This window comes from Solea solea, chromosome 15, assembly GCF_958295425.1.
Source record: "Solea solea chromosome 15, fSolSol10.1, whole genome shotgun sequence".
Lineage (NCBI taxonomy): Eukaryota > Metazoa > Chordata > Actinopteri > Pleuronectiformes > Soleidae > Solea > Solea solea.
This window is the reverse complement of record NC_081148.1, coordinates 654,341-726,429: the sequence shown is the minus strand read 5'-3', so window position 1 is coordinate 726,429 and position 72,089 is coordinate 654,341. Positions and strand designations below refer to the sequence as shown.

Genomic DNA, 72,089 nt, shown 5'->3' with positions numbered 1-72,089 from the left:
GACTTCCATCCTGTCGCCCTGACCCCAGTCATAATGAAGTGCTTCAAGCGGATCCTCCTTAAGTACATCAAAGACGCCATCCCTGCGGGCCTGGACAGCCTGCAGTTCGCCTACAGGGAGAAGCGCTCTACGGAGGATGCTGTCTCATTAGCACTTCACACGACCCTGACTCACCTGCAGCGTTTAACACTGTTCTCCCGGACGTGTTGGCGCTGAAACATCACAATCTGGGTTTGGCACCATCGCTCTGCTCCTGGATCAGCGACTTCCTCACCAACAGGCCCCAGGTGGTGAGGATACGGGGGTCCACTTCTGCACCGCTGATCCTCAACACCGGAACGCCACAGGGTTGTGTGCTCAGCCCAGCCCTCTTCACTCTCTTCACACAGGAATCCTCTGCCAACCATCCCACAAACATGGTTGTAAATTTCGCAGACGACACTCATATCCAACAATGATGAGACCCACTACAGAGAAGAGGTCCAGCACATCACACAATGGTGCTTCAGGAACAACCTCATCCTGAACACCACCAAAACAATAGAGGTCATAGGCAGTAGAGCGTGTAGACAACATCAAGTCCCTGGGCATCCACATTTCCTCTGACCTCTCATGGACTGTGAACACTTCGCACCTGGTGAAGAAGGCCCAACAAAGGCTCTTTTTCCTCAGGAAGCTGAAGCGGACTGGACTCTCTCCTCAGCTGCTCACAAACTTTTATAGAGCTATGATAGAGACCATCCTGTGTCTCAGTGTGACGGTGTGGTAGGCAGCTGCACGTCACAAAACAGGAAGGACTTAGCCCGGGTGGTGAGAACTGCACAGGGGATTGTGGGCCGCCGTCTACCTGATCTGGACTCTGTTTACACCGCACAACTCCAGAGGAGGGCCAGACGGATAGCAACAGACCCCACCCACCCGGGCAACGCTCATTTTGCACCACTTCCATCAGGAAAGCGGTACAGTATCATCAGATCCTCCACCAATAGACTCAGGGACAGCTTCTTCCCCAGAGCTGGGAAATCAATAAATCCCCCCCCCCCCTGTAGTGGATGACACAGGTCTTGCACTAAGCTGCACTTTATATTTATAGCACTTTATATTTATATTTATATTTATCATACCACCACCCCTCTTTCCCCCTGTACATACATTTCCCTGCACTGTTCACTTGCAACATTTGCATATAGGAGATATGAATTGGTTCGTGACGCACCAATTATACAAGTCTTCCAGGCAAGGTGGCCAGCACTGTTTGATGTAAGCGAGGTATGTGATTTATGAAATTTAATGATTTTTTACATAGTTTCATAAAATACTTTTATACAAAATATTATAAAGTATTGCTTTGGTACTGGCTACATTTCTTACTGAAGAGTTAACCTGTCAGCCTTGTTAGGCTAAGCAACGTTTTATAAAATCACTGAATACTGCTCTTATAGCCTAAATACGTGTGTAGCCAAGTTCAAAAAGTCAGGATTTAGCCTACTTGATAATTTTTTTAATCACAGCCAGTGGCGTTGAGAAATTTTAGGCCTATATATTTTGTAAAAACCATACTCTCTGCTGCTGTTATGGATGTGATACTATTTAAAAGTCGGGAGGGACTGCTTTGTATGGGTGGTGTTGGGGGGGCGGGGGTTGTCCTTATGGTAAAGGTTTTGGCATGTTATAAATTAATTTCTTGTGAATGGTTGTGACAGGGACATGGGTTTTATATGTAAAGGCCTTTCAACGGCTTGGATTCGCGGGGTCGCTCTGCGCTCCTCATAACTCAACAGACAGGCAGACGAGCGCTCCGCGGGTCAACGTCAGGTGCTCTATGGGTGGTAACCAAGGGCAACGGCTTCTGTCTTCTACTACTGGGCACGATCCAGTGAAACTGTCGCTCTCACACGCATGCACGCCCGCTTTCAGAGTTGAAGTGTCCTGAACGTATTTCTACAGTTTATCGATAGACAACGAATGATCTTCGGGGTGGAGTGGTTCAGTGGTTAAGACTGCCTGTGGTTAAGACCCTGTGTGCAAAAGACTTCATGGTCACAAGTTCAACTCCACCCCTGGCAGGTTGTACTCAATTCCCTTGTAAGTCTCTTTGGATAAAAGCGTCTGCTAAATGACTGTAATGTAATGATCTGGCTGTTTGATCTGAGTTTCCTGAATAATAAAGGCTACCAGGTCTTAAACAGGAAATGACCTTTGCTGTCTCCAACAGTTTACCCTTTTTTCAAATTTGGAGGTGATTTTTGGTTTTTGCACTTTCTGAAATGTAGTAGTGGTGGGAAAGCAAGCCATTACTTTTAATTTGATTACAGTTTATTTTCAAAACCCTTGCAGTTAAAGGAGAAAATGTATTTTTCAAGCACTGGATCTACATTTGCCAGGACAATAATTGTTTTCTTACATTTGTTCTTGTATTTTGTTTTGTTTTAATTGTAAATGTAGTAAATGTTTTTTGCACATATTTTGCAAGACATTCCTGCATTAATCTCGCCATTGGATTATTCTCTTGATGCGGGTTTGAAGTAATTCAGAAGGTGTTTTAAAGGACCAGCAGTGTTGCCTCAGGTTGTAGCAGTCATGAATGTTTACACTCTTGATAACTAGGGTACCAAGTGTTTCTTGTGAAAGAAAAGGGTGCTTTGTTCTAGAGATTTGTTTGTGTATTTATGCATATGTGTTAGTGTATACATTGCACTGAACCTATTGTTCTATGAAATAAAATAAACGTTTTTGTTTTGCCTTATTTGTTTTGAAATGTTACAGGAGTAAATGCTGTAGGTAAGAGATTCAGTAGAAATCAGTGTACAGAAATAATTTTAGCATGTAGAATTCATACACCAAGTATGTAGGATCTTAGGAGACTAAGTAGGAGTTAGGAGACTAACTTGAGCAGGAAAAGTTGATTTAACAGAACAACACTGCATATACTTTACATAAAAATCTCATGTTGCTTTCATAGGTAATTGAATGCAGTAAACATAAGAGGGAAACTTTAAATTAACCCCAAAAAATTATGTTGGGTCATCACAGAATAATTAAATATAATTAACATTAATGAAAAACTTTGAATTAACATAATAAAATCATGTTAGTTTTACAAATAATAATTCGGTATATTCAATATAAATTAATAATTTTGACTAAACATAATATAATATAATAATACCGGTCTTAACCACTGAGCCACTCCACCCCCAAATGTTACAGTGAGTGTTAAAATAATTTCTGTGAAGTGTTGAATGTAACTTATGCACTGTTTCCTAATGTATTTTGTATGTGTTAAGTAATATTTAAGAGGGTCTAGTGTGAGCCTGTTATTTTTTTCTTTCCGATCTGACTGCTGAAGGAGAAGCACGTCATGTATGTTAGCTCCATATATGAGTGGAAATATTAACAGTGGACTTTCCATGGTGGTGTCTGACAATCATTTTATTTCACATTAGCGTGGCTGGTGTGTGTGTGTGTGTGACGAGAGAGAGAGCCGTACCTGAGCGAGGAGGGATGGAGTCACCCTGCGAGGAGGGGAAGAAGAGATCTGTACAACTTACAAGTTCACGTGAACTGTGAACTGTGCACTCTTCACCCGCGAGTGTTTCGGTGGTGTGTCCCTAAAAAACTCAGGGAAGGAAATGGCCTGGCCCACATACAGAGCCACTGTTGTTGGGGCCAGGCCAACATTCCGGAGTGCAGGGTAGCTGTAGAAAGACCAGTTTGGATTTAGTCTCAGTCTCAGTCATATGTTTTGAGTACTTCATCATTGTACTCCTCCATGTAGGCATCTGTAAAGCTGCAACACATGATGATGAATGTAGCGTGAAAACACTCCACACACCTGCACAAATACACTATGTGTTAATTCTTACTCATGGAGGTCCCAAAATCGATGGCCCTAATGTGGGAGCCCCTGCTCCTGCCACTGAAATAGCGCGACATGTCACAAAAGAGCTTCTTCTGCGTCCGGGACCACTTGCTCCGCTCATTGTCCTAGAAAACCAAACCAAAACATCAATAACACCTCTACTACATGACCACATGTGCTTATTGGTTCTACTCTGGGTAAAAATGTGTACAATTATTGGTGAACTAATCCATCTCACTCTCCTCTGAAGAGAGGTGTGTCTTCATCGTCTTCTGCCGGTAGAGAGAAAAACAATAAGTAGACATGATTAACTCTGTATGTAAAGTGTCTTGAGATAACTTTTGTTGAGTTGAATTGAATTAAGTTACATACTTGTAACTTTGTGGGTTCTCTCCGGGTTCTCCAGCTTCCTCCCACAGTCCAAAAACATGCAATGTGGGGATTAGGTAAATTCGACACTCTAAATTGACCATAGAAGTGAGAGTGAATGGTTGTTTGTCTCTATCTGTGTGTGGCCCTGTGATGGACTGGCGAACTGTCCAGGGTGTACCCCGCCTATCGCCCGATGAAGCTGAAATTGGCACAGCACCCCCCGCGACCCTCTGGCGAAGGATAAAGCGGTAGATGATGACTGACTGACTTGTAACTTTAAATGATTATGACAATGAATTACTCTAATCTATTATCTTCTCACCTCAGGGAGAGAGCAAACATGCTTTTTTTGGCCACCCTCTTCAGACACTGCTGCTCCTCCTCATTCTCTTCCTTGTGCTCCTCCTCGTGCTCCTCTTCCTGCTCCTCCTCCTCCTCCTCGTGCTCACTCCCCAAAACGTTCTCATTCCCAACGCGTCAAAATTGGCAGCTCGGTTACTGGCCGTACGCTTCAAGAAGTGACGCTGTCAGTACCCCTCTCGCTTCACATTTGGACGCTCAGGGATGTTTTATTGATATGGGCCTGTGGCACTGCCAAGTTAGCGACAACACATTTACCCACGTCCGAGTGGACAGAATTAGGAAAATAAATATGCAACGTACGGTTACATTACATGTCATTTAGCAGACGCTTTTATCCAAAGCGACTTACAATAAGTGCATTTAAACATTTGGGTACAAATAAGAGCTAGACTTACTGTAAGAGCTTCAAGTAAACCAAACTATGAAGTGCTTGTCATAAGTGCGATGTATACGTTTTTTGTTTTTTTTTCCGTTTTTTTTGTCGTCGTCATCGTCTTAGTCGAGGTAGAGTCGGAAGAAATGTGTTTTTAGTCGGCGGCGGAAGATGTGGAGGCTTTCCGCTGTCCGGATGTCGATGGGGAGCTCGTTCCACCATTTGGGAGCGAGGACAGTGAACAGTCTCAAGTTCTGCAAATGCCTCTGCGATCCTCTCAGTGAGGGGGAAGCAAGCCGGTTTGCCGATGCAGAGCGAAGTGGGCGGGCTGGGGTGTAGGTTTTGATCATGTCCTGGATGTAGGCTGGACCGGATCCGTTTGTAGCATGGAACGCAAGCACTAGAGTCTTGAAGCGGATGCGAGCAGCTACAGGAAGCCAGTGAAGGGAGCGGAGGAGAAGTGTAGTGTGGGAGAATTTTGGTAAGTTGAAGACCAGTCGAGCTGCTGCATTCTGGATGAGTTGCAGAGGTCGTATGGCACACGCAGGGAAACCAGCCAGGAGGGAGTTGCAGTAATCCAAGCGTGAGATGACAAGAGCCTGGACCAGAACCTGTGCCGCCTTCTGGGTTAGAAGAGGCCGTATCCTTCTGATGTTGTGCAACATGTATCTGCAAGATCTGTTGAGCAATGTTGGCAGTGAGGGGAGATGGTCATCAAGTGTCACACCCAGGTTCCTTGCGGTATGAGAAGGAGTTACCACAGAGTTGTTGAGGGTGATGGTTAGGTCTGTGGTGGGAGAGCCCTTTCCTGGGAGAAAAAGAAACTCAGTCTTGTCGAGTTTCAGGTGATTGTCAGACATCGACTGAGAGATGTCGGTCAGACAAGCGGAGATCCGTTCTGCTACATGTGTGTCGGAGCTGGGAAAAGAGAGCATGAGTTGGGTGTCATCGGCGTAGCTGTGATAGGAAAAACCATGAGAGAGAATAACAGAACCAAGAGAGTTGGTGTATAGAGAGAAGAGGAGAGGGCCCAAGACAGAACCCTGAGGGACCCCAGTAGCTAGAGGACAGGGTTCCGACACAGATCCTCTACAGGTTACTCTGTATGTTCGGTTTTGAAAATAGGACGAGAGTAGGATAAGTGCAGAGCCGGTTACACTTTCAAAATAAACCCGAGAGAAACGTTTCTTATTGTGCGAGCAAGAGTAATGCTGCTACTAAAGACACTTTGTTTCCCCTATTTCATAAATACTAATCATGTAGCAGCATTATTAGGCCAAACATATGAAGTTAGTTAGATGCTTAAATATCACGTTTTATTTTGCAAAGTTAGCGATGAACACATTTACCGACATCCGGGTGAACGGAATTAGGAGAATAAATTTACAATGTACGATTACACTTTCAAAATAAACTGGAAAAGAAACGTTTCATGTTTATTATCTATAATATACTTATAACAGAAGCTCTGTTTGTATTTTACTTGTTCATAGACAACAGACAAATTCAACTAGCTAGAAACTCTAAACTGAGAGTTTTATATAACCGAAACGGCCAATAATCTAATATTCTGTATGGATGATGCATATTTTATTCATGAAATCACAAGATTTTATAATCACAACCATGAATGCGTATAATTTATATTCCTCTGCATTTGTTGTAGATTTCTTCTTAAAATCATTATTGAAAAAACCTTAAAATATACAAATCATTGGACGACAGAGCGGTTTTAGAGTAATTTCCTGTATGTGTGTCACGTTGGTTTACTGTAGCCCCTGCAGTTAAATATAATTGAATATGAGAATGAATATGTTCAATATGAAAATTTAACTTCACTGCCTCTTCCCTTTATTAGCCCTGTAGCATCCTTATTATGTTATGTTACCTCTATTGGGAGAAATGAACGTCAGTGCAGATTATGAAGACTTCTGAACATTTTGACATTTAAATTGTTTTTCGGAGACATTAGAAGAAAATTAACTGTTCGAGATGTGTCTCTTTCTTAGCAGAAATACACTATCGCGAGATTTTACAGTGCTAAACTGTCTATGGTGCTGAATTTTTGGTTTCACCAAATATGATCTCAAACAACTGAATTAAAACTTAATTTACCTTTTGAATTCATATCTGGTACAACACAATCTGCTTTCATCCATCTACATTCACAATACTTGTCTACAGTATAAGTCAGCAATTTGAGAAATATGTGTCTTATGTTGTACATCAATCCATCCATCATCTACCACTTTATCCTCCACTGGAGGGTCACGCCGGGTGCTGTGCCAATCTCAGCTGACATAGGGCGATAGGCAGGGACAGTTAGCCAGTCCATTGCAGGGCCACACATAGAGACCAACAACCATTCACTCTCACACTCCCAGCTACGGTCAATTTGGAGTGACCAATTCACTTTATCTCCATATTCCATGTGTTTGGACTGTGGGAGGAAGCCAGAGAACCCAGAGAAAACTTGACTTGCCTATTAAAAACACTAAAGGAGAAGTGGAGGAGTGTGTGCAAGAATGTAACAAAATAGGCAAACTGAAGTGTGTCAAAAGAATTGTTGAGATATCCATAGGAAGGAGATCGGAGTCAGCTCAGTGTCCATGCACCACTGAATGTAGCCGGTCACAGATGCAGCATACTCCTCCACATCTGTATGTTGACTGTCTGTTGCAGCCTCTCTGAACATGTCCCAGTCAGTGCATTCAAAACAGTCCTGCAGTGCAGACATAGATCCCTCAGGCCACACTCTCACCTTCTTCACAGCAGGCTTTTCTCTGGTGAGCAGGGGCTGATATGCTGGAATTAGCATAACAGAGAGATGGTCTGAGGAGCCGATGTGGGGGCGGGGGGCTGATCTGAAGGCCTTCTTGATGTTGGTGTAGACTAAGTCCAGTGTGTTTTTCCCTCTGGTAGCAAAATCCACATGTTGATGGAATTTTGGAAGAACCGTCTTCATGTTGGCCTGGTTAAAGTCCCCAGCAACAATGAAAACGCCCTCCGGGTGTGTGGTTTGCATGTCACTGATGGCACTGTAGAGGGTACTTAGCGCTTGCTTGGTGTTAGCGCTGGGTGGAATGTACACAGCAACAATGGTGACGGTGGTGAATTCCCTGGGCAGGTAGAAGGGTCTGCATCTCACAATCATAAACTCAATGTCCACAGAGCAATGACTAGAGACCAACGTAGCGTTGTTACACCAGCTGTTATTAGTGTAGATGCAGATTCCACCCCCTCGGGTTTTACCAGTGAAAATGAGGATGCAGCAGTTTCTTGTCTCCCTTTTGGTGGTTAAGTCCAGCTTCAGATAGTCCAGTTGGCTTTCCAGGGAGCGTACGTTGGCGAGCAGGATGGAGGGAAGCGGCGATCGGAACGGGTTAGCTTTTAGCTTAGCTGTAAGTCCGCCGCGACAACCGCGCTTCTGTTTCCTCCCGCACCGCCTCCGGTGTCTCCGTGGGCGGTCTGTGCTGGTGGGAGACTCCGCTGCTTTGTAGGCCGCTGGGTCCGACTGGTGTAGCAGCCCGAGGCTTTGTATTGTGATCCGCGTCTCTAAATGTACGTAGTCGGAAGGACTGAATTAAGCGAATTAAGCGATGTATTGGCTATTTTACCGGGAGCCGAAGCTGCCGTACAGGGCGCCGCCATCTTGTTTTTTTTGTTTTTTTTTAAAAAGCAGCCCTTCTGGCTTCACAGCCTACAATGACCGCATGTCAAAACAGCTTTTCCCCACAAACACTCAGCAGTCTGAGCCTATGTCACCATGCACATAAAACAACACAAAGCCATGGCGCACACATTAAAACATCACAAAACACAAAACAACACAAGACAACACTTAGTCCAAATTTTAAATTTTACTCCATCCCAATTGTAATATATATACTATATATAAAATATATATGTCGACTTTAAAAGAAATCTTAATTTCAAATTTTGTTTTTATCTTAAGTTTTACAATTCTATGCTCAATTTTCACTTAGTAGAAGAATACCATGACTTACAGTTTCTTTCGAAATCTGGAACGCATATTCAACTTACTGTTGTTACTTATTGGCTGAAATTTTTATTTATCTGTTTATTTTACCGGTCTTTCATTTCTCTTACTTTTTATTTTAGGTCCCTGCCCTAAATCTAAGAGAGTCCTGCTCTCCCAAGTCCCTGACTTGCTTTACTTCCTATGGGTCCCGGACCCTGACGTCTTTTTGTTTTCTCAGCCCTGAGGGATTAGTTTAAACCTTGTCCTTCCAAAGACAGTTTATTTTAGGTCCCTGCCCTAAATCTAAGAGAGTCCTGCTCTCCCAAGTCCCTGACTTGCTTTACTTATTTACAATGAGCTAGGATCGATCCATTTCTGAACCGGTTTTTTCACTTCAGTAGAAGAATACCATGACTTACAGTTTCTTTCGAAATCTGGCACCGCATATTCAAACTTACTGTTGTTACTTTTGAGCTGAATTTGTTTTTAAATTTAGAAATGGTTGTTTCTTACTCTTTTGATGATTTGAGTCCCTGACTCAATGTTTGTCTGGTTGATCCGTCTCCCCTCCGTCACTGTCCCACTCTTCACAGGACCTGGCCTCCCTGACCAAAACTGAGCTTTAAGAGCCCTGTGGTGGAGGACTTTTAGGAGGATTTGTTTTTTTTTTACCACCCACGAACGCCAGGTCACTGAACAACAAGTTCGACGAGCTATCGGCCACCATCGAGGCGCAGAAAACTGTACGTGACAGCTGCATCATCGCCGTAACGGAGACCTGGCTTCACTCGGGGGTAGCTAACGAGGCTATCATGCTAGCGGGACGCACGGCACATCGAGCCGACCAGACGAGCGACTCAGGGAAAAGCAGAGGAGGAGGACTGATCATCTACTCCAACAACAGGTGGTGTACCAACAGTGACAGAAACACACTGTTCACTCAGATGTCGTCCCTTCTATCTGGCCCGAGAGCACACGGTTGTTATGGTTACGGCCGTATACACACCTCCGAGTGCTAATGCTAACGCTGCGCTCAACAGACAACAGTCTGCCCACCCGGATGGTATCTTCATTGTAGCTGGAGACTTTAACCATGTGGATTTAAGAACTGTGCTCCCTAAGTTTTACAAGCATGTTACATGTGCAACGAGAGGTCGTAACGTGCTGGATAAGGTTTATAGCATCAAGGCCGCATTCAAAGTCTCCCCCCACCCACATCTTGGAAAATTGGATCATCTGTCCCTGTTTCTCACCCCATCATACAGACTTCTAATCCAAAGAACAATGCCTGAGGGGAGATCCATACGGGTTTGGTCCGGAAATACCATCCCACAGCTCCAGGACTGCTTCAACACCACCAACTGGGACATTTTTGCCCAGGATAACCTCACAGACTTCTCATCCACGGTTACATTAAAACGTGCACGGATAATGTCACAGAGGAAAAGCTCATCAGACATTATCCAAATAAAAAACAGTGGATGAACTGTGAGGTGAAACAGCTGCTGAGGGACAGGGACTCTGCATTCAGGTCTGGTAACAAGGAGCTGTACAGTTCATGTAGATCCAACCTGAGAAGGGGCATTAAGCGGGCGAAAGCAGCGTACACCAGTAAAATCGAGGGGCACTTCGCAGAGGGGAACCCCCGACGTGTTTGGCAGGGCATCCGGGACCTTGTAAACATGAACAGCTCCAGTGCTCCCACCACTAGCACCAGCACTGACCTTGCAGAGGAGCTGAATCAGTTTATCGCAAGGTTCGAGGTCAGAGAGGAGGAGGATGCCCCCACGCTGCTGCCCACTGACAGCCTGGCCCTCACAGTAACAACGGAGGAGGTAAGGAAGGTGCTCCAGAGTGTGAACCCATATAAGGCTGCTGGTCCTGATAGCGTCCAGGGGAGGGTACTGAGGGGATGTGCAGACCAGCTAGCGGGGGATTTTACCACCATTTTTAACCTCTCGCTGGCTGCCTGCACGGTCCCCAGCTGCCTGAAAACCGCCCATCCCCAAGGGGCCGTCAGTCAGTGGCCTGAATGACTACAGACCTGTGGCTCTCACTTCAACTGTGATGAAGTGCTTTGAGAGACTGGTTCTGAGGCACATAAAATCCCTGTTGCCTCCTGGTCTCGATCAGCACCAATTCGCGTACAGAGCCAACAGGTCCACAGGGGATGCCATCAACACAGCCCTCCACACAGTGTGTAAACACCTTGAACACTCTGGCAGTTACGCGAGGCTGTTGTTTGTGGACTTCAGTTCTGCTTTCAACACACTTGTTCCGAGCAGACTGCTGTCCAAGCTGCGTGGTCTGGGAATCGGCAAGCACACCTGCAGATGGATCAGAGACTTTCTCACTGATCACCTGCAGTCAGTCAGGCTGGGGGACCACCAGTCTTCAATCCTGTCTGTGAGCACCGGGGCTCCCCAGGTCTGTGTGCTCAGTCCAATGCTGTACACCCTGTACACCCATGACTGCGCACCAATCCACAGCAGCAACGTCCTCGTGAAATTTGCGGATGACACCACTGTGGTGGGGCTGATTGTAAACGGTGACGAGACAGCCTACAGGGAGGAGGTCCGGAACCTCGCTGCCTGGTGCTCCCTCAATAACCTGGCACTCAACTCCTCAAAAACAAAGGAGTTGGTGCTGGACTTCAGGAGAGGGAAGGAGGTTCTTGCTCCTCTTCTCATTGGGGGAGACCTGGTGGAGCGGGTCAGTGACTTCAGGTTTCTGGGAACATACATTTCTCAGGACCTCACATGGGGGACTAACACCAATGCCCTTGTGAAAAAGGCACAGCAGCGCCTGTACTTTTTGAGGTCACCGAGTCAACGTGTCCCGGGACCTGCTGCTGTCCTTCTACAGGTGCTCTGTGGAGAGCATCCTCACCCACAACATCTTGGTGTGGTTCAGGAGCAGCTCTCAGGCTGACAAGAAGGCTCTGGAAAGAGTCAGAAAGTCAGCACAGGCAACCTGTCCTCGCTGTCAGACATCTACGACACCAGGTGTCTGCGCAGAGCACCAGCATCACCTGTGACAGCTCACACCCTGGGCACAGCCTGTTCTCACTGTTGCCCTCAGGAAAGAGGTACAGGTCCATCCAAGCCCGTACCTCTAGGTTTGCGAACACCTTTTATCCAAGTGCAATAAGAGTGCTTAACACTAAGTAACTCTTCCAAACTGTGCAATATTCTTACACTTCGTACCCGTAAGGTGTTGGTGCACTGGTGCACTCTACTCTTATCTTTTCACTTGCACTACTAGAACTGTCCTTTAATCTCGTTGTACACTGTATAATGACAATAAAGGTGATTCTGATTCTGATTCTGGTATTTATCTGTCTCAATGGGTCTGCTATCACCCTGCCATAAGGTGCAGACCCCCGCCTCTGTGGGTCTGTTATCACCTTGCCCTAAGTCGCTGACCCATTGTCTCTATTCACAAGTCACATCAAACAGTTCCTAAAACAATACAAATGGTCACTGGTCACAGGTCTCATCAAACAGTTACATAAACAATACAAAGGGTCAATGGTCACAGGTCACATCAAACGGTTGCATTGAACATTTGTCTTCATGTATTACATGAGGTACATAATTCCCATAACAAAGTGAGTTAAAAAAAATTAACAAATCTTAATTTTTATTCTCTGCACAGACAGAGAGAGATAGAGAATAACATTCAACATACAGGTGTCTTAAAGACACAAACAAAAACATTAAATGGAGTCCTTGAAGTTGCTGGCAGGCTCCCAGGTGTCTTCCCAAGTTCTGCCACTGAAGAAAAAGAATGAGTCTAAGATCATTGCATGTACCACAATATTAGTTTACATCAATGGGGTTTTATAAAACAACAAATGACTCATGATTGGTTTTTCAGAAGCCTGGTACTAACCTAGTATGGAAGTAAGTACATACCACTGTTCACAGAAAGTTAGGGATATTTGACTTTTGGGTGAAATTTATGGAAAATGTAAAAAATTGATGCTACAGCGTTTTTAAGTAGAAGAATGCAATATTAATTTCTTCATCTCATCTTTTCAACAACAGTGGTCGTAAGGGATTTTTTTAGGCTGATTCCGTTTACCGTTTTTTAAAACCACTTTGCAGCACACAGGTTTATTTTCTAAATTTTCTTTAATATAAAATTATAACATAGAAATACAACCAACTTTCAGTCATGTAATGTCTGCCTGTTAAAATAAGTGGTCCAGGTTAACAGATAAATTCTCCAAGACTAACTTAAGGTGCACACATCTTAAAAGTGCAGTGTTTTAACAGTCAAAGTCTAGATGTGTTGTTACTGCAATACTGAATAGCGCCACACGGTGGTGGTGCCTATACAGAGCCACCTTGTGATTCACCATGCTTCCTGCTCCGTGGACATCCCAGTAACGAGTTGGTGCTGGTTGTACTGTCTACATCTTATTACTCATGTTTGATTAGTGAACGTAGTGCCGTGGAGACCTGGCTTTGTGTGGTCAATGTGAATACTGTAAAATAGAGCTGAAACGATTAATCGATTACAAATTAATTATCAACTCTTTTGCCAAACACTGATCAACTTTTTTAACATTTTTGGACATTTTATAGACCAAGCGATTAATCGAGAAGTAATCGACACATTAATCGATTACGAAAATAAAGTTTGTTGCAGCTCTGCTGTCGAATAAAGTTGCTGTGTGGAAAGCCCCACTTCTCTGTCGGTCAACTCTCTGAGCTAACTTGCTATCTGGAGCCTCTGCTAACTGCTAATCCTCTTAGCCTCTCCACCTGCACCAGCTCACATTGCGTGTGCTGCTGTTGCTGTGTGCTGTTGATCATGCGGAGCGCAGTAAAACCATCATATCTCTATCTGACCAATCAGTCGGTTGTCAGTCACGGCCGATCCCGTGAAAATTGGCCAATTCAGTTCACCAGCTGATCAATCGGTGCATAGTGGGTATACCACAGCAAGAAATTTCACCATCTGTAAAATGTAATTTGTCCTTGAGCATCAATTACAGCTCAACAAGACATCTCATGCTGTTCACAAGTCAACTTATTGCCACCTGCTGATGACACTCTGTGACACTCCAAGCTCAGAGGAAACCTCCCTCTGAGTACATCCTGTTTCAAGCCTCGCAGTGACCAGGGACTGTTGATCGATTGTTAGGTGTCGTCTTGGTATCATGATGTCAAAATGTGAACAGAATGATCAAGAGGACTGTTTAAATAGAAACTGTCATTGAACCAGAAGAACAATCAATAAGTACTGAGACATATGCATTCAAAAGTTTAGCCTTGTTCAAATTAAGATCACCTGGAAAGGTTATAGTGCATTTTTTGAAAGCGGAAATATCCCTATATATTTGTGAGTAGTGTATATTTATAAAGCATACTATAAAAAAAATTAACAGCTTTAAAATCAGCTAATGTGGATCAAAGTTCTGAGCTCTTACCATGAGGAACAAGGCAGCCAGCTCACTTTTACCTCTTCCCTTCCCTGCACACACACAGAAACACAGCCAAAAAGAAGTGTGAGCCATTCCAGCAACCACTGGTAAATTAGTTATTTCACTCAGTCAATTGCAGCCTACAACCTGTCCTCCAACTGAAACGTACATATAGGTAGTTTTTTCAACCCCTGAAAATGTACATATAGGTCGTTTTTTCAACCCCTGAAAACGTACATATAGGTCGTTTTCTGAAAACGTGACTGTGGGTCTTTTTTTTTAAACCCCTAAATGCGACGTAAAGGTAGTATTTTCCAACTCGAATATGCACAGATGTTACTGAGGGTAGGGTTAGGGCAAAAAGACAGGGTTAGGTAGTAAAAATATAAAAAATATTAAAAAGGTGGTATAGTTAGGGACCGAACTGCCGGTTTGAGGGTATGTGTGACTCGTAAAGCAAACTGTTACTGACACCCTATTTAACTTACTGCTTTTTACAATTTATTTCGTCTGTGTTCCAAAATAATCTGTTAATCTGAGACCCAACTCTGGATCATCATACACTGGTCTACTTTAGTAGCTTTTGGCAGCTCACACTGCAGCTACTAGTGTACCACCTCTAATTTCAGATTAGAGGTGGTCATTTGATCAGAAAAAAGTGCTATGTGGACCTCAAGCACATATGTAAATAATTAGCCAAATAATTTAGAATCTTTAGCTAAATTTAAGGTTAGGGGTGACTCATATGAAGTGGCAGCATTATGTTCAACAACCTTTAATGAATACAATGGACTGCAGGTTTGATGCGCACACACAACACATCAAAGTCAGTGATATTTAATTTGTTTCAATGAATCTCCACTGTACCTGAAAACCTACAGTCACTCATAAGGAAAATAATATCATGAATTAGAAGAAAAATTGATGGACTCCTTACCGCTACATGGGCTGAGGCCACAACTCTGGCACCGTTTCTGTGTTTTAGGGTCTTCTGACCCCAGTTGCCTGTCCTCACTGCCTTTTCTTTGTCTTTGAATGCCTTTCTTTGCAGGAGGCAAGCATAGCAGCTGGCACAGGTCTTCCTTGTGGCAGCGTTGCTTGCTCCACAATTGGGGCAGCTTCTGGGTTTGGGCTTTGTCATGACTTTGAGAGCAAGATGAATGGAAAAGCAAATAAGAGTGTGACACATAAAAATAACTAAGTTGCAATTCAGTGCAAGGGCTGTCTAAATTCAGCTAACAAGCTCGATAGCACAAACCAATTTCCCATTGACCAGCATAATGTGCATAACATTGCATGCATGAGACATTTAGAATGTTTTATACCTGTATGTAGCACAAAAGTAATATTGCTGCATATCTAATTATACAAAGTATATTCTTTTACAGTTTACATTTTAGGTACATATTCCAAAAATTCACTGTGTTTCTTACCTGCCTTCTACTGAAGTACCTGTGCTTCTCCGTTCCCGGCGCAAGTACAGTATAATTACCCACGTTACCATTTACCGCAAACGAGAAGCAGTGAATGACGTCACTTCCTGTCGCTTGCACGTTCAATCATAAAACATAAGAAACTGTTTTTGAGGGATAATTTAAAAACATGTATATATATTTAAATTAAAAAAGAAATCAGAAAATAAAACAGAAAGTGAAGTGTAATTACTAATTCGACTGCACTAAATGTTTAATATATTTATTAGACATATCTTTTTGCAACCCTATTCTCAACAATACTTTGCAAACCTGAAGAAATACAAATATGGTGCTAATTTTTATCAAGCTGCATGGTGCGTCACACGGAAATTGTAGTATTTCTTAAATGGTACATTACATACGTAATTAAAGTTGTATATATTTAATTAACGGTATACTGATAGATTTAAAGGGGTTAGAAACACATTTATGTGATCAGATTTTAAATATCCAATTGTTAAATTGGTGAAAATTCATTTTGATCATACTTGACAGTTTATATGAATATAGTCACATAGCTGAATTCAATAGCTTTCTAAAACAGTTGGTCCCATGCATGTAGCCTCTTCTGTTGCTGAATGACAAGCATTCCAATATGCACTGAGGTCAAGGTTCAGAGGTCAATATTTCACAGCAGGATCCACTTATAATCTTCACACTGACATATGTCACTCACCAGAACAAGGCCTTTTCAAAAATGTCTTTAATGTTGTTAAAGACAAGGATAAAGTTTAATTCTCACCTCTGTTTGGGGCCAGCCTCTTTCAGGTGAAATTTATGAGACCATTTGAGACTCCAGCCTGAATGAACACAAGTCTTTGGATTTTTTGCTTATATGTTTGGTAAAAAAAATACTTTGAAGGTATGTTTTTTCTAATCACATTCATAATTTGGGATCTGGGCTATCTGGGACCTTATTTTACCCATAGGCAGATTATGAGACAATGGTCCCCTCGCCAGATACATGCCAACATCCCATACCCCCAAAAGGCACTAATTTGGCCCATGTTGCCTAACACTAAAACATATTTAATGGTGAATACAGTCAGGTTATGCAACATAAAAAAGAATAATACATCCTCCAAATAATCTATGCACCAATACACCCATATATATATATATATATATATACACACACACACACACATATTTATTTTTTGGTCATAATCCTAATTATAGTCATTTGAATCTACCGGGTGCTTGCATATGTCTCTGTGTCAATGTGTCCCTAGTGATGGAATGTAATTCAGTGCTTTTACTCAAGTACTTTAATTAAGTACACTGTAAAAAAAAAATCCTAAAAAAACGGTAATTTTCCGGCAGCTGAAAATACCGTGAAATAACAGAAAATTACTTTCTCATAAAAATACAGTTATTTTCCATAATTAAAATACAATTTGAAGTTGTAATTTTAACAAGATTTTACCTTATTTTTAGGTTGTTTTTAACATTTAATTAGAAACTTTTTCACATTTTAAAACAATTAAATTACCTCGAAAAATGTTAAATAAACGTTGTATTACGAATAATAATGCTTACATTTACAGAAATGTGCTGTTATAAGTTGGTTTTAATGACATTATTTTATGGAAAGAGGCTGTATAATAATTTATATTTGATGTAATATAACAGTATATGACACACAAAATAATGTGATTCATCTTTCAAAACATGTCAAAAAACTGTTGAAAAACTAGATATTTGGTTTACAACTGCAATAATTTACTGTTAATTTTAGATAACATCACATGTATATTTAATTATTTTACGTTGTTTTAGAGTTTATTTTACGTTTTAAAACAATGAAATTACCTATGAAGATGGTAAATTAACATTGTAATATGAATAATAATGCTTAAATTAACAGAAATGTGCTGTTATTAGTTGGTTTTAATAGCATTATTTTATGTAAAAAGGCAGTGTTTTATTTTATATTAGATGTAACATAACAGTATACAACATAATTTGATTAATCTTACATAACATGTCAAAAAAAGTAACTACATATTGGGTGTACAATTGCAACAATTTAGTGTTTATTGTAAAAAAAATTTTTTACATTTTTTTACATTTGACTTCCTGAATATTTAAAGGACTTTCAACTTAAAAAACAATTTTCACCTAATAAAAGTTGAGTTACCAATTTACAGAATTATTTCTATCCAAGTCACCATACATCCACAAAATGGCTTACAAACCTACATTAAACCTCAGTGGAATTAACTCTAAGGCACCCATAACCTGATCAAGTAACCATACATCCACAACATCGACTACAAACTTTGTCAAACTTCACTGGAAATAAATCCATGCTCTATCCAAGGCACCCATAACCTTGTCAAGTACCCACATCTACAACATCGATTACAAACGTATGTCAAACTTCACTGGAAAGAATCTATACTCTATCCAAGGCATCCATAAGTTGGTCAAGTAATTATACATCCACAACATTGATAACAGAGCTACATAACAAATAGCTTACATAAAACCTCACTGGATATTAATCCATAACAGTCTATAACTTGGACAAAGTATCCATAACTTGTGAGCACTTCTTATTCCCTCCACTCGTGGTCTGCAATTTTGGTGATTAGTGTAAGAACCTTTGGACTGACTGCAAGGGTTTTTTTGGTGGCGGTCCGCTCCACTTTTGATCCCTTATCTGGATTTATTTTGAAGAGGCACCTGTCAAATGAAAAAAAAAAAAAAAAAAAAAAAAGCAGCTTTATTAACTGTACTGTAATTTAATTTATTAATAATAATAATAATAATAATAATGTGCAATAAGGTTACACAACAGTGTAGATAGAGCTTGCTTGTGAAAAGAGTGTTTGGACAGGGAACTGTGGAACAGTGATGTAATGAAAAGATTAACATGCGAGTACTGTGTATGTGTATTGTGTATGAATGTTTGAAGGTGGTCGGAGGGGCGGTTGGCACGAAATGGCAGCCATGCTTCCCTCATTCTGCCCCAGGGCAGCTATGGCAACAAACGTAGCTTACCACCACTGATGAGAACGTGTATGAATAATTAATGGTTTCTGTAAAGCGCTTTCGGTGCCTTGAAATCGCAATATAAATCCAAGCCATTACCGTTATTATTATTATTATCAGTAGTAGTAGTAGTAGTAGTAGTATTGCAAATACTATTTCAGGGAGAAGAACGTAACTTCGGTCAAGTGCTTGTCTGTCCCAAATGCTGGCTCAAGTGGGCCTTGAGTTGCCAAAGTTTTGGAACCCTAATCATTTCAGCACTTGAGCAGTGGTCAGTTTTACGGTATGTGCATTATACATCTTATTTTGATGTATTAAATTGACTTGTGCTGTCTTACCTCTGTAAGAACTCCAAAGTTCATGCTTGGGCTTCTGGGTAAGATATGTTCATACAGTAGTACGAACCAAACATCAGCGTAAGAGCATCACTGAAGATTCTGATATGGCCATTCACAATAGTCTGGTCCACAGACAGCATAAAATTCTCCGCTGCCAAAGTCGAGTTTCCTGTTGGGTACAAGGACAAGAGAAAAGGGGAACATTTTTGTGACAAACTGAGCCAAAAGACCGTAACTCCAACAACAACTAAATTAAATTATGTTACAGTACAACAATAACAATCAAAGTTATAGTAGAATTAGTTTTCTGTTTTTTGGTTTTAATATATTGTGGTTTAGAAAGACAAATATTCATACCACACATAACAATACATGGTGTACTTGGAAGTCCAGCACAGTCCACTTCAGAGGGCAGGGTTGTTTGATCCACTTTGTAGAACATCTGTTCTTCTTCTTCATTGAAGTACTTGAGGAGCAGTGGAAGAAACGCTGCAACATTCACATCCGCATAATTTTTGCTTGATGTTTCCATTTCCTTGAAGATGGTCCCCATCTTCCCGGTCTTGTCACCAGATTTAAGAAATGAAATAACTCTGGCACATTTATTAGCTATGTTTTTGTCTTCCATGTCCACACCTGTAAGCTCTTTAAAATGAGTCTTCATGCCAGTTGTCTCAAACAGATATGGCCATTCCTTTGTCAAGTCAAAAGCCTCAGTCCCACTGATAATGTCTTTTCTCTGACTGTCTTTTCTCTCTCATCATATTCTCAATGGCTTTGCGGTCACAGCATCTTACTCTCCACATTTTCTTTAACTCTTATTGTGCATGTTTCTGAGATTCAGGGGTTTCACCAGGTGGCAGCCGTGTTGGTTGCCAGTTCATACACCCGTAAGTGTCTAGTCTTCTTTTCGGAGTTGGGGTACCCTCTCCTTCACTGCTGCTAATAACTTGTCTCTTTAAGGAAAGTGAAGTGTTTCCTCTCTTCAGGTTATCCACTCTGCTGACCATCTGTTTGGTGAGTGAGTCATACCCACTGCCTACAACTTCACCTTCAATGACATCAGTAAATGCCACAATGGAGGCCTTATTCATCTTCCTTGCTATCGCACTGATATGTTTCTTCCCAGGTGTTGGGCACGTGGTTAAGATTTCACTGACAATGAGTCGTATGATTTCAAGTCTCTCACTTTTTGTTGGCCGCTTTCCCGTTTCCAGCTTTCTGATGATCTCAGATGGAATTTTCTGCCAAGGAATTTGAAATTTAAAATGCCAGCTGTTGTCAGACTGTCGACAAGGTGTGGTATCCATACTTGAACTACTTGTTGACCGCGGTGAACTTTCAGTTTCTGAGCTGTAACCACCTGAAAGATAGACCCAACGGATGATACTGATTTATAAACACACTGTCAATTCACTGCTGGTGATTGTAATATATTACAGTAAGTCACAGTTACTGGATTTTTTTAGACCAGATACGATTTTAAACAAACTGTGTGACAAGACGGATCAGCAAAGACTCAGACGCAGAGGCCTTTTAATTGTCTTTATTGGCACTCTTAAACAAAACACAAGGCAGATCCTCTTTACTGAGGGAAAACAAAGCGTGGCTATGAAAAACTATAACCAATGGGGAGCGCAACGCTCTTCAAAAGAAACGTTGCGGCACTATAAACTCGGTAAAAAAATCACTCCGAACAGGAAACAAACTCAGACTATCATGTAAAACTTAAACAGAAAACTCTCCAAACGGAGGAAAAACAAGGCTCTAAGCACTTCAAAACGAAAACAAACTATAAGCACAATCCTACTGATTGGCGATCTTTAATTAACTAAGAACAAGGTCAAAAACAAAACGCAATCTAAATGATTGGATCTACTCAGTCTAGCTAATAAAACGTAAATCACAATCCTAGGGATTGGGGTTCCTAAAAGGCTGTAAAAAATTAACAAACAAAAAATCTCTCCCAAGGAGGAAAACAAAAGGGGCTATAAATCTTAACTAAGGTATCAGCTAACAGGCTATGATAAGAAAACTTACAAAATAAAGCGTCGCTCACAAAGAGGATCAAAAACTTTTCATTCAGTTCAAACGATTCTGTGGCTGTGACGAGGAGCTCGGGTGATCAGGCATGGGCGAAAACACACTGGCACTGACACAGGGGAACAGAGAGTTTTTAAAGTCCACATGGCTTAATTGTCAGCAGTTGTGTGTAATCAGGGCCGGCAGGCCAGCAGAGGAGGGGACGGGGCAAACTGCCGGAGTGACACTGTGTCCCTGGACTTGTACTGGTACTGGCTCTGCTGAACTGTTGGTTGCTCTGGTTGCTTGGAGGACTGTCCAAGACATCTTGGCCTTAATAAAGGTCAGATAGTAGTAATATTTAACCATACAGACATCACATAGCTCAATCTGGGGATATTAATACCTAACACAATTATATACTCAGTAGCCAATTGATATATTTCAAACTGTTCCTTTCTCAATATAGTGCAGTACAGTACACCACCACTAACACCCACTATGAAATCAATGATGAACAAGGTATAGTGTATAGTCATCACCTTTTTGAAAACATCAAAAATGTAGAGAAGATTCTTTGAAGTATAATTCATAGTAGAACTGCTGTATTGGACTGCATTAATTTGAACAGGTGTACCTAACAAGTATATTTTGACTATGCACATTTTTCTAATGTGAAAGTTTATTATGTACAAATTTAAATACATACTTGTCTTTTTGAGCAGTGACAGAAGTTTCCTGGCTTCAATTGGTCTCAGGACAGAAAGGAGGTCACTCTCCTGCAGGTAGCTCAGGTCCTCCAGGTCCTCAACTCCTAAACCTTGCAGATGCTCCAGCAAAGGCTCAGGGTTTCTCAGTTTAGGAAGACTTGATTTGATTAAAGAAAGAAGCGGACTCTCTGCATCCATGACTTGGAGGACTAGAAGGGATTAAAAATATTGTTCTTCAAGCATTACTGTCAGATTTTAATCTCTAAAACTCCAGATTACTCTGAGTCAACAATGCTATGCTTAAGTGAAATTACCCTTGTCCCACAAAGCTTGTACACAGGCAAAGGATAATAATCTAGTTTCTGCTCAGGCCTCAAACATTTCATGCTCTGCCTTGCTTGTTTTACTTCATACAATGCAAATGCTGGCATATAGGACACGTCGTGAGGTGTAACAATGAAGTACACATGCTGGTCCTGCGTCACAAGCATGAGCTCAATCTGTCCGAATTCAAGTGCCTCACCTTGGTTTAAACACAGAAAGAGTCCCTTTTTGTAGAGTGCCTTTCCACTGCACCTCGGTAGCTGACTCAACATTGGGTTTTTTGACTAAGGTTTCTCCTACTGCAGAGCGCACTGCTTCGCTGTACAGTTCAGCATGAAAAGGAGTGGAGTTCTTAACCACCAATGAGGGTGCAAAAAAGGAGCCAGAATGTAGGTATGCCTGTAGTAGCTGATGGTTCTTTGCGAGTGTGTGACATACATTTTTAAAGTTTTGTGTCCTTCGCACACATCTTTTGAAATATGAATGCTTACTCTCAAACCTCATTGTCCACAGCCGAATGAGTGGGCCAAACTTTAGTATTAAGGTAGGGTAGTGGGTGAGGTAATGATGCTTTGGTTTTTGGTTTTAAATTCTTTCCTTCCTTCCAGATAATCACCAATCAGAACACTGAGCAATGCAACCTGGGGTACTGATATGGTAGGGGCACAAATCAATTCCACTAGCTCTTTCAGCTGGACGGTCAGTTGCCATACAGGATCCTCTGTGTTTGTGATCTTTTCACCAATGATAATGGGGAGAAGTCTCAGTAAAGACCAGTTTTCTGTTGCCTGGCCACCTAATTTTACACCCTTTTCTGAAACTTCAGCTGGTTTAGAGCTACCATCAGATCCCTGGTAACTAAACTGTTTGATCCTTCGATTAAGCTGTGAATATGTGAAGAATTTCTTCACCTTGACAAAATGGGTCAGGTAAATGGCAAGGTCATATGCCACGACACCCTCAAAGAGATCATGGCCAATACAGGGAGGGAGGCCTGGCTGGCAAACATGAAAAAATGTCAGCAAATTAAAGACAGAGTTAAATTTCACACCTTTGACTACACTTGCATCACCATTTTGCAATTCTTGAACAGTGTCATTGTACTCTTGTACTGTACGGATTGGAGCATGGTGTTCCAAATTGTCTAGCTCACTTCTGGTTATTTTAATTAATCCCCTTAGGGAAAGTGTTCCTCTGCATTTTGACCCATCCTAGAATTAGGAGCAGTGGGCTGCCACACTGAGTAGCGCCCTGGGAGCATTGGGAGTTGGGTACCTTGCTCAGGGGTACCCCAGCCCTTTTTGGCTGGGTGGGGATTTGAACCGGCGACCTTCCGGTTACAAGTCAAGTTCCCTTTCCACTTGGCCACGGGCTGCCAAGTGGAAATATTATGTGACAATATCGGCAGAAATGTTGAGATGTACTGAAATTTTCTGTGAATCCACCAATGTTATGTGACCCCAAATTGTCACCGGCAATACAAAAGACAGTTGCCTTGATAATGTTTTCAGAAATATTCAGTCCATTTGTCTCCAGTTCTCTAAGATCAGTTATCAATTGAGAGAACACTTTCTCGTGGCCAAAATATTTAAAATCAGCTTCTCGGCACAAAAGCAAAAGCTGCAAGTTGTCAACAGTGGATCGATGAAAAGGTTCAAAATCTGCCAGAGTGAAGTAGACTCCAAGCATCTTATGTTTTTTCTTTGCCGAGCCGAGGGGATTAACCACCTCAAAAGCATCTTGATAAAGTATCACTTTTAATGTGAGACCTGACTCAGCGAAAAGAGGATTGGATTTAAAAACCGATCCATCACACACATCATTTAAAATATTAGAGTACTTTCATTCTCAGATGTAGAACCCTATTCCAGCATATCAGAATGTTTTAGCAGAGTTGTCAATGTATGCTTTATGGGAACATACTGTGCATATTGCTCCTTTCTATTTTCATCAATCCCCAAAAAAATGAGTTGTGGGTGCACATATGGAAAATTTTCCTCAAAATACTGTTTTCTGTAGTACTCTGTGGAAAGGGAGGAGCTGCAGGTTCCATGAATATCTACATCATCTAGGGTCTTCAAAACATCTTCAATTTCAGTCTCAGAGTTTTTGTTTGAAGAGATGTTTTCAGTTGACTTTTCGTGTACTGCAGGCACATTTCATTAAGACTATTAATTTCTTCTATGATCAACTGGACTGTAGAGGAAGGAATAAGCTGTTTGGCCTGTAGTTTCATATAAAACATGCACAGATTTCTCATGTACAAACTTTTCATTTGTGCAAGGTCTGGGACATCTGTCTCAGGCTCATCATCAGCTGAGCCATCATCTGCCTGGCTTTCAGCAACAGAAGATTCAGACTCACTAGGAACTGAAGAAGGACAGTATGCACCAGAGACATGCAGAGCTGTGGGGTTTTTGTGCTTCCTAGATAGGTGGGCTGTGAAAGATGATGTCACTGAAAAAGTTTTATCACAGTCTTTAAATGGGCAATGCACTACCTCTCTTCTTAAAATGTGAGATTTTAGGTGACAGAGAAGGTCTTTAAGGTCAATCAACTGTTTCTGACAATGTGGAAGTTGACATAGAAAAGGTGCCTGCAGAGTTTGACACTGTGACACGGTAGATGACTGCCGATGATGGCGGTAAACATGACATTTAAAAGCATTGTAATTTCTGAACCGAAACTTACAACTTTCCATACAACATGCATACTGATAATGTGGTTCATTTTTATGAAGCCCTTGATGCATCACGTACCCTTTTACGGTATTCACCGTAGCACCACAACTACGACAGGTGTAATCTTTTGACATCCTTAACTGCAGTGCAGTACTCACCTTTTTAGTTTACTCCATGCAATCAACTCACACCACTTATCTGCAGAGAGAAAGAAAAATTATGAACTGAACTAAACTGTGTTAGCCGATCTCTCCTCATTAAACTAAAAGATGATCGTTAGTTTATCCTAATTTCATGTTGACCAGTGTTGCACCAAAATTAAAATTTGAGTGGTCACTCCGCCTATATTTTTGAGAGGAAGATCCAAATATTTGTTTTAAGAAAAAGTAACTGGTTGAAATAAAGCGTTCCCAAATCTCAGTATCATTTATAAAATGTTTTTGTCTCTTCTTTGGAATTAAGTACACTTAAAATGGCTCACTAGCGACACCTGCAAGTGGAGGAGAACGAGCAGAACCAGAGTACAAGATTGACATCAGTCTGGTGCAAGGACAGTTCCCAAATTTCTATTTCACATTTATAGCCCCACCCACCTCATTTACTGTTACTATGTCTCTAAAGCTTTCATTCCCAGCCATGCATTTTAGAAACATTTCAAAACCAAATTTTGACACATTACATAAAATTAAGCATCCTATCCTAGTCAAAAATCATGACATTTCAAGTCATACAGGGAAAGTTATTGCCAAAAAACTAGAGTAGAAGAGAGTTAATAACCGATTATTGTTAATTGTTGCAGCTCTAAACAAATGTTGTTCCTCTTTATCTCCGCCTGTGTCAGTTAGTTCACAAAAGCAAACTTCATGACTCACTGTTAAGTGATAAGCTACCGTTAGTGGCTGGTCTGGCTGACTACTAAATGCAGCTTACACTGGTAGACAACGTGAAGACGCTAACGGCTATGCTTTAGTCATCATAGTTAGCTGACATTTCAATTGACGACATGCTAGCGGATTCGGTGCCTTTTGCCGACTGAGTAAACTCAGAGGCATGGTGGTAAAATAAAGCTAATGCCACTAATGCCAGCTTCAGTTTGATACTTGCCTTCTACCTTTGTCCTTCCTCCAGCCTGGACATTAGCTGCTGTTAGCTCGAAGTTTCTGTCGAAACGGGAATCGGTTGCTGAACTTGTTAACCGTCACGTCAAAGTCAGATGTTCAGTGTCCCAACAGCCAATTACATGTCTTCTTCTTCTTCTGGGAACCGCGCTTTTCACAGCACGTACTCCAATGACATGTCGCGTTGTTGTCATCACATTGTTCCGGTTCAGGTCCCAGTCTGTGCCGTGAGACGTGTTTTTTGTTTTTTTTTGGTGTACGTGTTTGTGCAGGGAGACGTTGCAGCAGTCTCCTGATTCAGACATGCTGTGAAGTACTTTCAAAATAAATGTTACCATCTAGGAAATGACAGTAATTGTAGTTATTTTCAATGAACACATTAGTCAATTAACAAAGAAATTATAGTAAAATTACAAATTAAATAGTTATCTTACTATTAATTTCTCAGTAATTTTAAATGATTTTTTAAACTTTTTTTTAGAGTTTTAAAGTTGAATTTTACAGTTAAGTCCATTAAATAACAGATAAATATTTGTGAAATTACGATACATTTGTGAACATATTTTAACAATAAATATATGTATTTCTAATAGGGTTTTTTGTAAAATAACATCGTGTGTTTTCACAGTTACAGTGATTTCATGTTATTTTACATTTGTCATGTAAAATCAGTCTCTTTTTGTAAATTAAATGGTATTTTAAAAATACAGAAAAAATCTGTAAAATAAACAGTAACATTCTGTTTTATTACATTTTTTTTTAACAGTGTACAGATTTGAGATACTTTTACCTTTTTCTTTTTTCCTTTACATGTTGCATACATGTTTTACACCAATACACTTTAGATGAATTGTAGTTTTAACTCCACTACAATTATTTGTCTGCTATATTTACTGGTATTTGCTACTTGATTAAGCCTACATAAACATTGATGTACACATGTCTATCATGTTGATGTAAGAAGTTGGGCCGATCTATTAAGATGAAAGCGTGGGCTAGTTCATCTGATATCCAGTAAATCACTATGAAATGTGGTCTGCAAAATCATTCAACCTGTGTAAAGTTGGATGTACTTACTATATAATTGCATTAAAACACTGTTCCTGTAATTGAAAACGTGTTGCTTATGATCTCATGTCACTAGTCCTTCCTCTTAATCTCTTGCCATATAGTGAATTCATCTACAATGAAAACATGTGGGAATTGCACAATAATTCAAACCGAAAACAGCTGCAACGTCCAAGGACTCAATCAGAAATGTAGCTTTATTGTAATTTTGTTTAATTACACATTAATGAAGAATTATTAATTAAACAGTAAAGAACACAATCCCCTGAAAAGATGCTAAACCTAACATGAATTAAAGTTAAGAAAGTAAAGGACAGTGGTTTGTGTTGTAAACATGTAATACATTAACCAGGAACCTTTCCACAAACCAGTACAAAAATCAAACCTTGTATAAGTCATTCAACATTTCACACAAGCAACCAAAAAAAAAATACAACTGTCATTTCTAACTTAATCCTGACAATGAGCACATAGGTGAATAACTTTTTAAAGCCACATGCTGTGTGTGACCATGTGTCGCACATGGTGCACTGTGATCATGAGCACCATATCATCCTCTGTTACACTGCATCAGACTCCGAATCTTCAGAGCTAACGTCTACCTCATCCGAAACTGTCCATAGTTTGTCATCCGCTGATGACAGCACATGCAGGTAGTGTTGTCTTGCATGTCGCTGCAGCTCTCTCATTTCCCACTGCCTTCGGAGGATGAGGCAGGCGTGACCCTTCGATGCTTTCGCTGTAAGATGTCCTTAACGGATAAAATATGTCACTATCCAAGTCTTTCACAGTTTAAACGTAACTTTGCCAAATATTCAAAATAAAAAAAAATAAAAAAAGTACAAGGCCACATTTACTTTGCATGGTGTCTTTGCTCTGATGCTGAGACAACTCAAAGACCCTGGCATGGGCTTTGAGAGACTCCCAGTGCTGTTTTCTTTCTTTGACAAGAATCTTCTTCTCCTCTTGAAGCCTTCGAACACCCAGCACCCTATCGAAGACAGTATAAATATAAATTTGACATACTTTGCTTTTTATGCTACTTTCTTCTTCTACTGCACTACATCTCAGAGGAAAATATTTTACCTTTTACTTAACTACAATTATTGGACAACTTTAAGTATAATTTACTGATTTCACTGAAAAAATATTTTACTTGTGATCAGAGTATTTTTACAGTGTAGTATCAGTATTTTTTACTTTGTAAAAATACTTTTAATAGCTTTTCAGTAAAGGATATGATTATTATTTCACCACTAAAGAATATGCACAGTACATGAAAACATGCATACCATTAATTTGCCATGGCCAGGGATGTTCTGTGTCCAGAATGCTATCCATGCACACCGCTTGCTCGGATGGAACGAGACTGTTGTACTCTGCTACCATTGCCTTCAAAGTGGCCTTCTGTTGCCTTATTTTACTGCGAATGCGATGTCAACCTTTGTTGCTGTCTTACAAACAAATTACAAAAATAAACCCACATTATATATTTTAAATACACTAAGTCCATGATCTAGTTTAAGTTGCAGCTGCACAACAGAAGGACATTTCATTTGCCAAACACATTTGATCATAATAGATGTACTTATAATAACAAAACGCAACACGGTATGTCGCTCCAGCGTTGGTGTCAACTCAATCCAGTGCACTGAATGCGAGCTTTGGGTCCACAAGAAATGCTGTGGCATAAGAGGTAGCTTACTGGCCGTACAGAAATACATCTGTCCGAGGTGTCGAGGCAAAGCCAGACCACTAGATGGTCGCCCTACAACAGGGGTCACAGTGGACGAGGTGGTGCTGGAAGTGGAAGACAGCTTAGTTTGCTCACATGCTCTGTGCTCAAACCCCAGAATGAGACACCTTTGGCTGCCCTAATATGCAAGACTTGGGGTTGAGGACATCGCTTCAATGCTATGGTCGTGCCGACTACAGTGGTACGGGCAATTTCAGCAAGCCAGCGGCTGCATCAATACCGTCACCAAATTGTAGTTACTAGGTTGTGGTGGACCGAGGACAAACTGGATGGAGTATGCAAGAGGGACATCAAAGTGTGCGGCCTCACTAGCATTGACCCACTGGACAGGTGACGCCTAAAAATGTTGTGTGAAGACTAGCTGACTGCTGCCTACCCCTGTGGCAGGGACCCCCACAGCAGTATATTCTAATTATATTCTATATATTCTAACTCAATTTATTTTGGAGAAGTCCAACGCACAAATTTTATTTTGAACTTGATGGACATTGTAATTATGAAGTGAGTTTGGAGACATTTCAGACTGTGATCTGAAAAGCCCTACAATGTTAACATACCATTTTACCGATATAGGAGTTGAGCTCTCATCTTGATGCTGGTTGTGAGGGCCTCAATCTTCTAACACAAAGCTTGTGGTGAGCCTGGATGGTCAGTTTCTCCTGATAAAATTGATTGCAGGTTGCTTCAATTCAATTTTATTTGTATAACATATTTGCATCACAAATGTTTCTCCATGACAGATAATGTTTCACATTCTTACCCTCTGCCCATTGTTTGACTTGTAGCACAAAATCTTCCACAGTTTGGTCATCCAGTTGATGCTGGGCTTTCAGGGTTTCCAGGTCCACCATCTGGATATTCAGAGCTTTAGATGTCGAAAATACAGTGATAAATACAGTGTATAGATGCTTCTCAAATCATTCAAATGTTGTAACTATCATGTATCACAAGCCTATGTGCACAAATCTGCATGTGTGTTTCATTGACCTACACTTTGCCATTGCTGCAAACAAATATTGTTTATATTTACCTTATGGTACCTCTGGGAAATTCCAGCAGCCACGTTTTGACATTTCTGCTGGTTCCATCTTATGGCAAGAAGTGTCAGCATGTCATTGCGTCCTGCAAGTACACAGATCAGACACAGACAGAGTTCTGTAAAAATTCACTTGTAATAATGTAAATGTTTTTTATTCTATATACAAAATTCATATTATTCTTGAATTTCCTTCAGGGATCAATAAAGTATCCATCTATCTATCAGAGGTACAATTATATAGCACCTGCTTTTGACATATGCTTTGTTGTGACAGTGATCCTGGAAAGGAAAGCATTACATTGCTCTACTTCCTCCCCTAGTGTTTTACCAGCACCTTTTTGGTTTGTCCCACTCCATCTCACCTGGGGAGAGGGACCCAAACAGAAAAATCAAGGTTAATTAGTACAGCAAAGGAATGCCCAGTCACTTTTCATTTAATTAAAGCCTAATCAAAAATCTGTCAACCTTCCACCAGGTTTTGTGAAAATGAGAGGTAAACCTCATGAGTAAGTTTGCTTACAAACATACACAGACAGGTGCCAAATAATATCCTCGACAAAAGTTATATCAAATAAGGGCTGTTCAAATTAACAACAATAACTATAATAATACAACTGTAAAATAATCTGTTAAGTGATAGTTAAACATTAGACATTGATATGAATCATTTATGGGATTGCAAGTCATTTGATAAAAATTTACTGCATTATACCAACCTCACATTTGAAGTCATGCGCTTTAGCATGTACAACTGACAGGAAGGGCCTCCTATTCTGAAGGTGCTGGATCTCAGAACAGTTGGTGCTTATCTTTTGCAGGTATGGCCAATATTTGCACACAACATCCATACAAAAAAAGGTGATGTCATGTTTGGATGCCAGCAGCTGCTGCAAAAACATGGGGTATGCATATATTTCACCCCTAAACATATTAAGGGCAGCCAGCAAGACACCATGCCTACACACTGCCAGCTCCAGTCCCTCCTCATCCACCTTACTGCTTGACCTTTGGGAGGTCTCTCTGGCAGCTGACCACTCCCCACCACAATTACTGTTACGACCAGGTTAAAGGGGTAGAAGGAAGTAACATAAAAACCAGATGTTCACGGTTAAACAAAGATATTTATTAATAAAAGTTTCAAATTGCTTCAATTAACAAAAGGAGGTGAGGTATTAACGGGAACAAAAGGGCGGGTGGATGCTGCTCAGATCAATAAATAAATAGAACAGAAGGAGAACTCTAACAAGGAGCCTAGATTAACAAAAAAAAAACGACAAAGAAAAAAACTTCACTAATAAACTGCTCCCTAAAAACCAAAATACACCTCGGAACAGCACCCCTAAACTAATGTGAGATACAGAAAGTCAGAGTCTTAACAGAGTTTTTCTTGAGCTTCCCCTGCTAGAGTCTGCCCTGTCCCCGCAACAACCAAACAACCTCCATGATTCGCATGTACTGAAAAACTTAACACCAGCGCTTCTCCCAGCTTCAAATGAGGCGAGCTCAGTCACACACACAACATGAGCCGCCCAGTCCCTCCGCTGACTGCCGGTTAAATACAGAAAATCATGGCATCACGGCAATTGGCTCCGCTGATTGGTAGTAGGGAGCAGACGCCACACCAATCCGGGTGCTCCGGGCTTCTAGGCAGGGGACCAATCGGGGACAGGCACTCGCACATAGTTGTATCCTTGGGACGACACACATTGCAAACCCCAAAAACGGCAGAGGCCGTAACATACTCCTTCTAGTAACCTACATTGTAGAAAATCATAATTGACAAATAATCTCATCAACTATAGGGAACGAACAATTACACATTTCTTTCAGGGGAAAAAGAACAGATTAGTGTTAGCTGATTAACAACAATTAGGAATACAGGTAGATATCACAATACATGGGAGTACAGACTAGGTAAGTGTGTTACCTACAGTACACAGTGTTCAGACAGACACTATCTTGGCACTACATTGTCTCAACTGTAGAACTAGCATATTTCTACACCTAACCCAAACTACAATACTGGATATTGTTTTTTTTTCCTTTTTTAGGTGGGCCTTTTATGTAGCAAAAGCACATTCTTCTGCACAATACCGGCAGGGGATGGGTGGTGGTGACCATTGTCTGCTGTAGGTAACTGACCATGGATAACTACCTCATACAACCCCACTTCAAAACACCTGAACTACATTTTTAACATGTCGTACATCAAAGGTTATTTGCAATATAAAACACAATTATCAATTTTGCCAACAGTGTGGGTGTACATTATTGTATACCTTGCAGTACTTCTGAAGCGGTAATGCTTGCGGTTTCCATCCACTGAGACAGCAAGCATTGCTGGGGTACAGGCAGGGCAGGTAAATTTCTCCTCTTTGCAGGTGGAATCAACCTCATATTGTACAGCAGCCCATTCAAAAAAGCTTTTTTGGAAGCTGTGCAGTCTATGTCTATGTGCAAAAAAAGCACAAAACTATTTTTTAAACAAAAACCTTTCCATTTGTAAACACAAACATATTTATGACCTTGCAGAATGAAGACAGAAATACTTACACGACCAAAGCGAGCAGTCCGCTTCTCAAGCATTCTTAGATATGCCTGAAAAGACCGGGTGATGCCATCTTCATGTCTTCAAATGTATAAAACAGGTCTGTCTCGTAAATTGTTACAAAATAAAGGGTGGCAGGCCAGTATCCACTTTTTATCAAGTCATCAAATCCTGCAGTCCAAGTTGCCTGGCATCCCTCGCAGGTTAGCTCAGGCATGTTGAGATCATACCGTCCTACAACATAATATTTACATTTACAAACAAGGTTGGTATGTTATGTAGCATGTCCCATATACTGTAAATCCAAGTGGTTCAGTAAAGCCTGCTGACTTGATAGGCACTATCATACATTTAGTAATTTGTAAATGGCATGAATAAATAAGTGACATTTCCCCCAAAAAGGTTACCATGACAACCATAATGAGCAAATTTTTTTCTTATGGGAGTTGTTGAAAAATTGCAAAATGACCATTCATTGTGACCAAAGCAACTGCCTTCCCTTGGATCACCCTGAGTGCTTCTGGGGAACAACCACAGATGCTGACAGGCATCTCAATACACTGTAAACCCTAACGTTCAAAATAATTAAATAGATTAAGTACTGTATACTCAAAATTTAAAAAAAAGTTCTACTCACTTAATTATGTCAAGTTTGTGTAACTTGTTCTTCCTTTTGAGTAATTTATACTAATAATTTTTGATTAAACTGAACTATTTCTTCATTAAGTAAGCATAACTTTAAAAAAATAACTTCTTAAAAAAAAGTCCTACTTAAAGGGGACATATTATACCCTATTTCCCTATTAAAATAGTTCCCTGGTGTCCTAATGAACATGTCAGTGACATGCCTTGGTCAAAATACCATAAGGATGAAGCACCATAGCAGTTCAATAACCCTGCTAAACCCGCCCCTTTCAGAACGCTCTGTTTTCGTGCATGGTCCCTTTATATGCAAATGAGACACAGGCAAACACACACCCACTTCTTCCAGGGTGTTTCTGATTTGTCCTCGTTACAGCGCTTTACAGCTCTATTCGTCTCCCCCTCCCTCCACTAGTTCTCTGACAATATCAACATGGCAGCGTGCGCAGAAAACAGCGAGAGTGCCGTCACAGGAAGAGACGTCCTACATAAGGATCGAGCCGAACAGTGCCGAACTGTAAATCAGTTAAATACACTTAGGAACAGCACCACTGATCACCACCGCTGATCGCCAGCGGCGCGCGGCGGGCTGAATAAACTGCCGTGTATGCGACTGTATCAGACTGGTGACTGTGCTCCGGAGACCTCGCCACCGCTGATCGCCACATACAGCGATATACTACCCCTACCTATACTACATACTGTGCTCCGGTCATGGAGGACGTATGTGACCTTTTCTTAACAATGTGTGTGTTTGTACGTCGGTGAAATACGTTCGCTGACTAAATACAGCGACCGCTGGCCGCAGTCTGATGTGAAGTGGTGTGAACACACACGTTTGCTGACTTTATCCGGCACATTAGCTTCATATATAAAATCCTCTGAGGCTGGAAGTTTGTGTAAAACACTGTGCTCCACTGTGCAGCCACCAACAGCACACTTGTCCCTCTGCGTTGACTTAATACCGCTCTTCCTCCCTCGCCTGCACTCTCGCAGGGACAAGGTGGAGCTAAGGTGGAGCTCTCGAGGTAAACTTACTGGTGGGCGGTAACATTCGTGGTGAAATGCGCATGCTGCCGTCATAAGCACAGGGAATTCAACATCGAGTGTTTTATCGCCTATACTTACACCAAGGGGGACCACGAAAAAAGGACTAAGTATTCTTTTTCCACACTTTGGCGACTGCTAGGGCCTCCAGAGTCCCAAATATAAGTATTAAAATGGTTAAAAAGTTGATTTTGCGTAATATGTCCCCTTTAATAGAATTAAGTAGGCCTATATATATAAGAATGGTAGTCTTCTTATTTTGATCGTTTCAAATAGGTGGAATTTAATAATAGACCTTGCACATGCTAAAAATACAGTAAAATGTCAAAGTGCTTCACCAAATAAGTAAAATCGATCAAAACAAATAAATTGCTATCATAATAAAAGAACACCAGCAACAATTTGATTGGGCAAATGGTCTTAAATGCATTAGATCTAAATACACATACATAAGTGGATATATTGAATATTTATTGTCTTATCAGTTTAATGTAGCCTATGTATAAAATTTATTTTTCCATTAAGTGTTGAGCAGCTGCAGAGATCAATTTTTATTCCGGGTTAATCTCTGGTTCCCCCTCCGAAGCAGAAGGCGGCGCTAATGCACATAATACACTGGTTGATTACCGCTCTTTGGGGGAAAAAAACACAGAAGAAGAAAAGTTTGAACGCGAGCGGCGGGAAGCAGCATCGGCGGGAAGCAGCACCAAAGAGAGGCAGAACGGAGGACTGCAGAAAGTTGGACCTACGCGGCAACAGTCAGCCTCACTGGACTTACTGTAAGTTTTGAATGTTCATATATTGTTAATATACTAACATTTAGTTGTATTTTGGGTGTGTGTCGAAAAAAATAGAAATGGCGTGTCGTGTTTTTTATGTGCTTAGCTCCCAGAAGGAAACACTGTGCTAGCAGGCCTTGCAGGTGTTCAGTTGTGTGTTGCCTGTTGTAATGAGACAGTTTAAAATTTTGGATACTTGTCCTAGAGGAGGTGGCAGGGCTTTAATCTTTATAAAATGTAATTGAACCGCCTGCAGTCACACACACAGGTACCTATGTGCAGTGAGATTGTTTTCAAGCCGTTTTCTTGTTAGAAACGCCAGCATTTTAAACTATATGTGCGATACTTGGTTGAACTCTGAGGTCACCAGTGTGATTGCGCGACAGTCTCAATTGTTTTTTATATTCCGGTCATTTTGGCCTAGAAAAGCTTTAGTTTGTAGAAATAGCGTTATTGTTGAAGTTTAAGTTCAAGTGCTGCTGCTGCTTTTCTTTACAGTAAATTAAAATTTTCTTGATGGTTTTGGAAGCTTGACTGGCAATGCATTCACACTTTGGGGATTAAATGAAAAGATCATTAACAGGGAAAAATTATAAATGTATATTGTAAATGGAAGTATTTATAATTTGGGACTATTTGGATGCTTTTTAATTGTTCATCAGTCTATGCCTTTGCGTCTCTCTGTTCCAGTTTCAAGAAGTTACGACAGGAAGACAACTGAGGATTTGGTAAAGATACCAGGTAATACATTTTGTATGTGAATTCTTCTACCAATCACCCCTCTCTCTCTCTCTCTCTCTCTCTCCAATATAAAATATACCTAACACCAATAACTAAAATTCATTTTTGTTTTGTTTTATTCTCAGACAATGTTGCAAAAAATAAAGATCTAAAAGTGAGTCCAAAATTTCATTCAAGATTTGTCTTAAAAAATATGTTAAAAACTAGTTAACTAACCAACTACTAAACCAAGTTTACTTACGCTACTTTCCAACTTAGCAGTTGTGCAGAGCAGAGTCAGCGGCCTGTCTTATTTAAGTGCCCTTTATGCACATTTCAGTTACGCTTTTCTGAACCAGCCCTTTTCTGTCATCTCAGAAAGCATTTGAAAAATCATTAAACAGTAACATGCCCATATAAGGATTGTAGCTATAGCACAAATGTGTACTCTTCATTCAATTCCCATAAAAGTAGAGCACATCAAGCAAGTATTGCATCTGACTTTCAAACTGATATTGTCAGTGAGGATCCCCATAATCCCCAAGCCAGTATTTCTGAAGTAACTAGTGATTTGCATGAAGAATGCCCAGGCCAGAGCACAGAAGTGGGGAATGATGATCAGTGTGACACTGAAAGTCTAAGAAATCAACTTTAAAAAAAAATGTATCTTCCTTATTCCTAAAGATGCAGGCTATTCTCCATGTCTCAAACACAGCTACTCAAGAAATAGTAGACCACTTGAATCAGATATTCTCCTTATCTGAGCAGTTGATCAAAGAGGCAGTTGGTGACATATTGCAGAGAAACGGTCACAGTATCGCAGAACCTACACTGAATGAAGTTGTTGCTGCTGTCATGGAATGTAATGTTCTGTCTACATCAACCTCTAAAGGTGCTGAGTTGAGTTCATCCAAGCGCAGAAAAACCTTTATTGAGTGCAACTATCCTTGTGTAATGCCAGTGGAGTATCAGTTGGAGCACCCTGGACATACCAGCATGTATGTTCCTATCCTTTCAATGATTCAAGAGTTGTTTAAAAACACAGACATTCTTAACAAGATAACTGAACCAAATATTGCTTCCAATATGCAATGTCAATATGCATCATGCTCTGATGGCTCTCATTTCCTTGAAAATGACTTGCTGTCAACAGGGGACCTCGTTCTACCACTCCAGCTATATATTGATGATCTTGAAATTGCCAATCCGCTTGGCACATCACGCAAAATTCACAAACTTTGTGATGTATATTGGGTCCTTGCTAATGTGCCACCAAAATACCGATCAGCATTACATGCTATACAGCTAGCAATACTAGTAAAAGTGACAGACCTCCATAAGTATGGATATGCAGCTGTACTTGCTCCATTACTGCGTGATGCTCATACTCTTGAACAAGATGGTGTCTTCATTGAAAGAGTTGGTCAGAATGTCAGAGGCACCGTCTTTTGTGTTTCTGCTGACAATTTGGCTGCTCATGGATTAGGTGGTTTTGTAGAGTCATTCAGAGCAGGCCATGTTTGCAGATTTTGTATTGGCTCAGTTGAACAGTTTCAAGTAACTGAAGTCAGAGAGAGAGTGTTTCCTCAGAGAACCAAAGCCAGCCATGACCTACATGTACAAACCTTTCAAGAAAGTGACACTTTGAGCAGCCACTTTGGTGTTAAAGATGGCTGTGTCTTGCTTGAGTGCCTGAATTACTTCCACACAATCACAGGGTTTCCTCCAGATATACTCCATGATCTTCTGGAAGGTATTGCTTTCTCTTTGTGTTAAAGAGATGATCCGGCTCAAGTACTTCACTTTGGAGTATTTGAACCACAAGATTACATCATTCCCATATCAGTACGCCGATAAAGTGGATAGACCTCAGCCAATTCCCAAAACGTTTCTTTCTCGTGGAACGATTGGAGGCAATGGACATGAAAATGCCACTCTTCTCCGACTTCTTCCATTGCTAGTTGGCAGTGTAGTACCAGAGGGTGATAAGGTATGGGCAGTTTTGATGGAGCTAAAAGAGGTGGTAGAGTTAGCACTGTGTCCGTCATTTACCGACGAAACCTTAGACTATTTTGTGTGCAAAATCAGTGATCATAGACAGGCACTGCTAGAGGTTTTCCCTGAGGTTAGGCTCCGTCCTAAACATCACTATGTAGAGCATTATCCTGCTCTAGTGAAGTGCTTTGGGCCCCTGCTGCGGTTTGAGGCCAAGCACCGCTTTTTCAAAAGAGTGGTGCATGATATTTTGAAGACAATGGCAATCAGACACCAACACATGATGGCATATCATCTTGCTGCACCATCATTTTTCAAGCCAAAAACTCAGGCATCCAGGGTTGACTCTGTTCTGGTTTCAGCTCTACCAGAGGTTGCTCAAGTACACATTAAAGAACAAACAACCAGTGATACAATCTACACGACATCAAAGGTGGCCATTGGTGGCACAGACTACGTCTGTGGAATGTTTCTATCTGTAGGAATCAGTGGTGGACTGTCTAAATTTAGCAAAATAGAACAGATCTACCTTGTGAATCACAATGTATCTTTTCTGTGTTGTGATTATGACTCCTGGTATGTAGAACATCTACGGTCCTATGAGCTGTCAACCACAGACACAAGCCTGTCAATCCACCTGCAGTCTGGTCTCAACGATACAGTCCCTCTCTCGGCATACAAGATAGAGAGCTCGCTGCTGCTGACCCCCAAGCAGTTTATTCAAGTGAGACAGAACTGAGTTCAGGTAAAAAAATGGTTCTTTTATTTATCAGTTATTGTGTCTTTATTCACTCTGTATAATTTAGCAATTAAATATGCTCTATATTGTACCTTTTAACATCTTGATTTTGTCTTTTCATTAGCACAATGGCAGCTGCATCCCCAGAACAACCAATGGTTCTTCATGTTGTTGAGACAGACAGGGCTAGAAAATTAAAACTCAGCTCACGACCAGCCTCTGTTGATGCACTGATCAACATTATAAAAGAGCAGCTGGAAATTGACCTTGACTTCAGTTTGCTTTATGAAGATCCAGACTTTGACGGGAAACTTACTTCCCTTGCAGACATTGAGGAATTGCCACAAAAAGCTGTTGTGCACATCTCACTTTCACAAGACTCCAGCTCGATTGCATCTACTGATCTACTTTCAGATGTGTCATCTCCAGAACGTCTCAGCAGGTGGCCTTGAGGTCCTTTTTCAGTACCCACCTTTGTGTCACTCCGGTAGTTTGCCCCGCCCCCTCCTCTGCCGGCCTGCCGGCCTGATTACACACACCTGCTGACAATTAAGCCATGTGGACTTTAAAAACTCTCTGTTCCCCTGTGTCAGTGCCAGTGTGTTTTCGTCCATGCCTGATCACCCGAGCTCCTTGTCACAGCCACAGAATCCTCAAGTTTTGATCCTCTTTGTGAGCGACGCTTTATTTTGTAAGTTTTCTTAGCATAGCCTGTAAGTTAATACTAGTGATGGGATGATGATACCTCAAGGAGTGTATTGACACACTAAACAAACTGTGTCGGCACTGTATTGATACTGTGTTGGTCACCCAATAGTGACCCCTGCAGTAGTTATAAAATCATTGCAGGTAAAGAAAGTCCTTGTTCGTGTAAATGCTAAAACTGAGTTGGTATGTAAAATATAGCAAATTAGAGTAAAAATTCAGAGTTACAATTTTTTAACTTATGTGCACATTTGTCAACTTAACTGTTAAATCATATGAAATAAAAGACAAAAAAGTGATCAGTTCATGAATTTTTATTGAGAAACAAAAGTTTTTCGAGTGTCTTTGCTCCAAGGCGATTTCTCCTCTTACACACCAGCTCCCCAGCCTTGGAAAATACTCTTTCGCATGGTACAGACGATGATGGTGAGCAGAGAGTTTTAAGTGCAAGTTGATGAAGATGTGGGTATATGTTCTGGTTCCATTTCCAATATTGCAAAGGATCTTGGTTTCTGGGTGTGTTTGTTTCTGCCAGGTAGCGTTGGACTTCAATAATGGAGTCAGCTGTTGCGTTCCTCGTCTTCTGGGTCTCTGCAACCTCCATATCTAAAGTCTTCCAGAGATTGTGCCCTAAAAAAATAGTTAATCATTACTTCATTATCACATGATAAATCATATCACAAAGTGCCACAAAAATGTATTTTCATACCTGAACTGGGTTCTGACCCATGTGAAGAGCTAGGCTCTTCTTCTCTTGGGTCAGGCTCTTGGCTCCTCATTTCTTCTGCACATTCTGACTGCAGTCTCTTCACCGCTTCACTTGCCTTTTGCTGACTAACAAATCCATTCTTTTTAAATCTGGGATCTAACAGAGTTGCCAGAGTCATCACACTGAGAGATTCTATGCCGCAAATAGCGTCAGTTAGCCGCTTCCTCAGGTTTTGAGCCAGTTGCTGAGCAGCTGTTTGTGTCACTGTTGTGGCCTGACGTTGAAGCTCAATGTGGAGCATTCTCATCATGGGAATGACCTTCGACCCAGAGACCCTTTTTTCCTCAGACAGTTCTCTTGTAGCTTGGTCAAAAGGAACAAGAACCCTGAGCATCTCTTCAATGATCTGACATTCTTCTGGAGTCAGTGGAGTGATGTCAGGTTTTAATGAGGCCAGTGACACCCAGACTGCCTCCTTCTGCTCAGTCATTCTTTCAAACATTTGGTAGGTACTGTTCCATCGTGTTGGCACCTCGTTTATTAATTTATGGCCCGGTGTTCCCAGCTGTTGCTGTATTTGAGTGAGCTTCTCTTTAGCAGTCACGCTCGATCGAAAGTATGTCACAATGTGTCGTGTTTTGTTGCGTATTTCAGTTATTGTTGGGATTTGATCACATGATTTTCTCACAATTAAATTCAGGGAATGGGCTATACAAATGGTATGCCGTATTTGCAGCATTCGAGCACATGCAGTCATGTTTACTGCTGCATCAGTGACAAGACACCTGACCTTTCCTGCTATGCCCCACTCCTCCATGAGGCTCCTTTTAACCGTGGCAATGTTTTCTGCAGTGTGTTTCTGAGGAAAATGCTGCACTGCCAAGACTGATGAATGGAGTTCATGGCTTTCTTTGTCCACATAGTGGCCAGTAACAGCTAGATATGCCTCCATATTCATGGACGTCCACATATCAGCTGTTAAAGTAACAGCAACAGCACTCTGGAGGTCCTTTTTGGTTTTCTCCTTTTCCTCCTCATATCTCTGGCTCACCAAGTCCTTGATGGTCTGAAAATAACCATACAAATACTGTTACACCAATAAAATATAGTTATATAGTTAGTACAAACATATAATTAAAATTCTTAAACATACCTTCCTGCTGGGTAGAGCATACGAGGGTACAATAAGCTTCAGGAGCTCCCTGAATCCCTCATTTTCAACAAAGCTGAGTGGCTGACAGTCTTTGATGATCATATTGACCACTGCCTCATCCACTGCTTGCTTGTTAGGAACTGCAAGCCAAAATGAACTATTTTGTCAAAAGCTTAATAAAAGGACTGTAATTCTTCCAAACAATATCAAATAGACATAAGACGACATGGTGGTGTAGTGGTTAGCACTGTCGCCTCACAGCAAGAGGGTTGGAGGTTCGATACCAGGCCTGGAGCCTGTCGTTTTGCATGCATGTTTTTTTTTAGCACAATTTTTAGAGAGAATTTTAACATACCTGGGGTACTCTCACGAGTATCTGCCAATTCTTCATTGCCATGCCGAGCTCTATAATGCCTCAGCATTGATGAAGTGCTCTTATTGATATAAGATAGCTCTGTGGAGCAGAGCCGACACTTCACCTACAATAACATAAAAAGTAAATTTATCTGAAAACAATTCAAACCTCTTACCAGAACATTGCATTCACTTGTTAAACAAAATAGACACCCTATCTCATGATTACGAGATCAGGATCTCATAATTACATGATGACATGAATAAAGCAACTGTAAGGCTCTTTAACTGACTATCATATGAATCACAGGTCATTCACTTGATAAACTGATAAAGTGATTGCAATGCGCCACCGTAAAAAATAGTATATAAAGGAGAAAAAGATTTACCTTGTTTGGCGTCACGAGATCAAAATTATTCCACACCGGGGAAAACTTCCTAGGACGATCCATGATCAAGCAAAACTCCATCCGACAAACCCACGACATGATGATACAGTTTGTTTCCTGATAAACACACTTTGGCGCGGCACATCCAAACGACACAGTTCCTGTATCGGTCACGTCATTCTTTCTTAAAGCAATACACGCACCGATACGAGGTTTCCCTCTTGAGCTCTCGGCACAGTGCTGATGCACCAGTGTCGCTCGTCCCATCACTAGTTAATACCTTAGTTAAGATTTATAGCCCCTTTTGTTTTCCTCCTTGGGAGAGATTTTCTGTTTGTTCATTTTCACAGCTTTTTAGGAAACTCCAATCACTAGGATTGTGACTTACATTTTGTTAGATAGACTGAGTAGAGCCAATCATTTAGATTGCGTTTTGTGTTTGACGTCATTCTTAGTTAGTTATAGATCGCCAATCAGTAGGATTGTGCTTTGAGTTTGTTTTCGTTTTTTGAAGTGCTTAGAGCCTTGTTTTTCCTCCGTTTGGAGAGTTTTCTGTTTAAGTTTTTATTGATAACCATAGTCTGAGTTTAGTTTCCTCTTCGGAGTGATTTTTTGTTTCCACGTTTATAGTTACGCAACGTTTCTTTTGAAGAGCGTTGCGCTCCTCCATTGGTTATAGTTTTTTATAGCCACGCTTTGTTTCCCCTCAGTAAGAGTATCTGCCTTGTGTTATGTTAAGAGTGCCAATAAAGACAATAAAAGGCCTCTGCGTCTGAGTCCTCGCTGTTCCGTCTTGTCACTTTGCATTTGATGTCGAACTGAAACTTAAGGATGGAAATGCCGAATATGAGAGGAACAACAGACAAATTAAGCTGGCAGGAGACCTTAAGCATGACATTTTAGCAAAGCTTGCATCTACTATATATGGTTTTAAGGCCGACCCAAGTGATAAAGAGGTTGCAATGGTTGCTGAGGCTCTTGCAGCCAAACATCCCTGCTTGAAGGAAGCAGGATCTGAGACTGGATGGAAAAACACCATCAAGTTTAAGATGGGCAATTTCAGGAACAAGATGAGACGGGCTGGATGTCAGGAGGTCACTGTTAATGCTGGAAAAAGAAGTAGAAGTAATCCTGATAATGAACCTTCACATTCTAACATTAAAAGACCCAAGCGCGCAGAAGTCAACTTCCTACCCAACTATCCCCAAGGAAAGGATCCTTCAAGCCTTGAGCAGTTGAGGCAGACAATTGTTGAAGAAGTCAAGAAGACTGAGAAGAACCTGCCCCTCATTAGAAAGATGATGGAGACCACATTTCCCCTGCGCCGACAGACCATAGTGATGTCCTGCCCACCAGTGAATGAGCTCATGGATCTCTGGCCTGCTCTCAAAATAGAGTCTGAGGTAATATGGACGAGCTTGCTCTTTAAAGTGAAAATTGTAACTTTTACTCATTTGGCAGCTATTTGCTGCTTTATAAATGTGTGTGAGATTCTTGAAATGTAATTGTTGTTGCTGTATTGTCTTCCTGCTGTTATTTCAATGTAGTTGTATGCAGAGTTCCAGCGGATTACGAATCAGAACCTGCCCAACGCGTTCTATGCTGAGCTTGACCACCATCTTCATCGACTGATGACCTTATTCAGACAGAAGGCATCAAAAACTGGGAAGACAGCAGATGCCCTGGCTGAAATTTTAAAAATCCATGATGAACAGGTAAATAGATTATTACACATTTCTATGGTTGAACCCGTGGAACATTGGACAGGTTCAGTAATTCAAATGAGATGTTTGAATTTTGCAATTATTTGTGATTGCTATTTGTCTGATTGCATTAAAGATGTGAACAGGTTATTTGTGTACATGGGTTCTGATTTGACTATTTAAATTAGCTTTGTTCAGTAAACTCTTCACTATATACAATTATGTTTTTATCTGGAAATAGGAAATGCATGACATCCACACCAACCGCACTACCATTCTCCACGCCCTTCCTGTGTATCTGCGTGAGAATGTCTCTGGGGTTTTCAGAACCTGCACAGTGAGTCTCCTTAAGATACTACTGTGTATTATGTAAACAGTTCATCAAAATACTAACATGTTTTAGGATTTACCTTTGTTCAGTCCACCCATACAGTTTCCATGTATGGTCTGTTTTCTTTCTCCTCACTACAAAGGAAATGAATTGGTGTTGTGTTCAAAGTGATAAGATGTGCAGGAAAACATTTTCCTGTATATATCCTCTAGTTTAGTTTCAGTCTAAACTTGATTCTCAGGTAAATTGGCTGATTTAGTGTGCAGAACATGGATCTTCTGTTTTTCACCTTTTACAGTGAGACCTAGGTCTACCTTGTAAAAGAGGTGATGGATCTCAACAAGAGATCCGTAAAATAAAGAAATTATATGTTGTCTGTTCTATCCCATGGGTTAGATTGTGATTAGTATTTATTTTTCATTCATTCAGGACGAGTCTGATGAGCCAGAGCTTGATGGTGTTGCAGTGGCCCTCCTTACTGTCATCAGTGACCATGACACAAGTCCAGTTCACTACCAGCCTGTAAAATTCTCTGTGGTCATTGAAAGTGATGCCGTGGTCAGTCTCCCCAGATTTAGCGATGCATTCCTGGTAATGTTTGGACTCATTTATGCACTACACCTCAGCTATCCCAAAGCACTGACCAATACTTTTGAATTCACACAAAAGATTTTACTTGGTCTAGAAAGTGGTAAACTGTCACCCAGGTTGCAGACCCTCAAGAATGACTTGATGTAGAAACTCATCTGAAAGAAGAATGTAGGGTAAAGCACTTCAAAGTAGTTGAGCAGCAGTTCAAAGTTTCTCCTTTTTGTTTCAAATACTGCCTCAAAAGGTTACTGCAGTACTCTGCAGGTGTTCAGCCAATAGGCCCAACCTACACAATGGGCCTTTGTTATATAAGGCATAACTAACACTAATGTCTTGTATGTTTTCTGTGCAAGATGACCCAAATTTCAATTTTGTTGGGGACTTTCACCAGCACACACCAGTTGTTTGGGGACGCCTTTCCCAATGGGGACCAAAACCACCGTTCCCAATTAGATTTCAATTAAACTGTATTCAGCAAGCTCCAAAATGTGTTTTTTTTCTTAAAATCTCAGAAGTCCTTAAAAGTGACTTATTTCAGATTTTCTGTGTGTGCCTCCCACTCCACCCCCCCACCAAATCTGTGTATCCCTCTACATCGCCCCTAGTGGAAGTGTGTGGAATTATCTAGGACCCCATAGGCGGTCCGCATTTTGCCTGATAAAAAAGATAGATAGATAGATAGATAGATAGAGAAGCAAGTTAAGAGCTATAGGTAGCCTGCATTTTGCCTGATAATATAGATAGATAGAGAAGCAAGTTAACAGCTATAGGTAGCCTGCATTTTGCCTGATAAAAAAGATAGATAGATAGATAAAGAAGCAAGTTATGAGCTATAGGTAGCCTGCATTTTGCCTGATAATAAAGATAGATAGATAGATAGATAGAGAAGCAAGTTAAGAGCTATAGGTAGCCTGCACTTTGCCTGATAATAAAGATAGATAAATAGAGAAGCAAGTTAACAGTCAGGATTTGATCCTGCAACCTTCCAGTCACTAAGTCACCTCCTTAACCACTGGACTACCACTGTTATGCTGATGTTTAAGTGTCAGAAGAGTATTTATGCATGTATTGGTTCAACCAAAGACATTTTTGAAATTTCAATATGTGCATCAGCGGCATGAGCTATGAAGGTGCCGAGTTTCAGACCCGTGTGCCCTTCAGAAAGGTCAAAGGTCAGCTGTTTGGTGCCTTAAGCCAAGATTTTTTGTAATATTTCATAAAGGCATTGAACCACGGGTCTGAAATTTCAGTATGTGCATCGGGACAGCATGGGCTATGAAGGTGCAGAGTTTCAGACCCGTGCGCCCTTCAGAAAGGTCAAAGGTCAGCCGTTTGGTGCCTTAAGCCAAGGTTTTTTGTAATATTTCATAAAGGCATTGAACCACGGGTCTGAAATTTCAGTATGTGCATAGGGACAGCATGGGCAATGAAAGTGCCGAGTTTCAGACCTTTGCGACCTTCAGAAAGGTCAAAGGTCAGCCGTTTAGATAGATAGATAGATAGATAGATAGATAGATAGATAGATAGATAGATAGAGAAGCACGTTTAGAGCTATAGGTAGCCTGCCTAAACCCTTTTAAATGAGAGAAGTGGCTGAAAATGCAGAAAGGTCAAAAAGGTCAAACAAGGCCAGCAAAGATTCGTTGAAGAATTTCTGCCTGATTTTTGACTATGTCATGCACCACAGAGCCTCCAGCTTGGATTTTTTCATCCCGTTGCAATAGGACCCCCACAGAGCTAGTTAGCTTTGCTGAGGGTCTACAGAGTTGGGACTCTAGAAGACTAATAAGGGTCTTAGGTAAGGTCCGCAAGCCAAGTTTCACGCAGTTCGGTCCATTTTTCTGGCAACAGCGAGCACTCAAATGCAGGAAAATGCGACTATTAAAAGCCCCGCCCATCGAAAAGTATATGTCCGAGCGGCACGTGACTGACGTCTATCCGTTCGTCTCTTGACCCCATACAACATAAAAAAGATTTAGACTCCTGTAACCTTTAGAAAAAGAGTTCCTCCAAAAACCCCTCTCCAGCCAAATGGTCTCAGACTGTATAGCATTTGACAGGCCCAGAGTTTCATTTTTTGACACAGGACAGAACATTTTTTTTTTGTAATATTTCATAAAGGCATTGAACCACGGGTCTGAAATTTCAGTATGTGCATCGGGGCGGCATGGGCTATGAAGGTGCCAAGTTTCAGACCTGTGCGCACTTCAGAAAGGTCAAAGGTCAGCCGTTTGGTGCCTTAAGCCAAGGTTTTTTGTAATATTTCATAAAGGCATTGAACTACAGGTCTGAAATTTCAGTATGTGCATCGGGACAGCATGGGCTATGAAGGTGCCGAGTTTCAGACCCGTGCGACCTTCAGAAAGGTCAAAGGTCAGCCGTTTGGTGCCTTAAGCCAAGGTTTTTTGTAATATTTCATAAAGGCATTGAACCACGGATCTGAAATTTCAGTATGTGCATCGGGACAGCATGGGCAATGAAAGTGCTGAGTTTCAGACCTGTGCGACCTTCAGAAAGGTCAAAGGTCAGCCGTTTAGATAGATAGATAGATAGATAGACAGATTGATAGATAGCTGCCAACTTTTGAGAAAAACTTGGAGTAAGACATCGTGGCATGCGGGGTAAATGTATGGTTGGCCCAGTCGAGGTTACCACCACACACCCAATATATCTATTTATAGTAATATTCTATGCATCCCAAGCGTATTAATGCTTTATACAATATGCTTTATGTTTTAATAATGCTAAATACTCATAATAATTTACACAATAATAAGGTAAATAATAATGACACTGTCAGGATTTGATCCTACAACCTTTCAGTCACCTCCTTAACCACTGGACTACCACTGTTATGCTGATGTTTAAGTGTCAGAAGAGTATTTATGCATGTATTGGTTCAACCAGAGACGGTTTGATATTGTATTCCTCACACTCTCTGCAAGCATAACTTATCGATCACAAGTGACTTTTCTCAGGCTCAACAGATTAGATCACAGATAAACTCAGCTGTCAGATATGTTCAGAACCGCTTTTAATCGTGATGTATACTTCAGCGTGAGATACCTGAACCTACTTTTCAGTTTTTGACACAGGACAAAAAAAATCTACAGGACTTTGGGCCCCCCCAGATTATTATTTAGTATTTAGTCCTCTGTTCCGAATATGGGGGCCCTGGGGTCAAAGGTAGCCGCGCAGCAGCCATTTAAGTTTAGCAAAAAATCATGAAAAATCATAAAAATATATTATTCAAAAACAAGCCCTGTGATAAATGCGGGATATTAGCCTATACACTGCACAAGTGGTTTGACATCTCCAGGTCAAAAAATAAGGAAGCATAATAGATTTAAGTTTAGAAAAAAATCACAATAAATCATAAAAAACATATTAAAAAAACCCTTGTGATACATGAGGGATATTGGTATTTATGCTAAGAAAGCATAATAGATTTAAGTTTAGCAAAAAAAAAATCATAAAAAAACATTTTAAAAATCAAAAAAAAAAAATCAAGTCAAAAAACAAGTCTTGCGATACATGAGGGATATAACTATATGTGTTGCACAGCTGCACAGAGCTTGAGTTTGAGTTTGAGCTGCCCTCCTCTCTCATGAAGTGTGCCAGCCGCTCCCCTCCCCCACCCCCTGCATGAGGTGAACGAGCTGCGTCAGGTGCTGCAGACAGACATCAGGGAGGAGGGGCCCATGAGGAGGCCTTTAAGGTAAGCAAACTTCATGTTTCTTATGTGAATTTATCAGGTTTTTATGACATGTGGTTTATCAAGTCATGATATGACAGTGAACTTCTAGAAAAATGTGAAACTGACAATTTTCTGTCGAGTTGCTGACAATAAATTGGTATTTATCAAAGCTAGCTAACGGTAGCTCTTGCTAATTGAGCTGGGTTGAAAACAAGCTTTAGCATGTTGTTGTGGTGACGGATAGCCTTATTAAACATCAAAATATCGTATATACTGCGAGCTACCATCAAGACAGTCATTTCAAGGTAATATTAGCAGGGTTGCCAACTTTCAGGAATTGCTTGGCATGAGATTAATTGGCAGGGAGTGGTAGGATGGGCACCGAATATGCACCTGGTACCGGGACAGCTTCGCACGCAGCAACAAACACGTCATGAAGCAACGTATTCTCATGATAATATGGTTCATATTAAATTTTTTTTTCATGCATTATCCTACGAAAATCCAATGACAGGGGTGCGTATGCGTACTTGCTCTTCAGTGAAAAAAAAAATCTGGTTCGAGTGAAGCGTGAGTGCGCATGCGTTTAGTGAACTGACTATGTTCCGTTTCTCGGTTATTACGGAGATTTTTCAGGTCTCTACCTCGCGTTACGGTTACTGTTATGGTTATGGTTACTGGAAGGGTAAGGGAAAGAGACAGGTTTAGGGGATATAGCGCATCGTCACTTGACCATGGCTGCGTGGTCACATGACCAAGACTCCGTGGCGAAAATGACGAAAGCATACACCGTGCATTATTTTCGTAGCTTCCAGTACGAATCTTCGATGAAACCATGTCTAACTTTAAGTCACACAGACATGCTGCATACACAGAAGGGTCAGAATCTCGGCTAAACTCATAAAAAAACTCACCAAACACAATTAAAACCCCAATCGATCAAACCAGCAGGAGCAGAAAACACTGTTGTTTAATTTAGTTTAAAAGAGTGTGCAATTTACATCTTTTTTATATTTTTGGTCACCAAATTCACCACAGCAAATTCCCTTTATCGACTCAAGCATACATGGCAATAAACCTGTTTCTGATTCTATTCATTAGCTCTGACATTACTGTTTCTTGTAAATTAAGTAATTTTCTTTTAATGTTTTGGTGTAATTTCTCAAGCTGCATCCTCTCCACTCCTCTCCGTCAGGGCTGACAGCTCAGACACAGAGGAGAGGATGCTATGCTCTTTATAGTAACTGCAATAAAACTTCAAGAGAAAAATGCCACTGCTTGATCAATAAATTCAATTTTTGTCAATCTGCTTTGTCCCCAGTCATTTAACTGTTTAGCTTATTCTGCCAGTATCTTAAAATTTGACAAATATATGTATAGATGTATAATAATAATCATAATAATAATAATAATAATCAAAATAACTAGTACCGCGCGCGGTTCTGAACGGGTTCGAGCCGACCCACGCGGGTCGCCGTGTGCCACGGCTCCCCGCGTGCCTCGCGCTCTCACCCGTTCATTCACCGCGCGCGGTACTAGTTATTTTCAGTACTAGTTATTTTCAGTACTAGTTATTTTCAGCGGCGTCCCCGCGCATGTCGTTCCAAATTTCGTGGGGGATCGGGCAACGTATGGCAAAGTTATAGGGCACTTCCTGTTTAAAATGGCAGACTTCCTGTTCGGTCAAGTGCGTGTCCGTAAACGTGTTCAGGGAACTTCCCTTGTCTTACATATCAAGTTTTGTGCAGATTGGATAATCTTGGAGTTTACTTCCTGTTTCGGGCATTCCACTTCCTGTTGGGAGGTCATCTCTTGCAGACATGCTCAGGACAGGTCCCTGGTGTCACATAAAATGTTTCGTGCAAATCGGACAACGTACGGCAAAGTTAGAGGGCACTTCCTGTTTAAAATGGCCAACTTCCTGTTCGTCTCCGTAAACGTGTTCAGGGAAGTTCCCTTGTCTTACATATCAAGTTTTGTTCAGATCGGACAATGTAAGACTTTACTTCCTGTTTCGGGCGTTCCACTTCCTGTAGGGAGGTGACCTTTTATGGACATGCTCAGGACAGGTCCCTTAACTCACATATAAGGTTTTGTGCAGATCGGACAACGTACGGCAAAGTTAGAGGGCACTTCCTGTTTAAAATGGCCGACTTCCTGTTCGGTCAACGGCGTCTCCGTAAACATGTTCAGGGAAGGTCCGGTAACTCACATATCTAGTTTCGTGTCAATCGGACAATGTAAGACTTTACTTCCTGTTTCGGGCCTTCCACTTCCTGTAGGGAGGTGACCTTTTACGGACATGTTGAGGAAGGGTCTGGGGTCCCACATACTAAGTTTCAAGTGGATACAACAATCCCTGTTGGAGCAGCATCAAAAACTATAAATGTAATTCTGTCTGCCGTCACCAGGGGGCGCTGTATTTGAAAATGAATATTTTCATATAGACGTGTTCAGGGCCGGACTGTCATCAATCCTTGCAAGTTTGGTTCAGATTGGACCAGGATTGGCAAAGTTGTAACAGTTTGTTTTTTTAGAATTTTCTACCACCACTAGGAGGCGCTGTTTTCAAAATGTACCGTTTCAGCAACATAGTCGTCTTCAGCAACTAACCATCATCAACTATAGCAAGTTTGGTTGGGATCAGACCTTCCATCGCGAAGTTATAAGAGTTTCATTGTCTGTTATGAAAAATTATTATTATCTCCAATTTTGGCGCCCCCTATCTTGTACGCCATACAATATTTTAAGAAGCTTTTGATAACTTTTGATGCTCAACTCGTCCACATTGATCTCACCAAGTTTGAAGGTGATCGCACAAAAGCTCTAGGAGGAGATAATTGAAATACAAGCTGTCATATTGTCTACTGTCACCAGGGGGCGCTGTTTTCGAAATTTAATATTTTCATATAGACGTCTTTAGGGCCGGACTATCATCAATCCTAGCAAGTTTGGTTCAGATCGGACCAGGATTCACGAAGTTGTAGCAGTTTGATTTTTTGTCCCAAAAATCCGACTTTGCGTCGTTGCCATGGCAACACCGTTAAACGATTTGTCGTCATATTGATCACGCATCATCTACCATGTGTTTTGACTGTTGTCACCAATTTTGAGTGCGGTACGATTATCTGTGTAAAAGTTATTCCCGAAATCGTAAAAAAACTTTTTTTTGGTGTATTTTCTTCCACCACAAGGAGGCGCTGTTTTCAAACTTAACCGTTTTTTCATAGACGTCTTCAGCCATGGCCCATCATCAATCATAGCAAGTTTGGTTCGGATCGGACCTTCCATCGCAAAGTTATAAGAGTTTTTTTTTTCTGATGCGAAACATCAGAATCATCACGAACTTTGCCGCCCCCTATCTCGTGCGCCGTGCGACATTTGAAAAAACTTTTGATACCGTGAGCTCCTCAACTGGTCCACAGGGACCTCACCAAGTTTGAAGGTGATCGCACGAAAACTCTAGGAGGAGTTAGTTCAAATACCATTGCTGCGAATTCGCCAAAATCGCCAAAAAATCGCCAATCAACCCAAGATGGCGGATTTCCTGTTGGGTTTGGATCATGGTCATAATGTAATTTTTTCTTCATCCCGACCTTCTACACATGTGTACCGAATTTCGTGAATGTGCGATAATTGTGTTGGTCATGGTGAATTTGGACAGGTGGCGCCGCACTTATTGGCCCCTCCCACATTCAATTTTCGACGCACATTCCCCGAACCTTTTTCAGACGTAAATTTACACCACGATTGATGCGGTCACAAAAATCTGTGAGTTTTGGGGTATGGGAAAGGCCTCAAAAAGGCGATATACTTTAAGGAATAATAAGAATAATAATAATAAAAATAACTAGTACCGCGCGCGGTTCTGAACGGGTTCGAGCCGACCCACGCGGGTCGCCGTGTGCCACGGCTCCCCGCGTGCCTCGCGCTCTCACCCGTTCATTCACCGCGCGCGGTACTAGTTATTTTCAGTACTAGTTATTTTCAGTACTAGTTATTTTCAGTACTAGTTATTTTCAGTACTAGTTATTTTCAGCGGCGTCCCCGCGCATGTAGTTCCAAATTTCGAGGGGGATCGGGCAACGTATGGCAAAGTTATAGGGCACTTCCTGTTTAAAATGGCAGACTTCCTGTTCGGTCAAGTGCGTGTCCGTAAACGTGTTCAGGGAACTTCCCTTGTCTTACATATCAAGTTTTGTGCAGATCGGACAATCTTAGAGTTTACTTCCTGTTTCGGGCATTCCACTTCCTGTTGGGAGGTCATCTCTTGCAGACATGCTCAGGACAGGTCCCTGGTGTCACATAAAAGGTTTTGTGCAAATCGGACAACGTACGGCAAAGTTAGAGGGCACTTCCTGTTTAAAATGGCCAACTTCCTGTTCGTCTCCGTAAATGTGTTCAGGGAAGTTCCCTTGTCTTACATATCAAGTTTTGTTCAGATCGGACAATGTAAGACTTTACTTCCTGTTTCGGGCATTCCACTTCCTGTAGGGAGGTGACCTTTTATGGACATGCTCAGGACAGGTCCCTGGTGTCACATATAAGGTTTTGTGCAGATCGGACAACGTACGGCAAAGTTAGAGGGCACTTCCTGTTTAAAATGGCCGACTTCCTGTTCGGTCAACGGCGTCTCCGTAAACATGTTCAGGGAAGGTCCGGTAACTCACATATCTAGTTTCGTGTCAATCGGACAATGTAAGACTTTACTTCCTGTTTCTGGCGTTCCACTTCCTGTAGGGAGGTGACCTTTTACGGACATGTTGAGGAAGGGTCTGGGGTCCCACATACTAAGTTTCAAGTGGATACAACAATCCCTGTTGGAGCAGCATCAAAAACTATAAACGTAATTCTGTCTGCTGTCACCAGGGGGCGCTGTATTTGAAAATTAATATTTTCATATAGACGTGTTCAGGGCTGGACTGTCATCAATCCTTGCAAGTTTGGTTCAGATCGGACCAGGATTGGCAAAGTTGTAACAGTTTGTTTTTTTAGAATTTTCTACCACCACCAGGAGGTGCTGTTTTCAAAATGTACCGTTTCAGCAACATAGTCGTCTTCAGCAACTAACCAGCATCAACTATAGCAAGTTTGGTTGGGATCAGACCTTCCATCGCGAAGTTATAAGAGTTTCATTGTCTGTTATGAAAAATTATTATTATCTCCAATTTTGGCGCCCCCTATCTCGTACGCCATACAATATTTTAAAAAGCTTTTGATAACTTTTGATCCTCAACTCGTCCACATTGATCTCACCAAGTTTGAAGGTGATCGCACAAAAGCTCTAGGAGGAGATAATTGAAATACAAGCTGTCATATTGTCTGCTGTCACCAGGGGGCGCTGTTTTCGAAATTGAATATTTTCATATAGACGTCTTTAGGGCCGGACTGTCATCAATCCTAGCAAGTTTGGTTCAGATCGGACCAGGATTCACGAAGTTGTAGCAGTTTGATTTTTTGTCCCAAAAATCCGACTTTGCGTCGTTGCCATGGCAACACCGTTAAACGATTTGTCGTCATATTGATCACGCATCATCTACCATGTGTTTTGACTGTTGTCACCAATTTTCAGTGCGGTACGATTATCTGTGTAAAAGTTATTCCCGAAATCGTAAAAAAACTTTTTTTTTGTGTATTTTCTTTCACCACAAGAAGGCGCTGTTTTCAAACTTCACCGTTTTTTCATAGACGTCTTCAGCCATGGCCCATCATCAATGGTAGCAAGTTTGGTTCGGATCGGACCTTCCATCGCAAAGTTATAAGAGTTTTGTTTTTCTGATGCGAAACATCAGAATCATCACGAACTTTGCCGCCCCCTATCTCGTGCGCCATGCGACATTTGAAAAAACTTTTGATACCGTGAGCTCCTCAACTGGTCCACAGGGACCTCACCAAGTTTGAAGGCGATCGCACGAAAACTCTAGGAGGAGTTAGTTCAAATACCATTGCTGCGAATTCGCCAAAATCGCCAAAAAATCGCCAATCAACCCAAGATGGCGGATTTCCTGTTGGGTTTGGATCATGGTCATAATGTAATTTTTTCTTCATCCTGACCCACTACACATGTGTACCGAATTTCGTGCATGTGCGATATTTGTGTTGGTCATGGTGAATTTGGACAGGTGGCGCCGCACTTATTGGCCCCTCCCACATTCAATCTTCGACGCACATTCCCCGAACCTTTTTCAGACGTAAATTTACACCAGGATTGATGCGGTCACAAAAATTGGTGAGTTTTGGGGTATGGGAAAGGCCTCAAAAAGGCAATTCATTTGGGGGAATAATAAGAATAATAATAATAATAATAATAATAATAATCCTTCCAGTTTCAATAGGGTTCTTGCAACCTTGTTGCTCGAACCCTAATAATAATAATAATCCTTCCAGTTTCAATAGGTTTCTTGCAACCTTGTTGCTCGAACCCTAATAATAATAATAATGTATAGATATAGATATTCTTGTGTGCATAGTAAAATAATGAGTGTGTGTGCGGGTAAATACTTTGAGCTACACACTGACGTTCACAACAGGTTTCCTCCAGGTAAATCCACTGCATTTGCTACTTAAGAGATTTGATTATGAGGGTAAAAAGCCTGCATTAGTTTGTGACTAAGGTATCAATATAAAAATTATATCCTAGAATAAATGAAACTAATATGTATGTTAGCTAACTGGGTGGCTCACGTAAGTTAATTATACATGAAATGTTCTGTCAAACAGATGATATGGTGGGCAATGAAGTCGTAATGGAGAGATCTGTGAGGAGAAGACGGGTCCGTCCTCAACCGGATGCTGAACAACATATTCAACTAAAAACTGACAAGGCTGGTCTCACAGAGCATTTTATCAACCCATACAAAGGTAAGTTCTTCCAGTTTGCAAGTCGTCTAGATAGATTTTCATCTATTTAATTCCCTTTTATGTTAGTTTGTGAGTGAGTTAAAACAATGGTGACTGATCATATGACCCATTAAATGAAAGCATTTCTACTTGCCTTTTTTTAGTATTTCAATATTCGTCTCTGTGGCGACATTCCCTGGCTTGATGTAAATTGGCCAGATGTAAATTGATTTTAATTGAATTTAATTTTTGTTTGTATTAACTCACTTTAATATCTGATTTTCACATTAATTGGACCAGAAAAAAAAAAATGTTTGGTTTTTAAGCCTAACTGCCATTATGTGCCATAAAAACTAAAAACCCAGACTTAAAACAGTCAAGGAAGAGCTTGTGCCTTTTGGAATATTAACATTCATTTATATTAACTGCTAGGTGACATTCGTTTATCCTCGCCTCGTTCATTGTATTCTTCCCTGCCTCTATGAACGGAGTAGCTAGAGGTGCAAGAGAGCAACTTGCTGCAGCCTCTGAGCTAGCCAGACTCATCATCATCATCTAAATTTGATGGACAATGACAATGGAGATTATTCGTATAGTAAATAAAATGGCGCTGACATTAACTAAGTAGACAGGGCCTGTCCTGCTACTTAGGTTCAAGTCTGAAACTCAAGTCCCCATCTCTGATATGGTATTTTTATGTGACACTACTGTTACACAGCTTTGACATAGCTTGCAAAATATTAGGCTCCAATTTGAAAGATGGTAGACTGTGCCCGTGGATACAAAGTAATAGTTGGTGTTTTTTCTTATTTTGAAGGTCGAGGTGTGCTTGCTGTGGAGGTTTTCAACAGAGGAGATTTTGTGCTTGAATACCGTGGTAAACTTTTCAAACAGGATGGTCTTCTTACGAAGAACTACACTGACACAGAAGCAGTATTCCTGTTTGACTTCCAATGGAAAGGGGGATGTTGGTGGTAAGTTATAATAAATATGCTTTTGTTGGTAGGTGTAATATATTACAATAGTTTTAGGAGATGAGCTTTAAATGGCCTGTTAACCTAAGGATATCCCAATTTCTAACAAAGCATGTAAGAGACTCACCACCCCGGTAATACTGTAAATGTATATTGTTGCAAGCTACCTCAATTGGTCGCCCAGCTTTCAAATAAAACATGCCCTTCTTAACACTGTATCCAAACAAAGTAGGTAACTTCTACTCTTTACTTCAATATTCTTTCCCTCAAGTCTTGATGCATCTGTTGAAGACAAGTCACTGGGAAGGCTTGTGAATGATGACCACATCAAGCCTAACTGCAAGATAAAAGCTATTGATGTTGGTGGGATGCCACATCTCTGCCTGTTTGCCATACGAGACATCGCCCCAGGTGAAGAAATAACTTACAATTATGGGGATTCAGACTGGCCTTGGTGCAGACAGGTACAATTTGTAGTTTAATAGTTGTTTTTGTCATTTTCAGATTAAACTGATCTCACTGTGTCCTGAGATTTGACCTGTATTGTGATTGTTTAAATTTTTTTCCGGTTTCCTTTTCCAGCAGAAAATGCGACCCGATGTCAGCGAAGAGCTGCCACCCGATGTCAGCGAAGAGCTGCCACCCGATGTCAGCGAAGAGATGACACCCGATGTCAGCGAAGAGCTGCCACCAGATGTCAGCGAAGAGCTGCCACCTGATGTCAGCTAAGAGCTGCCACCAGATGACAGCGAAGAGCTGCCACCAGATGTCAGCGAAGAGATGATGCCCGATGTCAGCGAAGAGCTGCCGCCCGATGTCAGCGAAGAGATGACGCCCGATGTCAGCGAAGAGATGACGCCCGATGTCAGCGAAGAGCTGCCACCCGATGTCAGTGAAGAGATGACGCCCGATGTCAGCGATCCTTTTATCTTGGTATGTATTATTGTACAGTGTTTCTCTTATGACAACCCATGTAATAATGTACTGTAAGGACAATGATCTGTGTTTGGAACATTTCCTAAAGTACTGACAGACTGACACACTGGTATTTTGACATACATAGATGAATGTCCCCAATTTGGTATAAGTAGCTTGTGTGTGTGTGTTTGAGAACGACCCCAAAAGTAATGATAGACTTACAAACTGGTGTTTTGACATTATACATCGATGAATGTCCCCAATTAGGTATAAGTAGTGTGTGAGTTTAGAACGACCCCAAAAGTACTGATAGACTTACAAACTGGTGTTTTGACATTATACATCGATGAATGTCCCCAATTAGGTATAAGTAGTGTGTGAGTTTAGAACGACCCCAAAAGTAATAATGTAGTAATAATAATAATAATTATTGTTATTATCATTATTATTGTCTTTCTTTATAGAGCACTCTTCTTAATCCATGTGACAAAGTGTTTCATAAAGGCATCAAAATAAGTCATGAAGTTTTAAAAGAAAACACCCAAAAAGAAAAAACCTAATATATATCAAGAAAATAAAAGACAGTTCAAATGAAATTAAAACTCAAATATAACCAGGAAAGGCTGATAAACTGATAAAAGTGTTATTTATTTTGCTGCCTTTATGAAGCACTTTGTCACCTGGATTTAGAAGAGTGCGCTATAGAGATTATTGTCATAATAATCATTTTTATATTACTTTTGGGCCCTGTTTTCTTTGTTTTTAGAAATTCCTTGCTGAATCAGAGATCACCTTTAAGTCTCTTCTTAAAACATACTTTCCTGATTTTACTTGATTTTTAATTTCCTTTGAACGGTCTTTCATTTTCTTGATATGTTTTGTTTTTTTACACACTAAATTCTATTTTCTTTTAAAACTTGATGATTTTATGACTTTTATGTTGATGCCTTTATGAATCACTTTCTCACATAGATTTAGAAAAGTGTTCCTTATATAAAGGTTATTATTATTATTACTTTTGGGGTTGTTCCAAACACACACACGCTACTAATGCCTAGATGGGGTATTGCAGCACCTTTATCTCAATGTGTCTTGAGATTAGAGCTGTATCAAGGTTGGTCATATATTTATTTTCCTTTTAAAGCAGAAAATGCCACCTGATGTCAGCGAAGAGATGACACCTGATGTCAGCGAGGAGCTGACAACTGATGTCAGGGACAGACCTGAGGTAGGCTGGGGGTGTCTGCTGCCAAATAAACCACTGCTGAATCCTTTTATCTTAGTATGTATTATTGTACAGTGTTTCTCTTATGACAACCCATGTAATAATGTACTGTAAGGACAATGATCTGTGTTTGGAACGTTTCCTAAAGTACTGACAGACTGACACACTGGTATTTTGACATACATAGATGAATGTCCCCAATTTGGTATAAGTAGCTTGTGTGTGTGTGTGAGTTTAGAACGACCCCAAACGTACTGATAGACTTACAAACTGTTGTTTTGACATTATACATCGATGAATGTCCCCAATTAGGTATAAGTAGTGTGTGAGTTTAGAACGACCCCAAAAGTAATAATGTAGTAATAATAATAATAATTATTGTTATTATCATTATTATTGTCTTTCTTTATAGAGCACTCTTCTTAATCCATGTGACAAAGTGTTTCATTAAGGCATCAAAATAAGTCATGAAATCATCAAGTTTTAAAAGAAAACACCCAAAAAGAAAAACCTAATATATATCAAGAAAATAAAAGACAGTTCAAATGAAATTAAAACTCAAATATAACCAGGAAAGGCTGATAAACTGATAAAAGTGTTATTTATTTTGCTGCCTTTATGAAGCACTTTGTCACCTGGATTTAGAAGAGTGCGCTATAGAGATTATTGTCATAATAATCATTTTTATATTACTTTTGGGCCCTGTTTTCTTTGTTTTTAGAAATTCCTTGCTGAATCAGAGATCACCTTTAAGTCTCTTCTTAAAACATACTTTCCTGATTTTACTTGATTTTTAATTTCCTTTGAACGGTCTTTCATTTTCTTGATATGTATTGTTTTTTACACACTAAATTCTGTTTTCTTTTAAAACTTGATGATTTTATGACTTTTATGTTGATGCCTTTATGAAGCACATAGATTTAGAAAAGTGCTCCTTATATAAAGATTATTATTATTGACCTCCGCCAGGATGTTTTTGCCGGAGTTTGTTTGTTTTTCTGTCTGTCTGTTAGCAACATAACTCAAAAAGTCGCAGACAGAATTGGATGAAATCTTCAGGAAATGTCCACAATGGGACCAGGAACAAGTGATTAAATTTGCTATTTTGTGGGGAGCTGAGCTGCCTTGGCGGAGGTCTGCACTCACCGAGTGCTTCTAGTTACTCTTGGGGTTGTTCCAAACACACACGCTACTCATGCCTAGATGGGGTCATGCGGCACCTTTATCTCAATGTGTCTTGAGATTTGAGCTGTATCAAGGTTGGTCATATATTTATTTTCCTTTTACAGCAGATAATGCCACCTGATTTTAGTGAAGAGATGACACCTGATGTCAGCGAAGAGCTGACACCAGATTTTAGCGAAGAGCTGACACCTGATGTCAGCGAAGAGCTGACACCTGATTTCAGCTAAGAGCTGACGCCTGATTTTAGCGACAAACCTCTGGTAGGTGGTCACAGGGTTCAACACACTAGTCTCTGAAATCTTCAGTGTGCCCTCCCGTTTAATCTGAAAAACACTTTGGGTAAAAAAAAAACTTTTGTCTCACTGTGACGATATCATTTTGCACAATCAATTTAGCCAACCCTTGCCTTATGAACATCAGCATTATATTTTCTGACAGCATTTAGGAAATGTTAACATTAATATACTGCAGCGTTTAATAATGGGATTAATTGTGAACTCAAATATTCATGACATCCATAGTTATAACATTTAACAAAAATCATGTGGGCCGCACACACAATTTCAATGACTTTTTTATTTTAGCTGTCATCTACTCCTGTGAATGCATCTCAGGTGTGTGATGAGATCAACATAAACGGCAGCAATCCAGCGGCACATACAGTAAGTATAAATGTGATCACTATTGCTCATTTTTGGCTGTGAAGTGTTAGAATTTGTAGTTGTATTCACAAACTGTCTTTGAAACAATCAGTTCTTTATTGAATTCCTGTCATTACAGTCTCAAAGGGCCAAATATAGACGGCACCATGAAGAATGCTTCAATCATCACAAAATTGCAGAGGAGGAGCGAAATGCGAAAGAAAGACGGCATACAATGAATTTGTTAAAGCGTGCACAACTGGTTAAACAATTGTCACAACTGGATGCACTTGTGAGTAATATACTTGAACATCTTGCAGAAATTGCTCTCTTTGCCCAACCTCTTTTCGTTCATTACTAGGAGCTCGATTGCATGTTTTTTTTTATTACTTGTTATCTAATGTAGCACAGTCAAAGCTTGGTTCTTCAACTGACGGCTAGTGGGCTGGATACGGCCCTTAATTTTTTTTTTTACTTCGTCCTGTGATTAATTCCCATGAACCCAGAGAAAAACTTTTGGCCTATTATATTTAATCTGTATGCACTAATGGACTTTTTCTGCAAATATCCATTTGTCTTGAAATTGTGTTATCTGGCTAACTTTTAGACATTAGTAAGGCAATGATGAGTAGTCTACATTTCTATTCCAAATAACCATTGGTCTAATTTAGTTTTGTTCTTGTGCTGGAGCCAAATATCTTGTTTCCTTTCATCACTTTCTCAGCTTTTGACATGCCTTTCTTTCTTTTTTACATTACATTACATGTCATTTAGCAGACGCTTTTATCCAAAGCGACTTACAATAAGTGCATTTAAACATTTGGGTACAAATAAGAGCTAGAAGTAAGTAAGAGCTTCAAGTAAATCAAACTATGAAGTGCTAGTCATAAGTGCGATTTTTTTTTTTTTTTTTTTTTTTTTTTTCCGTCGTCGTTATCGTCTTAGTCGAGGTAGAGTCGGAAGAAATGTGTTTTTAGTCGGCGGCGGAAGATGTGGAGGCTTTCCGCTGTCCGGATGTCAATGGGGAGCTCGTTCCACCATTTGGGAGCGAGGACAGTGAACAGTCTCGAGTTCTGTAAGTGCCTCTGCGATCCTCTCAGTGAGGGGGTAGCGAGCCGGTTTGCCGATGCAGAGCGAAGTGGGCGGGCTGGGGTGTAGGTTTTGATCATGTCCTGGATGTAGGCTGGACCGGATCCGTTTGTAGCATGGAACGCAAGCACTAGAGTCTTGAAGCGGATGCGAGCAGCTACAGGAAGCCAGTGAAGGGAGCGGAGGAGAGGTGTAGTGTGGGAGAATTTTGGTAAGTTGAAGACCAGTCGAGCTGCTGCATTCTGGATGAGTTGCAGGGGTCGTATGGCACACGCAGGGAGACCAGCCAGGAGTGAGTTGCAGTAATCCAAGCGTGAGATGACAAGAGCCTGGACCAGAACCTGTGCCGCCTTCTGGGTTAGAAGAGGCCGTATCCTTCTGATGTTGTGCAACATGTATCTGCAAGATCGAGCTGTTGCAGCAATGTTGGCAGTGAGGGAGAGATGGTCATCAAGTGTCACACCCAGGTTCCTTGCGGTATGAGACGGAGTTACCACAGAGTTGTCGAGGGTGATGGTTAGGTCTGTGGTGGGAGAGCCCTTTCCTGGGAGAAAAAGAAACTCAGTCTTGTTGAGATTGAGTTTCAGGTGATGGTCAGACATCCACTGAGAGATGTCGGTCAGACAAGCGGAGATCCGTTCTGCTACATTTGTGTCTGAGCTGGGAAAAGAGAGGATGAGTTGGGTGTCGTCGGCGTAGCTGTGATAGGAAAAACCATGAGAGAGAATAACAGAACCAAGAGAGTTGGTGTATAGAGAGAAGAGGAGAGGGCCCAAGACAGAACCCTGAGGGACCCCAGTAGCTAGAGGACAGGGTTCCGACACAGATCCTCTCCAGGTTACTCTGTATGTTCGGTTTTGAAGATAGGACGAGAGTAGGGTAAGTGCAGATCCTGAGACACCTAGTTCTTGAAGGGAGGAAATAAGGATCTGGTGGTTAACTGTGTCAAACGCTGCAGAAAGGTCCAAGAGGATGAGCACAGAGGAGAGAGAGGCAGCCCTGGCAGTGTGGAGTTGCTCAGTGACAGCAAGGAGTGCAGTTTCGGTCGAGTGACCTGCTTTAAAACCAGACTGAAGAGGATCAAGAAGGTTGTTCCGGTGAAGGTAGGAGGAGAGTTGATTAAAGATAGCACGCTCCAGAGTTTTGAAGAGAAAAGGAAGGAGAGAGACAGGTCTGTAGTTATTTACTTCAGACGGGTCAAGGGTGGGTTTTTTAAGGAGGGGGGTCACTCTGGCCTCTTTAAGAGAGTCCGGAAAGCAACCAGATGATAGAGATGTGTTAATGAGGTGGGTGAGGAAAGGAAGAAGATCAGAAGCAATTGACTGAAGAAGGTGAGAGGGGATAGGGTCAAGGGGGCAGGAGGTGGGGCGGGCAGAGGTTATTAGGGAAAGAACTTGATCCTGAGCTAGAGGGGTGAAAGAGGATAGAGAAGGAGCTGAAATTGTGGTTGGTAGAGTGGTGAGATCAGGAGGTGGGGTTGAGAAAGAAGAGCGAATGTCATCTACTTTCTTTGTGAAGTAGTTGACAAAGTGAATTGGTAGAAGGGAGGAGGGAGGAGGGAGGGTAGGGGGGTCAAGGAGGTTAGAGAAGATCGAGAAAAGTTTTTTGGGGTTAGAGAAAGAGGATTGAATTTTAGTCTGATAGAAAGATTGTTTGGCTGCAGAGATAGAGGCAGTGAGGGTGGAGAGAAGAGAGTGATAGGAACGCAGGTCGTCAGGGAGTTTTGATTTCCTCCATTTCCTTTCTGCTGCCCGTATCGTGGCTCTCTCAGTACGCACTGAGTCCGACAACCACGGGGCTGGGGAGGACTTACGAACCCGCCGTGAAGTAAGAGGACAGAGAGAGTCAAGAGAGGAGGACAGAGTACAGAGGAATGTGTCAGTGGCAGAGTTGGGATGCATGAGGGAGAAGGAGTCAGCTGAAGGAAGTGCTGATAGAACAGTTGAGGAGAGAGAGGAGGGAGAGAGAGAGCGAATGTTGCGACGGACAAGTGCAGTATCTGATAAGATGAGATCCTCAGATTGGCAGAGTGGGAGAGAGTAGGAAATGAAGAAATGATCAGAGACATGAAGTCTTCCCCCCCCCCCCTTAGCTTACTTCGCAATCCCCATTGCATGATGATATTCAGGTATGTCCCTAACTTCAATCAGGCAGGTTTTAAAAGGAAGCTACTGTAAAACTCCACGATTATTGACATGCTCTGTGTACATCAAGCAGTGATGGGGTGCAATTAATTGGCATCCTTTTTAAATGCCAATTGAATTTGAATATTGCACAAAATAAGTTGGATTCGTCTTTTTAGTCACTAGCCTCATCAGATACCTCATCTCTGGATGAATCAACGATAACCAGTGATCCGTTGGAAGATTACTTTATATAATAACTTATAACTTTATATTCAGTGTGGATAATATCACTATTATCATTTGGCATTATCAATAAACCATCATTAATCCAATAATTTTCATGATGCTATTCAAAAATACACCTCATCGACCTCCGCCAAGGAAATGTCAAGGACGGATTTGGATGGTATTTTCAGGAAATGTCCGCAATGGGACCAAGTACAAGTGATTACATTTTGGGATAGACGCTATCACTGGTTACAACACTCGCTGTCTGACCAGGGTGCCAGCAGGGTGTATTCTGTAGGCACTGAGCTGCCTTGGCGGAAGTCTGTGCTCCCTGAGTGCTTTTCTAGTTATTAGTGTTATAATTTTTATTATTTATTATTAGCATGTGAATGATTTTTTGCTGAGTAATTTGTACTTAATGGAATGCTTTTATCTTTTTGTCTTTTTTTCTATTTTAAGACAACAGCTCCTCTTACGTGTGCTACATCGTCAGATGGTGAAAAATCTTGGAATTGTCCAGTGGATTACTCAAAAAGGACATTTTCAAGACAAAGACAGGTATTTTCCTAGAGTCTAATTACAGTTGTGTACATTTTGATGTATATATATTATGTGCCTTTTCATTAAATAAAAGTTGATAAAGGTAGCCTTTATATGTCATATCCCGAAGCTAAAAGAGATAAGGTTCCTGTAATAAAAGTCCAATGCATCAACACAGTACATGACACTCAGTATAGTAAAGGATGACCTATGTTACTTAACAGAATCTTTTTTTCCAAGGCCACTTCATGTGTGGAATCATCCCTTGATGAATCCGATGTGACGGACTATAGTGATCGTGACTATGTCCCAGACACAGAAAGTTCCTCTGAGCTTGATGAAGACACACCACTCCAGTTTCCAGTTGGGAAAAACCGACTGCTGGCTCTGCGATATCCTACTTTATCTCTATCAAAACAAGATATTGATTCAGGAAGCACAGAAAATAAAGGCACTGCAGTCAGCCCTAAGAAGATGAACTTGATCTCTCGGAGGAAGAGAAAGACCTCATCCCTCAGTCCACTAAAGAGCAACTCAAACACTCCTGAGAAAAACAGAATCCAACAAATTTGTGGCTCAATTATAGTATTGCCTACCTCAAATTCTGAAACTCGTCGAGTGTACAACAAGAGGAATTACTGTCTCTTTTGCCTCAATCCGACATCAAAAATTTCACGACACCTAGAAGCTGTACATGGGGATGAAGCAGAGGTTGCCCGAGCATTTCAGCATCCAAAGAATTCAAAAGAGAGACGCAAAAAGTTGGACATTCTCAGAAGACGTGGAAACTTTGCCCACAATGCCAATGTTGTGAGGGAGGGAGCTGGAGAGCTCCAGGCCTGCTACCGACCACGAGAGTGTAGACGTGCCTCCGAATTTATTCATTGTTTTCATTGTCAAGGACTTTATGCCAAGAAAACATTGTGGAAGCACATGAAAATCTGCCCAGCGAACAAAGAAACTAGTGAAGAATCCAGCAGTGGGAAGAGGCGAATTCGATCCAAATGTGCCCTTAAAACTGCCGTTGTGCGTGAGATTAGTGAGGGCTTAAAGAATGTGATTTCCTCCATGGTCTATGATGAGGTCACTCGGCTGATTCAAAATGACAAAATTCTCTTGCAGTTTGGACAACACCTGTTTGATCTAAATGGGTCAAGAAAGAACAGACATGACTATATAAGGCAAAGACTTAGAGAACTTGGGCGACTATTACTTGTGGCTAAGAAGAAAACGCCCATCCGGAAGGCAGAGGAACTCATCTATCCTGCAAACTTCAATCATGTGATATCTGCAGTGAAAGCGTTGGCTGGGTACAATGCAGAGAACAACACATTCTGCACACCTTCCTTAGCCCTCAAAATTGGTAACAGTCTGGGTATAATCTGTGAGCTTATAGAGAGTGATAATTTGTCCACAGTTGACAGAGACCAACGCCTTTGACCAGGAAATGTCATTTGACTCACACATTAAACTAATTTCCAGAACATCCTTCTTCCACCTGCGGAACATTAAGAAAATTAGAAACATTCTGTCTTTACGGGATGCTGAAAAACTAGTTCATGCTTTTGTTACATCTAGATTAGATTACTGTAACTCCTTATTATCAGGATGTTCCAACAAGTCTGTTAGAACCCTTCAGTTAATTCAAAATGCTGCAGCACGAGTTCTGACAGGAACTAGAAAGAGAGACCATATAACTCCAGTGTTAGCTTCTCTACACTGGCTCCCTGTACAGTTTAGAATTAAATTTAAAATCCTCCTCCTCACGTACAAAGCACTTAATGGTCAGGCCCCTTCATACCTGAAAAACTTAGTCTTACCTTATCGCCCTAATAGACCACTTAGGTCACAAAATACAGGCTTACTTGTGGTTCCTAGAGTCTGCAAGAGCAGAATGGGAGGCAGAGCCTTTAGTTACCAGGCTCCTCTCCTGTGGAACCAGCTCCCAATGATAGTTCGGGAGGCGGAGCCTCTCTCTGTATTTAAAGTTAAACTTAAAACTTTCCTTTTTGATAAAGCTTATAGTTAGAGCTGGTTCAGGGAAACCTGGACCAGCTCTTAGTTATGCTGCTATAGAACTAGACTGCTGGGGGATTTTCCTGTGGTGCACGCACATTCACTCTCTCACACTCAGGATATGATTTTGACTTTTTATATGTCATTAACCTTATCTCTTTCTCTCCCTAGTTTGTGTATTTCCTTCCTTCCCTCTCTCTCTCTCTCTGTATTCTCATCATGCAGGTTGCGGGACCAAGATCCAGTTTTCGAGGCTACCCACATTATCACCATTATTATTGTGCTATAATTAAAAAGTCGATATCATTAACTGTATTAACTTGTAACTTGATACAGTTGTTGTGTATCTGCTCCTGGTCTCTCTCTCTCTTCTGTCTCTACCTCATCTCCCTCTTGTCCTTTCTCTCCCCCCTCCCCTTTCTGTCCTCCACCTCTCCTCTGTCCCCGATTTTCCTTTCACCCCAACCGGTCGAGGCAGATGACTGCACATTTCTGAGCCTGGTTCTGCCAGAGATTTCTTCCTGTTAAGAGGGAGTTTTTTCTCTCCACTGATGCCTAGTGCTTGCTCATTGTGTGAACTGTTGGGGTTCTCTGCTCTCTTTGATGTTGTCTATGTACAGTGCCCTGAGATAATGTATGTTATGATTTGGCGCTATACAAATAAAATTGAATTGAATTGAATTGAATTGAATTGTAGAATTTGCTCGAGAATTCAAGACCATTAAACAATTCAGATGGAAGGGATTGATTACCAGAGGAGCAACAACCTCTCTGAGAGAGTCAAAGTGGAATGCACCACAGATTATCCCTCTCACTGAAGATGTCAAACTTTTGGACTCTCACATGGAGAATGTTAAAGTCAATGCTGAAAGAATGCTGAGACTGTGTCCCTCTGCAAAGAACTATGCAACGCTTGCCAAAGTGACACTTGCTCAGCTGATCATTTTTAACAGAAGAAGAGCAGGAGAGGTGTCAAGAATGGAGTTGGCCACTTTCAAAGCAAGGAGAAAGTCAGAACTCAATGAGGACATGGCTCTATGTCTTAAACCACTTGAGAACAAGATGTGTGATTTCTTCACCAGAGTAGAAATCAGAGGGAAAAGAGGAAGAGGAGTGCCTGTGCTCCTAAAACCATCAATGGTGTCAGCTATGGAGCTTCTAGCTGACACTTGTGAGCTGTGTGGAGTCTCCAAAGAGAACATCTACATGTTTGCTAGATCAGGAGCATCATCAGCTTACAGAGGAGGAGAATGCATCCAAATGTTTGCAAGGGAGAGTGGCGCCAAACATCCCGAGGTCTTAACCTCAACAAGGCTCCGGAAGCACATAGCAACGATGTCTCAAGTCCTTAATCTTCAAGAAAATGAAGCAGACCAACTTGCGGAATTTCTGGGTCATGATATTCGTGTGCACAGGCAGTATTACCGCCTTCCGGAGGGAACACTTCAGCTCGCCAAAATGAGCAAAATGCTTTTGGCAGTGGAGAAGGGGACTTTATCACAGTATAAAGGTCAAACCCTTGATGACATTGAGATTGACCCTGAAGGTATGGATACATGTGTGTATCTTAGTGTATATTAGTATAATATTTTTAGTTCAGATGCTGGGGCAACCCATGGTTATTGCCTCATGAGAAATGCATTATCAGTACTCTTTAACAGTAAGGTAATGTTTATGCTGTATTTGGTAATTGAAGTCTAGAAATGGAGAACCATATCAATCTGTTTCAAATTGGAAGAATACAAATGTAGTCTATTAGGTCAAATATGGATTACTTTCTTCTTAGATGTTGCATATATGTATGTTTAATTGATGTATAACACTACACTATACCAAATTATTTTGATTTAATGTGCAACTGCAATAATATAGGCAATACATTCAGAATTGACTCTTGGATTTTAATTTTAAGGGTACAACTGCTGAGGCTATGCCATATTTTTTTTTTAAATATTTCTCCTCAGAAAAAGTTGATTCCTTACAAGATCAGGAAGTGTCAAGTGATGAGGATGAGTCTGAGTCGACCACTGAGGCAACAGGCGAAGAAGGCCAGGAGTCACCAGAGACTACACCTTCCAGTTCCACTCCTCCCAGTGCTCTTCTCAATCAAGGTTTGTTTTGGCTTGGGTTAGATCTTTTTTTAACGGATGAAAGTTAGTCTCTGCAATATTAACCTAACCTAGTAAACCTGGTCTTACAGCTGAATACAGAGCCCTTCAAGTAATTTTGCAGCCAAACCATCCCAGCTACTCTGGCACTGTGGATAAGGTTTTGGTAAAAATAAAGGCACACATTCAAAGATTCCTTTTTTGGCTGTTTAATGATAAATGGCCATACTAAAAACATACTAATAATATTATCTAATAAGTCTGTAATTATTAACTCAGTCACAGGACACAGTCACAGTGTTTCCCCTAATGTTGTATGCCTTCTACAGCGGCGCAGCACCACTGCTAATTGATTTGCGCTACTGCTCCCCAAACTCACACTCTCTACTTTAAGCAGCCAGAGTCAGGGACAAGCTAGGGACCCTCCATAAATCTAACACGCCCAGACATTACCACTGTTTACCATGCTTCGCTGCCGGTCTTGCTACCTACCTATAACATACAGTAAATGTGTCTGTCCAGTCCACTGCACTAACAGAGAACTTGTCCGTGAACGGTCAGTGTGTTGTGTTTTAAATAATTAAAAACCTTTGTAGTGATATCTATCATTCATAGTGTTCCATTATTGATCAGTTTACCTTGGTGTTGTCCTTGCACTTTGAACAGTACTAAAAGAAAGTAGAAGTTGTGAATGCTCTTTTGGATGGACTGCAAAAAATGCTTTTAGTAATGAGATATTGACAACACCTCTATCTTTTCTTCACAGACAAAAGGGGAAACTCTAAACGTAAGTGGGAAGACAGTGAGGTACGTGCAGTTGAAAGACACATGATGCGCTTCATCCACACATGCAAGGTACCTCAAAAGAGCGACTGCATTCAGTGTATCAATGCAGAACCCAATGCCCTCAAAGACCGAACCTGGACTGGAGTGAAAAATTATGTCAGAAATCGGATCACTGCCTTAAAGAGAAAGGCATGTTCTCAGGATTCACAATAGCAATTTGTTGAATAATACCTTTGTGAAGTATGCCTGTTATCTTTTTTTTTTTTTTTTTAAATCTTTTAGAGGCGAATGTTGAATTTGTTTGTGCCCAAAGCCTTTCTTTCTTTTTATATAGCCAAAGTAATTGGTTGTAGTTTGGAGCACAACCTGTTATTATCATGTTGCTAGCGAGCCCAAGAAATTGTTTCTCTAGGCAAGTATGTTAACTGACGACTGTCCAGATGCATTCATATGAAAGCTAGCCAAGTTTGTGGTGATCTGTAATTTTCCAGGACATTCCATTTGAGCTGTGTGGCACTTCTACATTATGTCCATGCATTATGTTACTAAAACAGTAAAGAGTTAACTGCAAACGCAAGTCTGTTTTGTGTATTATTATTATTATTATTATTTCATGCAGATTTTCATCTTGGTGCTACGATGACGTATTCAGTCTACCTCTTAATCTGCGTTATTCCATGGTCTGGGTGAGTACTCTTTTCTGATTGGCCAACAGGTGTGTGTTAAGACCATTTAATGCACATGTAGTTCGGTTCAAGTTTAATCACATTCTAAATTCCGCAACCCAACATTTAACCATATCAACATTAAAGAGCACAGCTGTCAAACCCTGCGCCTCCCCAGAAATGTAACTACAAGTCACGGAGATGCTTGGTGGCATCACATTTCCTTCTTCTCTGCTACATCTTAAAGTCTATGGAACCTTGACGTAGTAAAAAAAAAAAGCATAAATGACTGTTTGGTTGTAAAAGGGACTAGAATTATTCCTTGTCATGACAACTGTAAGCTTTCGCTTTATAAACTTTGGATTTTGGGTGCAAAACGTTAACCAAAATATTGCAAATGCTTTTATTTTATATTGTTGGCAAATAACCATGGTATAAGCAGGATGATCAACTTGTAGGTGTGCGTAACAGTTAGACACGACGTGAATACAAAGAAGCACCTGATGTGAAGAGTTTGAAACCACACTACTTATTGATTATACCTTAGTTTCAGCATTTCCTGTAGAAATTTGTAGAAAACCAACTGTTGTCAGTGGGCACACCTGATAAGACATGTACGTATGGGAAGGATTGGCCAGTAGTTAAGCCATCGTCCTTCTCTATGCCAGAGGCTCCCGCGAGTTACAGCTGACTCTCTGAACAGATCAGCGATGCACTGATACTGTAATGTGATTGTTATTGATGATTATATCAATATATATAATAACTGGGCACATGATAACAGATGTCTGAATTTCAATTTCAATAAATAAATGTCAAGAATTTAAACCACAAATATGAACACAGGAGATGATTTTAAGTAAAGTTATACATTTATTACTTAAGTAAAGCACATTCAATAGTCACCTGATTATGACCTGATAATTCTAACGGAAATCGTTAGAATTTTGAAAAATACCGTGATATATATTTTTGGTCATACTGCCCAGCACTAACGTATGCTGAGAGTTGAGCTCAGCAGGCTTCAACAGGGTGAAATGTAATCTGTAGCACAGTGAGCTAGACAAAGTTGTCGGTCTCTCAACCTAATACGCTGCATCCCTTGCATGGTAGTGCTGTCATTACCATTAGCAGTCATTACATCTGGTTCACTAAGCATTGAGGGAGTGTCTTGGTATTTGTGCTTGTGCTCGTTTTTTACCTGACGGACAACATCAGATCGCAGCTGACCAGGAGGTGAGACTTTCAGCCTAGCACCTTTGCTTTGCAGAGATCTGTATTGAGAACCAGTGGGGATGTCTGTGGGGTCAGTCCCCAGTGAGACCCAGGAGAGGGTGTCAGCTAGGTCTGAAGCGAGTGCCGGTGGGGATACCTCCAGTCCATTTGTGCTGGAGCCAAGTCAGGGGTCAGCCAGGTCCGTAGCATGGGTTGCAGTCTCTGAATCTGGAAATTTGACTGGTGCTTCTATTTCTGATGTTTTGATTGCAGGAATATAGGTTGATGATTCAAACAGTGTGTCAGTAAGCTGTTCATCTTGGTTAATTTGGTAGTGATGAAATCCTTCCTTCCTGTTCTTCATTTTGCTGTTGTAGATTGAGGCAGCCAGCGCAGTCAGAAGAGGAGGGGGGTAACGCTAATTTAAACCATTGGCACTTTGTCCCAGTCACCAGAAAAAAACTGCATTATAGGTTTAATTACCACTTCTTCCTTCAGTATGAGGTAATTTGGGGTTTATATTGATTGAGTTTAATGTATTTTCTTTCGATGTATGCTCTCCTTACTGAACATAGCTGAACATGCATGTGGATAATGACATTTAATGAGTCTTGTCCCCAAAGGAAAGTGAGGCACCCAAAGGTGACTTTTATCAGTCTGTGTATTTGTGTATAGCTGAAGACCCCAAAAAGGACATTAAAATTATTTGTCCCCAATCTCAAGGTAAAAAATATTTATCTACAAAAGATGTTTAAAACTAAAATATCAAGTGATTTTAATTATCTGGAGACTCCTAGTAATATATTGCACTTCCCAGCATCTCTCTAAACCATTCAGAAAGTGGTGTCCCCTAAGGGGGGGTGTTGATATATGCGCCCCCAAAGAGGACATAAGTAAGTATGTGTGTGTGTGTGTGTGTGTGTGTCTTAGGTATTATTATTTTTCATTATTTTTTTATCAATCTGATTTTATTCCTGACTACATATTATGTTCTATTTATTTTAATTTATAAATGTTTATTATTTATTTTTCTATTTCATTTCAACATTGCAGTGTGCTAAAAGGGAGCAGGCAAGGAAATACTGTTCAACAGCAGACGTTTATGACTTTTACATGTATTGTAAGTTAGCTATACTCAATGTAATCAATTGCCTCAAAAATTTTAAGTTTTGAGTCACATGGTTTTAAGTATACGTACTCAACATATTTGACTACTGTGTACTTAAAAACAATGAAACACATACAAAAAACATTGAGTTTTGGTAACATAAAAATGATGGTTGTGTACTTATTTTTTTAAGTTCTGTGAACTTATTCCTGTGGTTTGAAAACTGGAAACTTTAAGTCATAGTAACTGATAGTAATTGAGTTGCCTTAACAGAAAACTGTAAGTCATATTAACTGCAAATATTTGATTTGACTTAATTAGCACTTTTAATTTAACTGCTATTAAAAGGTACAAGTAAGATGTAATCCAAATTTTTATGTTCTTGAAAATTTGACTTTTGAGTTGATCA

The 72,089-nt window shown here is 40.8% G+C and overlaps 2 protein-coding genes across 6 annotated transcripts; one reads left to right on the top strand and one right to left on the bottom strand.

The window, feature by feature from the left end:
- Positions 1 to 39,178: 39,178 nt before the first annotated feature.
- LOC131474233 (zinc finger BED domain-containing protein 4-like) lies at positions 39,179 to 41,960 on the bottom strand. The gene is made up of 4 exons (XM_058651997.1): positions 41,307 to 41,960; positions 40,952 to 41,091; positions 39,799 to 40,864; positions 39,179 to 39,719 (listed from the first exon to the last, which is right to left on the bottom strand). Exons 1-4 carry the CDS (start codon positions 41,371 to 41,373, stop codon positions 39,394 to 39,396), a joined length of 1,599 nt encoding a protein of 532 aa, XP_058507980.1. The 5' UTR covers positions 41,374 to 41,960; the 3' UTR covers positions 39,179 to 39,393.
- Positions 41,961 to 47,918: 5,958 nt separating this feature from the next.
- LOC131473526 (uncharacterized) lies at positions 47,919 to 66,484 on the top strand. Of its 5 annotated transcripts, XM_058650771.1 has the most exons (13): positions 47,919 to 48,037; positions 54,737 to 54,877; positions 55,674 to 55,830; positions 56,102 to 56,294; positions 56,413 to 56,763; positions 57,893 to 57,976; positions 59,263 to 59,418; positions 59,743 to 59,820; positions 59,939 to 60,091; positions 62,981 to 63,016; positions 63,702 to 63,800; positions 64,023 to 64,808; positions 64,905 to 66,484. In XM_058650771.1, exons 9-13 carry the CDS (start codon positions 60,035 to 60,037, stop codon positions 65,220 to 65,222), a joined length of 1,296 nt encoding a protein of 431 aa, XP_058506754.1. In that variant the 5' UTR covers positions 47,919 to 48,037; positions 54,737 to 54,877; positions 55,674 to 55,830; positions 56,102 to 56,294; positions 56,413 to 56,763; positions 57,893 to 57,976; positions 59,263 to 59,418; positions 59,743 to 59,820; positions 59,939 to 60,034; the 3' UTR covers positions 65,223 to 66,484. The 5 variants fall into 5 exon arrangements, with proteins under 5 accessions (XP_058506754.1, XP_058506752.1, XP_058506751.1 ...); XM_058650769.1 differs by having other exon boundaries at positions 57,896 to 57,976; positions 64,023 to 66,484; XM_058650768.1 differs by having other exon boundaries at positions 59,266 to 59,418; positions 64,023 to 66,484.
- The last annotated feature ends 5,605 nt before the right edge of the window (positions 66,485 to 72,089 follow it).

What these genes read in the sequence shown, in the direction of transcription:
- LOC131474233 (XM_058651997.1), bottom strand. Translation starts at nt 41,373, where the DNA reads ATGCTGAGGCATTATAGAGCTCGGCATGGCAATGAAGAATTGGCAGAT. An exon ending in TACTCGTGAGAGTACCCCAG is followed by an intron (nt 41,092 to 41,306) that starts GTATGTTAAAAT and finishes TTTGGCTTGCAG; the next exon opens with TTCCTAACAAGCAAGCAGTG. An exon ending in TGGGTCAGAACCCAGTTCAG is followed by an intron (nt 39,720 to 39,798) that starts GTATGAAAATAC and finishes CTATTTTTTTAG; the next exon opens with GGCACAATCTCTGGAAGACT.
- LOC131473526 (XM_058650769.1), top strand. Translation starts at nt 60,035, where the DNA reads ATGAATTTGTTAAAGCGTGCACAACTGGTTAAACAATTGTCACAACTG. An exon ending in TGTCACAACTGGATGCACTT is followed by an intron (nt 60,092 to 62,980) that starts GTGAGTAATATA and finishes CCCCCCCCTTAG; the next exon opens with CTTACTTCGCAATCCCCATT. An exon ending in CATTTTCAAGACAAAGACAG is followed by an intron (nt 63,801 to 64,022) that starts GTATTTTCCTAG and finishes TTTTTTTCCAAG; the next exon opens with GCCACTTCATGTGTGGAATC.